The sequence below is a fragment of the Falco biarmicus genome, chromosome 2, assembly GCF_023638135.1.
Source record: "Falco biarmicus isolate bFalBia1 chromosome 2, bFalBia1.pri, whole genome shotgun sequence".
Taxonomy (NCBI): domain Eukaryota; kingdom Metazoa; phylum Chordata; class Aves; order Falconiformes; family Falconidae; genus Falco; species Falco biarmicus.
The window spans coordinates 69,386,498-69,437,073 of NC_079289.1; the positions used below are offsets into that span (position 1 = coordinate 69,386,498).

Below are 50,576 nucleotides of genomic sequence, written 5' to 3' on the forward strand. Positions count from 1 at the left end.
TTACATTTTTGGGGTGATCCTGCTGTAGTTACTTTACTCCCAAGATGTATTCAACTTCCATGAGCTAGGACCAAGACTGGAAATGGACTGCTTTGAAAACATCTTTATTAGTTATAAAGACCCTTGGTGGACCCTTGTTTTTTAAATAGAACATATACTAAAACTAGCTCAGCAGTGAAAATTGGAGGGGAGAAAGAAGGCACAAAGGGGACAAACCAAGAACAATTTATACTTGTAATAGGCATGTTTGACAGCATTTGTTATTTTTCAAATGTAATATAATGGCCCACCCTGCCATACCACCTTAATGTCAAAACCCAAACTGAGCTGGGTGCAGGCTATGAGCAAGGAATCTCTAAACCACCGATGGTCAGAAATTAGGAGGTAAACCCACAGAAATCTTACGCGGTACCTGCCCTGCTTCCTATGCTCTTTCACTAGGCTGCCCATATGGGCTTTTGTATGGCCCACACTGCCCACTGCAATGCTCTCCAGCAAGTGGCCGCAGACCAGGGTCTGCCACAGGTTGTGTCTCTGTCAGTGATGTGCCTATAAATATGCCTATCAATTTTGCTTGTTTTGTACATGATCTCAAGAGCAGAGAAAGGGTGATTAGAGTGAGGTGTGAGAGTAAGAGAGGAAAGGTGTAGAAATATGACAGCTTGAGAGAAGGTATGGAAGAGGGAAGGAGACAATGAAGGATTGGAAGAGTGCAGAAGGAGCTTAGAGATTAAAGACCCCACCAGCTGATGGATTCTACCAGTCCATGTGCAAGATGCTGATAAAGGTGAGATGAGAAAGAGATTCCAGTAACAGCCTGCTGATGCTGTGGTTCAAGTGTTTGCAGTTTGTGAGGGAGCTGAAAAACTTGACCCTGCAGCTCAAAAGGGTTTCAGGAGCTGTGACAGAGTCAGCGCGCACGTCTGCCTACTTGTGTCCTTCAGATGGGTGGCAGCTCTCACTTCAACCATTGCGGGCTCCTTCTTTTTGGTATCGATACTAATTCCACAGGTTGCTGAAAAGACAGCTGCCGGAAGCATCTCCATCACCCACCATTTTGTATCGCCATCTCTGTAGATCGTCTGAATAGGTTCCCATTGCGTAAGGATTTGTGTTCTGTGACTTTTGATCACCAAAACTCATCACCATCATGCTCCCAAGCAACCATCTGTCCCTGCTCCTGACTAATCCCCCTTCAGCTACAACCCGTCCTGCAGGGTATCTAAACCCTCGGCAGCCCTAGCAGCAGCCAGCAGCCACGCTGCTGTCTCCTGGACTGTGCTTCTGCTGCCTGACATACCGCTCTGTGCATCACGGGTGTATTTCATATTTTTCCTTTTAACTCCTTTAACTCGTGCAGCCTCTGCAGCTCTCCGTGACCCAGTGTCTTTCGTCAGTTCCCATCCTCCACTCTGTCCACTGCCAACACCACCAACGTCCTTATCTTTTTAACCTTGTCCCACAGGGTATTTCTATGCCTTCTCTACAGCCTGTCACACTTGGGAAAAAAATCTGTTCATCACACCTCCACCCTCATCTCATTGAAATTAGTACTAAAAGCTCAGTTTTGCTATGAAACCCTGGAAAAATGAGAGGGAGGACTGGTAACAGAAGTCAGAAAAGAATCTCCCAACCCTGCTCTGATATCAGCAGCATCAGTACATGTCTGTGGCTTAGCAGATCCCTTCGTGATCTTTTAGTTGTCACCTTCATTCTTCCTCTTCCTTCCCCATCTGTTTTTGGTCCTCCATTCCTAGTTCATGCTGAATATAAATTACATTCCTTGGCAGAGAGACCATGTTTTTCCATTTATTTTGAACAGCGCAGCACATTTCTGAATCTTTTTTTTAAATATATATATATAATTTGAAACATGAAAATAATTGTTAATAATCTCGAGAACAGAACACATTCCAAGTTGGTGACATCTCTGGAGGAAAACGTTATTTTTATATGAAAAAATGTAAAGGGCGGCGAGTGAGACAATACAAGATTTGAACATATTGGCTTAACGGGGAGTGTGGCAGATGAGACGCTATATAGCCAAATGCATGTAGTATGAACTAAGAACTGTTGAAACTGGTGGCAGTAATGAAGATCCTCCGAGTAAGCCATAACCTACAAAAGTGAGAGAGCATTGGCCCAGTCTTTATTCCTCATCACAGAGCTTGCAGTTGCTTTCTCTCAGCACGAATAGCATTTTTTCATCTAGAAAATCCCATTCCAGGCTCCCTCTCTTTGTTCACTTGTTACCAAATAAAAATCCTATTAAACTGCACACCTGCAGCGGGTTTATCTGCAGAGCACTGTGCTGTAGCTTTTAATCCAATTCCACACCTTCGGAACATACAATATACTGCAAATCAGGACGCGGAGAGACTGAGGTTATGCTGTTCATAGCTCTGTTGGCAGAGAGCAAATCAAACACTTTGATTTCTTAAAAAGGGAGAAAAAATAAGGACATGGTTAACTACTTCACTTAAAGGAACGGTAAGTGTTCATCTGAGTGGTCTGTATAATCCAGGATATGGAGATCAAGTGAAATCATTAACTAAAATGATCAAAAACTGAGAGCAAAATCTTGACCCTGCTTAAATTCAGTGGCAAAACTTCTGCTGACTTCAAGAAAGCCAGGATTTCAGCATGAAAAACCAGTCCCCATCAGGGGACAGACAGGCTGAGACTATTTGTTTTTAAAAAGAATAGAAGGGCTTATAGCAGATATATAAAGTATGCATAAAGGATGTGCCCTCGTAGCAGACCTTTGCCACCCTACGAGGAAACCCAACTTGTATCTCCTCTTGTTGGGTTAATTGATGTAAAATAAGGTTGGCTATCTGTAAAATACCTCTGGTTCAGCAGGAAAGAACAGAGGAGACTGTTATTCAGTGAAGGGAGGAACAGTTTTTACAGTTGTCACAAATTTTTTTACAAATTTACAGTTCTTACAGTCAAAGCATTTCCATGTTTCTTTTCTGATTTTCAGCTCATCCAGGTCATTTTGGAAGAGAGAATTACTGAAACTTTTACTAAGTTGGAAAAAGGTGGACAGACACTTTTTTTGCCTCTGATGAACAGCAAATTTTCAGAGAAAACTAGCCTGACTTGAAGATTCTTTATGCTAGACCATTCTTACTTTTTGATAAAACTTTAAGAAATACTGGTTTTGTTCTTAAATTTAAATTTAAGACCTTTTTCTGGAAATACTACCACATGCAAAACCGTGCTAGCAACGCAGTTATTTGAATTTGTCACGGGATTCAGTTGTTTGACTGTGTTTGAATAACACTTCAGAAGAGAAAGGTGAAGTACTTATGGTTCGGTTTTATCTATTTCTTCTGCTTTTTGTTGTCAGTAAAGCTGAAGGCCTACCTGAAGTCATCGTGGTAAATTTATCTGGAAGCTGCAGAAGATACGAACGACTCTGTGCCAACGCTCCTTTGTGTCCACTGTACGTAATTTAAAATGTGTATTTACTGCATATAGAACTTGTCACTAACTCCTATGTCTTGAGAAATTCCTGCTTTGTTTCCCATTTCTGCGGGACACAAAATTTCACATATAATTCTATTAACTGATATAAACCAGGTTGTATATAAAGTTACTGATTTGTTTATGTTAGAAACTAGGTTGTTTGAACTTGTTCTATAAGCAAAGAACAAGCACAGACTCTTCTAAAGAGAAACCCTGGAATGAATTTGCATGAAATAGTAAATACGGAGTATGAAATTTGTATCTTGTGTGCATCAGACTCTATGAGGAAACTCCCTGAAATGCCTGAAATGCCAGGGAAATTGGGGTTTAAAATCTTTTTGAAAAGCATGTCTGCAGGGAGCTGACTGGGCCTCATCATTAATTCAAGAAGGGAGAAGTGCTTCGTTATTTTAAGAAGGGACATTTCCTGAACTAGAGAAAAGCACTTGTCAGGAGCTTAGCAAGCTTTCACTCATTTTGGTTTTGGAAATCCTCATTTATTTTCCACTTGCATCTACGTTCTTCTGTCTCAGCTCAAGCACTGAAGTGGGAATCAATATTCAAAAGGGTGGTATTACAGCAGATGTAGACAAGGCAACGTGCTAAAGGAAACGGTAGTCACGTATTCAATTTTGCTGAGAAGATTAAGAGTTTGGTAGCAAAATTACATACTCTGGTGAGGTATCTTCATAGTCAGAAAAATGTATTTGCGCCTTAAGGCCCATTATACCCATTATCACTATCCTTCAGGTTTTTGTGGTGAAGATAAAAAACGAGTCAGGGGGGTCTAGGAAAAAACATAAGCTAAAAACATTCAATATTTCCCAGCCCACTTCTATTTATAGAAGTTTATATTCTAGATTAGATATGCAGCATATTCTCATGCAGCAATTAAGGCGAAGCTGTTAACAGCAGACCGACCTCGCGGTCTGTCCCTCACAGCTATCGGAAAGGTAAGGTCAGTTAGATGTACCGCAGCGTCAAAGGCTCCTGTGAGATTCATCCCGCCCCGTCTCCCATCAAAACCTGTATTCCTTAAATAATTTGCACGAATGCAGTGGAAGTTTACAAGCATGTAATTTTCAAGAATTGCACGTTTGCGCAGGCACACTGAAGGGGCATAGCTGCCAAGGACGGAAAAGGCGCAGGATGCAAAAGCGCCTTTACTAATAGGGCCATTGATATTGACTCACATACACGTTCAGATCTTTGCCGAATTATAAAGCCTCGCCTGGGAAACGTGTCATTGCCCAGCAGCTCCGTGCACCTGCACGCCCAAGGGAATGCCACCAGCACCGCAGCCCATGACGCCCGCCCGCCTCCTGGGGCTCGGGGTCCTGCCCCGGTGCCCAGCAGAAGCTCTCCCCGCGGCGGGCGGGCTCGCTCCCTCCCGGCCTCTCCCTCTCCGTACGGGCGGAGATCCCGCCCCGCAGTGCCCGGCCGCTTTCCCTGCCCGGCGCCGCGGCAGCACACGCAGAGCGCAGCCCCCCGCCCGGCGGAGGGGACCCCGGCCAGGCCGGGCCCGCAGCCCCACACGTCGCCAGCAAACGACGGGCTGCCGCGGGGCGAACCCGCCGCGCTGCCGGGCTCTGCCCTGCCGTGGCCGGGAGCCCAGACGGGCCGAGTTCCGCCCTCCGCCCGCCCAGGCCGCGGGTGGCCGGCCCGCGGGTGTCCCCGGCCGGCGTGGGCGGCGGAGCCAGCGCTACGGTTCGCCCAGCCGCACGGGGCTGGGGAGGGGGCCCTGCCGCCCGGCCGAACGGGGGCGGGGGGCTGCCGCCGGGGTGTGGGACGGCCGGGGGCGGGCTGCGGGCGCGGCGGCCGCGGGAGGGTGCTGCCGGAGCGGCGCGGCGCGGCGCGGGCGCTGCCGCAGAAGATGTCGGCGGGGCGGTGGCTGCCGGCGTGGTGCTGGCTGCCGGCGCTGCTGTGGGGCGGCGCGGGGGGCTACGTGGTGGTCAGCTCGGTGTCCTGGCCGCTGCCCGACGGGGGGGCGGCGGCGGACGAGCTGCACAGCTCCTCCACCGAGGAGGCGCTCCCCGCGCTGCTGGAGGAGGCGGGCGGCCTCTGGAAGCAGAGCTACCCGGCCTCGGCTTACCGGGAGGACGCGGCCCTGGGCTCCGGGCCGGCGGCGCGGCGGCCGGAGCAGGGGGCCGCCCCCTCCAGGATGTTCTCCTACCGACGGGAGGGCGGCGGGGCGCCGGGCCGCGCCGGGACCGCCCGCTTCCTCGCCCGCTACAACACCTGGGGCTTCGTGGCGACGCGGGCGGCGCACGGAAAGGTACGGAGCGCCCGGCGCCACGGCCGCGCTCACGCGTTACCGGCGCACCGGCCCCGGCCCCCGCGGCCGCCCGGCGCTGCGGCCCGATCCGCCGCCAGCGCTGCCCGGCTCAGCAGCCAGCACGGGCGCGGAGAAAACAGCGCAAACTCTTTTTTTGGGAAGAGAAGCCGCGTTTGGAGTGCAGCCGGGGAGGCACGTTAGAAAAAATCCCAGCAGAGGGGCCCGGGAAAAGCCGAATTTTTGAAGCCGGAGCCACGGCGGCCGCGGCGGTGGTGGCCGGAGCAGCCTTGGCACCGGGCAGCCCCCCCGGCCCCCTCGGCCTCCCCCGGGCTGCCCCTGACAGCGGGGGGGGGGGCGGGGAGGGAGGAGGAGGAGGAGGCGACCTGCTGGGCTACCACATGTGCATGTGCCCGGGCCGCAGCCGTCCCGCTGCACCAGCTTGAAACGATTTGTCTGTCGGAAGCGTTAAGAGAAATGGCTGGGCTGGCCTGGAGAATTGGGGTCATTGGTTTGTTCTCCGCTTTAAAATATTTCCCTTTGTAAAACGAAAGGTTGGAAGGAGACACAGCATCGAATGCCATTCAGACAAAAGAAAAGAAAAAAGCACAAACCCCCCCAATCTTTAACTTTCTCTTGAAAGTATTCACGCAGTAACTAACTCACAATTTTTAAAAAAATAGACTAAGTCAGAAGCATGTTAATCGTCAGAAAGCTTGGCTGAGGTAGCGGCAGTTTACCTTACTGTGAAATACAAAGCAACAGGTTAAAAAAAGGTACCATTAAATAAATATATGTGCACACACAAAGGGCCTGTAATTCTACACCAGATTGTTGGAAATCCTGTTAAATCATATGCTCTTAACTCTTCTGCTTTATGCTCTCGCCAGAAACCCTTGGTGGAATTACAGCCATAATATAGTCTCCAGTTACGACACAGAAGAAAATCTGATTTGTAATAAAATTTGGAATAGATGGAGGGGTGCTGCTGCTCTGAGTGCTGAGTTGTGCTGCCTGTGGTTGCAGTTCTTTTTGAGAATCCGCTGTAATATTAACCATGCATGACAGACCGGGCATTTTAGGCAACAGAAACATGTCCTGCAATATTCCTGACAGATACTATTTTTTTTTTTTCATTGTAACTTAATAATACACAAGTATTAAAGTATTCCTTCTAAGGAATGCTAACAAGCACTATAAGCATTACAATTTTAGAGGCATATAAACATCAGAAAGCATGCAATCCAGGTCATAACATCATCCAGGGTTTTCTTATTAATCGTTCATACTAATTTGATTTTGCTGTAAAGGATTTAGCAGTTACATTGAACTAATGTAGTGACTGATGATTTTACTATTTAACATCTAATTGACCATGAGGAAAGAAATATCTGAAGACATCAAAAAATAGTAATTCATTAAGTATCTGTCATTGCGATTTATAATGGGATGAAAAGCATAGTAGGAATATAAATTACTATGGAGAATATTAATGTGTGTCACTACTGGGCAGGGACATTTTTGCACATGTTGTATCCACTGTGTGTACACAGATCAGTATACAGGAGGGATCTTGGCTCCTCAGGGTGCCTCCTCTGACATGGGAGGAAGGTTTGCTCTGCTGGCTTGGTGGTTGAGACACCCTTGCCCCGTAGCTGAAGTTGCTGCCCAGGCAGCTAGGATGATGTCCTGTTTGACTTCAAACACAGCTCTGACTAAAATGCTTTCCTCTTGGCAAACTGATGCAATCACATTGCAAATCAAGGCTAAAAGGGGAGGCAAGTGTAAAAAGCAGGCTGAATCAAGGCTAAATTAGGCTTGTGGGTTTGAGAAAAGGTGTCAGCACTGTTTCAGAGTAAACATTTCTTGACGCTGATGGCATTGATTTTAATGCAGTTAAACATTTTTAATTTGGTAGTTCCTTTAAGCTCAGTGGAAGAGAAAATGTTCTCTAGTCATGGACATGGAAGTGCCATGGACAGGACTGGAAAGAAGAAGTAAAGGAAGGATCTGTTTTTGTAGAAGCATGATGGATCTAATTTAGAAGGAGGTCTGTCTCGCAATGACAACAGAAAGTGGGAGCACAAATTCCCAGTAGCAGAGGGGGCAACCCCTGCTGTCCTGTCTGCTAGAGCCCTTGAGGGAATCCCTGACGTTGTAAAGTGTCTGCATGCAAAGATGTAACCAGTTGCTTCATTGGATTTTGCAGATCCAAGGTATGCCCTATGGGAACTGTTTACTTCTCAGCGATGGTCCTGTCAATAACAGCACTGGAATCCCCTTCTTTTACGTGACGCTGAAGGATAACACTGTGGCAGATCTCCTGAAGAATCCCATGGCTTCTCTGACCCTGCCAGAGACAGATGGAAATTTCTGCAGGTAATGGAGTTTTTATCTGCCTACTACCCTTGTCAGTGAGAACAGGGTCCTCAGAACAAAATGCTGAGTTCCCACCTTCAGTGTCCTTCAGTGCCCTTCAGTGCCAATTTTTGGCTGTCACCATCAGCCACACTGCCCCTCCTTAGGCTTATTTTGCAGTAGGTTGCCCCAGTAAAGCACTTCTTCAGAAAAGCAGAAGTGTCACTGAAGTACATTGTAGCATCAACAGCTGGAGTGGCTTTCAGCTTGCACATTGACGTACCTAAATTTAATCTCTTCTTGGAGGTGCCTGCATAAAATCTAGGTGTTCAAGATCCTATTATAGGCCATGGTGATCTAGTCAATAAAGTCCATAGAGTTTTGAGGGCTATTCAAGTCATGGTAAAGCAGACACCTTTGCTCTGGAGGGAGGCCCTGCTGATTGTCTTGACAGGGCTTTAAGCTCTCTGGGGTCTAAAAGGGGATCTCAGGCTCTCAGTTCACAATATACACGCGGGACCGTGCCGCTCAGTCTAATTTCCACCTCTTTAGAGGGTATGATCGAATACGGTATCACAAATTTTTGACACCTTGTATATCATAAACAGTCCGTGAATGATCCCCTGTATAAAGGAAGCTGGGTCTGAGATTTGCTGATCTACGGCCAGCCCCAGGTTCGTCTCTCTAGAGACAGCAGTGAGTTGACTTCTTCCAAATCATATGTACAGTGAATAACTCCAGATCACTGAAGCTTTATGTAAAATGTACGTATGTAAACTCAAAGATGTTTCAATTTTCCCCTCCATTCTGTCTCCTTGTAAAAGATGTATCTCTGCCATATGTTTGTTTACAGTTAAACATGTGGCAAACTTGGCTGGGTCAACCTTATGTGAAGTGTTATTTCCAAAGGCCTCTTTACGTGACGAGGTACATGACACCGAAACTGTGTCAGACAGGACTCCATTACCAAAGCAGATCTTAGCTGATATCCAAGGAGAGAGGGAGAAGAACTGGAAATTACAGGCTGCTTCAGAAAGAAATGGCACTGAAAGTTTTTAACCCAATTTAAGTTCCTCTTTGGGGGAGGAGAGGTTTATCTTAAGAACTGGGTCCCTGATTCCCTCAGCTGGGGATTGCCTCGGGTATCATCCCGCCTCTCAAGCCTGCTAGCTGTGAACAATGCTGGAAAAAGCAGCAAGTGGCAAATATAAGGCACATTACTGTTACACTCATCTGTATTTACCTCCAGAATATGCTGTTTTCTTAAGAGTTATATGGTGGGAAAATGAAATGGTTTTCATTTTCACGTTTTTCATGAAAGAAAGCAGTACAAGTGATTTCAGGCTGACATCCCATTCCCAAGGAATGGAAATCTTGGCTTCCTCTCACAATGTCTAACACTTAATAGGAACCTTTTATCGCAACTTTTGTTAAGGTAGTTCAGCTTTGAATGCTTGAGAAGGTCAACAGAGTGGTGAAGTTAACACCACAATGGTTCCGCTTGCTCCTTAGAATTCTATCATTAAATAATTTGTATTGATCATTTAATAAATAAATGTATCAGTTCTTTTGTAACAGGCTAATGGAGCTTATTCTTGCTTTCTAAACTTTTTCATTCCATCAAATAGTAAGCTGAATATCTAGACCAAGTACTTAAAAATTTATGTTGGCCTATGTCCTAGCACCTACCCAATGCCCTGTTTTCAGATGCTCAAGAATCAGAACATCTATTGATAACTGCTGGTATTGAGCAATTCTGAAAATTATGCACCTATTTAGGCACTTAAGTGTGGTCTTTCATCCCTGACTTTAAACAGCCACTCTTGAAAGTCTTTGCCTTTTATATTTTAGCAATGCCACTGCCCGATTTACCTGTTTGAAAAGTGCCAATTCACCAACAAAAGAGAAGCGCTGCATGATCTGTGGAAACATGAAATTCATATACATCACAACCCTTCGAGAATATTTATTCGCTGTCTTTCTATTAGGTAACTATTAATTTCCAAACCACTACCCTTTTGTTCCATGTGCCAGATATTTGCTGCTGTTTGCCTTGCAGCCAGGGCAACCTGGATTCTGCCACCCAACTCTCTAGTCCCCTCCGCAGCCTGAGACCACACTCTCTGGTAAGAAAAGCTCTCTGGGCACTGCTGAGGAGCTAAACCTGGATTTCCAAGACAGCTTGGGCTGAACTAATTACCAGTTGCCTTATCCCTACTCTCCCTCCTTAACATCGGTCATGTAGTGTGTGTGGGCCCCAGCCCCCCTTCTCATATCAATTCTGGGCTTTGCCCAACCCTGAGTTGAAACATAAAGCTGAAGAAAATGAACCCAGAGATGAGAATAAGGTTTTCTTCCAGTCCCTCTTCCTTTCTTGGCTGCTGCTGCTCCTGGGCATGTAATCCCATCCCCTTCTTTCAGCTGACCATATGGTGGGTCTATTTTAGCTCAGTAACCCAGCAGAAACCTCGTCTCTTTCTTTTTTTTTTTTTCCCTTTCTTTCCTGGATGAGATTTCTACTGGGTTAGTAACTTGAATCAGCACCCCAAGAGCCAGAGGAGTGCAAAGGAGAGGGGAAAGGAGAAGGTGGAGGAAAATAGGACATCCTCATTTTAGCATGAAACCACACTCTAAATATTGAGCTTACTACTGAACATACAGATTCAGAGTATGATCAGTGCTCCTTCCATTATTTATGCTGTTCTTACATTGAGTTTGTTTTTCATTATTTCTGGAGTTCTCATCTGGAACAGATGTTTGCTGGCATTAGTGCAAAGAACAAGCATACAAAGAATGAAGAACTGGGACATTTGTTGAGCTGCAGTTTGTGTTTTTGATGATAGCTGGGAAAATGTGAGCAAGCCTTGGGGCTGTCTCCAGCCAGGAAGCATGTGGGCACTGGGACTTCTAACTTTTTTCTTTCCCTTCCCCCTGTAACCAGGGTCAGAAATGAATTTACATTTTATATTAGCAACCTGTGAGTGATTTTTACATTTGAAACTGGCAAGATCTTAAACTGCAGCCCTGCATACCACCCTACTGCTACCCTACAGAAAGGGCTTCTGTGGGCACCACCACAGTGAAGAAAACAAGCAGCGTGTCTGGGCCCTGCTGTCAGTGCTTGGGGTGACCCATCCCCAGCACTGCCTGCAGTACTGGGTCCACCACTGGCAACACAGCCAGCTTGCTACCTCTGCCACTGGCAGCCCAGGCATCCCTTCGGGGTGTGCTCTACCTGCTGAGATAGCTAGGCTGTGCCGTGCAAACAGCACATAGCATCCTTAGTGCAGAGCTTTGTGTGGTGGCTCAGGTTTTGTATAGCAATTTTCTTCCTCTTCTTTGTATGACAGGCAAGACGTTTTACTCAGAGAGACCTCAGGTTCTGCTAGTATTAAAAAAGTATCTGTGAAGTTTTCTTCACAAAGGGAAGTGTCATTTATAGATGGTTTAAATACCAGAAGTTCTCTTGGTCAAGAGCATCATTAATTGTTTTGGCTTTAGAATAATGACACAAAATAGCTAAATGAATAATGTTCTACATGAGAAAGTTCATGTCCTCGTATGCCAGCAGTGTATTTGTAGTTTGTTTTCATGTGGGATTTTATTAGAATTTCATTATTAACCTACTCTGGGTTGCAAGAACTAAAATAAATGTGAAAGCTGGTCGATGCCTGTAGTCAATGCTCCTGCGAGTATTTGACACTCTCCTGAAAAATGCCTCTGACCTATTGCACGCAAAAGAAATCTCTGGCCTTTAGAAAGAAAATATAGCTGACATTTCAATAGTCTTCTTGTATCTAATGAGTTTCAAGTGACTTGTGTGCCTGTACATCAATTTGACATTAAATTTATTTTGTAGCGAATTTCATTTTTGTTTCAGAACAGACTCAATTTCCAAACTCTGATAATAAATATTTTCATTTTCAGGGATGTGAGGAACCGAGTGGCCTTTTTGATGCTCCAGCCTTAAAATTTAATCAGCTCAAGAGCAAAATGGAAAAGCCTAAACTAGTAAGAGAAACAACATTTAATAATGAAAGAAAGAGAGCCGCCATGCATCCAAATAGGCACTAATTGCACGACATGATAAAGTTGCAGCTACAGTCTGGATTCCTCATCTCTGACCTAGAGATTGCCATTTCCCTGAGGGAACCGGGCTGCACTTCTCTGAGAAGGCTCTCTGATGGCCAGGCTAGAGAAAGCATTTGTTAGCAACTACATTGCATCCTATCTGAAGGCTGATAAACGGATAATAGAGGCAAGAAAAATTAAATGGTTTAGGGCTATAAATAGACTAAGATGGTATGTCTGTGCCACAGATGAGCTGAAAAGATTGAGTCCCATTCTTACAGCTTTCAGAGGGAGCAAGACCCAGCTCGATGTTAAAGAATAAAGCAGCTATTGTTCTAAATGCATTTCCCAACACACAGGCTGCTCAGAGGATACCTCTTTCCAAGTAAGCTCCTAGGCCTGCCTCATTACAGCTGCAGTCTGGAAAACAGGCAATTAATTTTAAACTTGTGTCACCTCCTTGACATCGGGTTCAGCACATTCATAGGGACCAACTGCAGGTTTCTTAGAAAAGAGGTTTTCACACAAGGAAAAAAGAAAAGGAACGAGCTTTGGGAGCAGTCTGCCGTTGGTTTTCCTTTGCTCTTAGTTTGGAGGACCGTGTTGCAAATCCACACTGCAGGCTGCGAGTGATTTTGAGGGACTCAGATTCTTCTCCTGGTTTATGACCTGCATCAGGGGTGGCTCCATCCGAGCCATTTTACCCACCATGCTCATCTGCTGCTTGAGGTAGCAGATTGGCACAACTGGGCAGACATCTTCAGTGGATAAAAGCTGGCCCCAGAGGTTTCCTAAACTCTCCATTGAAAAGGCTGACAGGAAGCGCTGAGCATCTCCAGTGCTTCTGGATACCACCAGGCCACAGGAGGAGGAGAGTAATTCGGTGGGTTAGGGTCCCTGCTGCGCGGTGGATCAGCAGCGTGCATAAACTGGCAACTTCATTCCTGAGCAATCTGGAGAGGAGATAAGCCTGCCATGGGTGGCAGCCTTTGAGATGTCAGTTGACCATCCAATATATAGCTACCCCTGGGTTTGCAGAGTCGCCGTATGAGGATGAATATAACAAAGAAATTTGGTACTGCACCTTCACACAAAGAGAAATGATGCATGCAGAAAACAAAGGCTGAATTCGGACATCCCTCAGTTTTTGAGATCCACCTCCTGGTTTTGTGGCACAGACCCATTTCTGGTTCTTGTATTTATGTTGGCCCTTTTTAGTCATATGCAAAGGGTTATGTCAGTAGCTGTTCCTGAAAAATCTGCATTTAAAAAAATCAGGAAGATACCAAATTGGAAAGTCAAATATGAAACCTACTATCATCATGACCCAGTGCACACAATATAGCTCTAAATTACTGGTTTTTTTCCTGTATTCATAAATGACCAACTTCCCCAAATCCCTTTCTAGTGAAGTAGTATGTGTTTCCTCTGACTCTGTTTACAGAAATAGTTGATGCTGTGATTCTTTTTTTTCCCCTGTGAATTGTCTGTGGTTAAACTGTGTAAAAGTTTCCTGTCTGAAACAGTTCAGCTAAAGAAATGAGTTGTTATTGTCAGGGAAGACAGACAAACAGACTGGCTTCACTTAACACACTCTAATTAAAATATTCTAAGGAAGGATTATCTTCTAGGACGAATCAAATTATTTAAACCATGAGAACAGGTGAACTATGAAAACAGGCTCTCTTAGATGCAGAATAGCCACTGTACCAATACTCTTCAGCTCCCAGGCCTGACTTCAGATTCAGAACAGAAGACTGCTCGTCCCAGAGCAAAAGCAAAGATGTCTTTTAACTGTCTTTGCTGGCTCTCAAACACAGCTGATAAAGAAAGTCTTGTCAAAATCAAAGCAGGGCAGGGCAGAACCGCCCAGCCGCGTCCAGCTGAAGACCAGCAACAGCTTTGCAGATTATGAAATTGCTTTCAGCAGAGATTTTGTTTGACGTTCATGCCACACAGATTAGCAGCACCAATACATTCTTTCTGCTTCAGAGACTCTGGTAGTTAGCGGTGAGCAAATGAAATGTATGAGGAAGATAACTTGCTTTTCAAAATTAATCACATTTATGAATCAAAATTATAAGCACTTTACAGTAATTCTCTGAGGACACAGCATTTCCTCTCTTCCTTTCTGTAGATTTTAGGGGACAAAAAATCCTATGATGTATTGTAGATACTAGAAAATAACTTTGAATATTAACCTCACGCGCACTTTGGGGCTAGGCAAAGAGGAGCCCACCAGCGCAGGGTGACAGGGTGCCTACCTTGCGCCCGTGGGAGGTGACAGGGATGAGCTGTTCCAGCAGCTAGTCCCCACCTCCTAATCGCCTGGCTTTGTAGGGCTGCTATAGGAGAGGTGAGGATGTGTGGAGACAGTCATTGCCCTTACGCCACATGTGAGCTGCATGCTTTGCAGTAGACAAAAATGTAGAAAACCTGATCTCTGAAGTTTTCTTCTTCGCTGTCTGGCTCTCCTTTTCTGCAATAGGAGAAAGAAAGTTCTTTCCCAACTTTTTTTCTATTCTGCTAAAGAAGTAGAGGGGTAAAAGCAGGGGAAGAGGAGGCTGGGGAAGAATTAAAAGAGATTCCTCTCCACAGACCCCTGTTCCTCGCCCAGTCCCTGGAGCATTACTGAACCCTCCTGCCTTCCTCCTACTGATTCCTTCTTGGGGACACCTGGCTTTCCTTGCCAGGTACCTCCCAAACTCCTATTCTGCCTTTACTGCTGACCTGTGCCGGATCTGTTTCACCTCACTAATGGCCTGCACAGGCTGAAAATGAACATAATACTGAAGGATACTTTTGGTCAGAAAGCAGGAGACAGAGCATCGTCAGTCAAAGCAGAGATCTCAGCTGTGAAAGGGAATCCTAACAAAGTCCCAGTATCATCACCTTGTGTGCCGATATAACTGCATCAGCCTGAACCATGGGTTCATCAGATCTGGATTTGGCTAGTTGTTGGATAGGAACCTTCTAATTAAGATCCAAGAGATGGCTAGTGTAGTAAACAATTTAATGAGTAGGTGGCACTCTTAACTCTGAACCACTCTTGAACCATGACCCAGAAAGCGCAGAAGTGGTAAGCAGTAAAATCATTTGGGACGTGTTCATCAGCAGCGTGCTTCATGGCGTTGCATCTCTGTTGGGAAACGTGTTTCACTGGGACACAGTTTTCTCCTTAAGCTCAGTAAAGCTGGCACCTTTGTAAGTGAATGAAGTTCACGCTGTCATCTCACTTGCTTGGAAAAGACAGCTGCCCGGTCTGGGTCAAACTCTGTGTACCTAGTTTGCTCACCATAAGCAGAGGAACAGAGACAATCAATTCTTCTCTCTTCACAAATCAGATGAATAATTAAGATGAGCTCTCGTTATGCACTGTGTTCTTATAAAATGCATAAACTGAGTCTTCTTCCATTTTAATCTGGCTTCCCTCAATTTCTGCAACAAGGTGTATGTATTTTAAATAAGCATAAAAAATAAATGTTCCCTATTGCTTGGTCTCCTTCCACAGTCCCCTGCTTTCTTTTCCCCTCAGTTCATACTTCATCATAGCCTTTGTGAAATCCTCTGCAGAGAGGCAGAGGACCTGATTCTGGGAACAACAAGCCTGAGAAGCCACCTCAGGTTTCCTCGACAGAGAGACAGTGTCACTGGCTTGCCATCTCTCCCCCTGGCTCTGCCTCCCCCTTGCCCCCAGTCAGTAGTGCACAAATATTACAGAAAGTTGCTCCTCCGCACCTACTTGGTTTTGTGCAAGCAAAGATAAAAAGCACCCAAGGACTGAGAGCTGATATGTGTTTAGTTACACAGAAGCAAGAAGTGACTAGTGAATGTATTACTAGACCTCTACAGATGTGAGGGAGGAATATTTTAGTAAATATACCTATTTATCCTTGTTATCCCTTTATTATCTTACGTAAAAATATGAGAGATATCCCTGGCTTGCTCTTTTTACTCCTAGGAAGCAAAGCCTGCATTTACATTAGTTGCACTGGTAATGGCACTGAAAATTCAAGACCTGTTCACAATGGAGTTAGAAGTGATAGCTGCAAGTTTAGTGGGTTTTGATGGTTTAAAAAATACAACAGTAATCACACATCAGTAGGGAAGTACTATGCCAAAAATGATGCAGAAACAGATTTACCGCAGAATATGAAGGGCTCCTTTGATAAAGAAAATACTAATGCTAATGTAAGATTAGAATACAAGGTTCCTATTCTGAAACAGAAAACGTATGATAAGAGGCAGCACTCAAAGCAAAGCCAACCAAGTAGTAACACAGTGTACTGAACTCAAATGTATCATTGTCCTGTTCAGCTCTTCCAAAACTTCATCTAACATAATCTCTACAAAAAATTTGTTTGCCTCATTTCCCAGAAAAACAAACTGACCCTCCAGAACATTATTCCGATGTGCAAAATTCAGTTTGGGTAACTTTTACTGGGAAGATAATATTGTGTGCGTCAATCTGTAACACCCTGACTGGCAAGAACATAGAGAAAACTGCAAACTGAAGAAGGAGCCAGGGGAAAAACCAGAAATAAAACCATTCCAGATATGGATGTACAGACTGTGGGGTTTGTTGTCAGCCAAATATGTGGAGAGCAGTTTTTCCTGTAAATCAGGGTAGAGTCACATCTGACTCTAGTCCTATCAAGCAAAACCATCTTGGCAAAGGCAGGCGGGATTCACTGCTTAACCACAGCAACGTCAGATCTATTGCCTACTCAGAATCAACGAGTACACTTTTAGAATAAACATGTACTTGCACAAAAAGATCAAATAATTGTCATTTGAGAAGGTGCTAGACAAAAACCTCTCACTGTGCCTGATCATGCCCAAATCTATCACCTTGATCCACTCAGTGAAAATCCTTCAATAACAATCCTTTTCTAATTCCTTCTGAAAGTAACTAACATCTTACCTAGGACCTATACCCAGCAAAGCCACTTGCAAATACTCATGCTTTTCCTCACTCTTCAGTTGTTTTACAACACTGTTAGCCTGCGGAGGAAGTAGTTTCATATAGACAGATATTAAAGTAATCTTCTGAACGGACATTTTGCTAGTGAGAAGTCCCTTCCCTTCTGTATTTTTAAGAATCGTCGAGTTAAATATCTAAACGTGCATAAAGGGTGTTGATGCAGTATTAAGCACAAAAGAACAATAGATCCGGAGATCACTTCAGATGGACTTAAAGACTCTGTTCGCCAGGGCCAACAGTTGCAAGAGCGTGAATCTGCACTGCCCTGGCTGCTGGACATGCAGGTCCTCGGCTGACACCCTTTGTACGTGGGATTCAGCTCCTCTGTCTATAGGATTCAGCTCTTCTATAGCTGTATACACTGTATTCACCTATATTTATTCATGTTTTGGTGGGTGAGCATGTTATTGGATCATGGATACTGAACCGGTGTCCCTGGGCATGGACTTGTGTTGTTTAGGGACAGGATGCTTTCTGGCCACTGTAAGCCAGCTGTGAAACCGCACCTTCAGCATGCAGTAGGAGTTAGTGTTGAGGATCTACAGCACGCCAAGGTGATCACATAGACGAGTTTGTACTCTGAATAATCACTGATAGAAATAACCCAATGCCAAGGTTGGGAATGCAGATTTTCAGGTACTCAGAACACCATTCATTTATTACTCCACGATAAAAAAAATGTACTAGAGAAAATTAGACCATTATATATTCATGTGAACAGAAAGTTTGACCTTGATCTTTGGCAGCTGCTCTTCCTCCCATGCAGAAAGTGTGGTAGAGGAAGAAGAGTATGAGTGGAGTTTGTCCAGAGGTCGTTACGCTGAACACTCACTTCAGACACCTGCTGCTCCAGACTGAACAGGATGCTGAAAAAACATCCCAGAGACGATGTGACTGTAAACAGCTCTTTGGAGCTTCGACTAACAGTGCCAAGTGCTTACTGGGTATAGATGAGTATCAACCAGCCCGCTATGCTTCCTTGCATATCTCTGTTCATGGCCCTATCTAGAAAAGCAGATACTTTATCCAGTGAGCTACACAGCCTTTCATAACCATCTGTGTGGAATCTGCAGGTGTTAAATTAGCTGCAGGAGGATGTCCATATGTTTCCTGCATGCAGTAGACACATACTGAGAATTATAACCAAAGAAAAAAAAAACCACCTAACAATGCATATTGCACACAGTTAAGGCTAAAGGGCTCAAGCCAGGATCTTTAAGTAAAATCGCACACAGATGAGATGTAATTTACTGTGATTTGCTGCTTCCAATTAAAACACGGACAAGAAATACGGTCTTAGTTTCCTAATGTAGGTTTTCAGGCTTATGTTCTTATGCAGGCAGGCAGTCCTCTGAGATGCTGAGCAGTCTCAAAGCACTGGCCATGGGACTTGGGGCTGCTCAGCACTTGCCAGGATCAGGCCTCTGTAGTCATTTCCTACAACGTTTTTTTACAACTAGTCAATTTACTTATGATTTATATCCTTATATTGTATATGCCAGAGTCAGCAATTGCCCCACAACTGCTAATGGGAGTTACATATTATTACTGAATAGAAAGAACCAAAAAGCAACAAGTAGCTTTCCTATCTCGGTCTGAAGGATGAAGAGAGTTGTTTTTCTAATAGGTATTACTTGTCTCTCTGATGTAAAGCAGTTGAAAAATGGGCAAAAATGAATGAGGACTGAGTTTCTAGGATAGGCACAAGGAAGAGACTTTATGTTTTACACACAAATACATGTACATGCACTTACTTTGTAGGCATAGGGACAGACTAACCATCTCACTAGTTTTTTTCAGAATCCTGAATTCTGGGAAAACAGCCATTTTCGCATTTTTTAGAATCTTAACATATATTAATCCAGTTCTTGAGCGCATAAATTAAGATCAAGCAAATACCTACAGCAGAGCTGTGTTTCAGGCAAGTATTCCTTCCAAGCCCCCCCGCCCCGCCGAAGGTTTCAGCTGGGCGTAGAAAAGACCTGCAAGGCTTGACAAAATATCGCAGCTTTTTATATGTGAGCAGGAGTTCATATTTCTCAAAAAACCTTTAAAAAAGAAACCAAACTATTACACATAAGCATTTTTCTCTGTGCACAGAAAAAACGTAATTGATCCGGAGGATCCAAGGTGCGCCAGGCTGACTCTCATGGGACAGATGGTCACGGTGCCTCCGGAGGAAGCAGAATTTGCCAAGCAAGCAATGTTTTCCAGGTCTGTATGGAAAGGCACACAGTAGAGTGCAACCCGCAGGTCTGAGACAAATATACGTATGTGGCCCTTTGGTATGGAGAATCTGAGAAGTAACAAACATTATCTTTACTTTGGGGCCACAAAGTATGTTGGCTCCTGTGCAGCTTGGAACGACAGGGCGAGCTGTGCAACCTCCTTTTAACTCTTGAGTTAACAAAATACGGAAATGCAGTTAGTCACTGTTGGATTCCAGTAAGGCACGTGGTCTATAATCCAGGGATTATGAAAATATTTCACCTGGCTCCAAGGAGAGATTCCATAAATCCAGGGTGTATTTGTTACTTTTAATGATTCTTCCGCATCTTGGGACAGATTGTGTTCTCAGCTACAGCCCCCTACTCAGAGACAGAACAGAGAGCTCTGCTGCCTTTGGGCTTACACCTATTTGCAGGATGGGGCTTACGGGTTCTGTTGCCTCTCCTACCACGACAACTGCTACCAAAGCCATACTACTTACCAGACAGTCTCCTTTGAACAGATGCAAGCACAACCCCCACACAGACACACACTCCCAGGGTGTGCCCCCATGCCCTCCAGTGGCTCCGAACCCGAGCTGGGGCACCCACCTCCCACACAGGCTGCCAGGGTTGATCCTCAAGCACACCCTGCCTGGTCAGTCAAATACTGCTGGGAAACCGGGATAAGCTAGGATCCAAAACAGCCCTAAGGCAATATCCTTTCTGGCCTGCTGGAAGGGGTTAGGGTGGGACTCTGTCAGCGAGTGTCCCCTCAATGGCAAAAATGGGACCGTGGACAGACAGGGGCTATATTGGCGCACAAGGCTTTTTGATGCAGGCTGCAGAAACCAGATTTCCATGTGAGCCAGAGTCCACCAGCGCCTCGGCAGCAGATGCTCCACTGTCAGAGAGCAAAAGCCAGAATGACACAGTGAGGGCTGACGGGGCTCACCCCATACAATGCTGGCAGCAGCTGGAGCCACTTCCCAATGCCACAGTCATGGGTGCTCAAAGGAGCAACTCAGAAAATGGTGGGAAACCTTAGCTCAACCCAAAGGTTGCCAGACCATCTCTTTTGCAGGGTCCTTTGCACTGGGTCAACCCTGCCTGGACTCGCACTGCTTCCCCCCCTGCTCCTGTGAACACTGCGACTCGAGCGGTTGTAGCCGCTCCGTGCACTGCTGCCAAGCATCCCCAGCATCCTCTGCAGATGTACTCGCTGGGGCTTAGGGACCAAATGTCTGCACCCAGTATTGCTGGCAGGGAGGATCTCTTTGAGCTAGCTCTAAGGGCAGGCCCAAGAAATGAGACAGAGATACAGGACGAGAAGGCTCTAGCAGGCGACAGCTTGAAGAAGCTGTGCTGTGCCTGCTAGCCAGTTTTATTAGCTCTCTTGCCATATCACAGCAACTACTACCAAAGATGTAGTATTTTCAGAGCACTGTTGCCTTTGAACAGACAAAAGGACAACCCTGACACATGTTCAGAGATTCTCCTCTTAACTGTTTTTCACTTCCTTAGAGACTAAACAACATCTGCCTTCAGAGATGAGGTTCTGCAGTAAGGGAAGCTGATGTTCGCTGGCTGCCTTTGTTTGCAGTTCTCACCAGACTGGGGTGTGGAAGATCAAAAACCTCACTGCAAGGGAGGGCAAAAAGGTGAATGGTGGTGGTTCTCAGATCTCAGGTTTCACTCTGGCTGAGCAGACTAGGCTGAAGGAAAAAAGCAGACTGCATATGCTTTGGCACTTCTTTTAAATGTTTTTCTTTTCTTTGTCCTTCCAGGCACCCAGTGGTAAGAAAGTGGCCTCGTAGCTATGAGTGGTTCTTCATGAAAATGAACATTGAGCACATCTGGCTTCAAAGCTGGTATGGAGAAGTTTCTGCCATTGCAGTAGAAGAGTATTTAAAAGCTGTTCCAAGTAAAGGATTGAATGGACTTTGATATAGAGTTCTAAGTTTCCTTTCCAAACACTTTTAAAATTTCATGCTGGATGGTCAATTTACAGTGATTTCCTGCCCCCCACCCCCCCCACCCCCCCCCCGGCTTCAAAATAGCCCTGTCTCATATGGAGCAGAGTGAAAATAAACCAACACAGACTTTCAAATTATAAAGGAGAAGTGGATACTAGCCCTACCCTGCAATGTACAAACTTGTCATTTCAAATAGGCATTGCATCATCTTAAATGGTGCTTAAAAATGCTTTGTATCTGTTTGTTTTGACTTTTGTTGCTGTGCACCCACAGGGAGACTACAGTAAGTGCTAAATATAATGTTCTGATTAACAGAAAAAGCAAATTGCCTACTCAGAACCCCCTATGCATTGTAGAGGTATTACTGCAGCTTGGTCTCCCTTGATTTGGAAGTACTCTAAGAGAAACTTAATAGCTGCAAATATAGGTATTTAAGTTTTAAAAAAATACTTTGCTAAAGCTGTCCTCATTTGGTAACTTATAATTTCTACATGTGCTTTTCTCAAATTAGGTAATTTGATATTTCACCTGGAAATTGAGTAGAAATTTTCTTTTTTAGTAGAAAAAATGCAAGCAGCTCAAACAACATGGCTCCAATATAACTTGTCTCTTGCTGGCACCAAGCTGGTTAAACATGTTAAGGGCCAAAACCAAATCAGCCCCACAAGGATTATCCTAATACAAGTATAAACATTCTCATAAGAATAATTAAGTAAGTGTTCTCAGCTAGCCTGTTGTTCTTATCAGACAGGAAAAGTACTTTTAATAGCCTGTAGTCCTGATTTTTTTTGCACCCCTTCTCCAGCCACCGCTTTATTTTTAACTCATTTGTGTAACTCATTTTTGTATACTATCACTAACTCATGTAGGGGTAGAGCCAGTCCCTTAACTCTGTTTCCACACCAAGTTTTAAAGGGCTTGTTGATGCATTTGTGTTTTAAAGAAGCCTAAATAAAGATAGTTAGACATTTCAGGCCATGAAAAACTGATCTTCCTAGTGTGGAAAGTGCAAACATTGTTGCAAACACATTATGAATAGGCATCACGTGATAATACCAAAAGAGTTCAAAGGTGTTTTTTTCACCTTCAGCCCTTTCTCTAGATGTCCTGGTAACCTTATTCTGCAGTTCTTACGGTTATTGCAGTAAGAAAGTTCCCATGGCTAACCAGCCAAGTCATTACACAGTTTGCAAATTAGACGGCTGTTCTCCCTGTTACATTAAGAAAGAGGTTTCTGTGCCTGTGGGGAAGGTCTTCCAGCATCCCTGGGAGAGCACCTGAGCTCTGGGTGGCAGCCTGCAGGACCCTCCCCAAGCGAGTGACCTGAGCTTGCACAGGTTAATCCCTGGGCAGAGCTCAGAGGCAGCTGCGTGAGCTATGACCAGCTGGAAACCAGTTAAGTGTAGCTGAGCTTATTTTGGTTCAGGCATGGAGAGAGGGAGCCACTCCCGGAGTGGAGCTGAGCATCGTGCTAGTTTAACTACCAGGGGCTGCTTAGCCCTTGGTCAAGTGCAAGGCTCTGACCATCACTGTTGTTCCTGATATTCTCTAAGAACTGAAGACAAATGCATGGGGAAGAACTTCGTTTAGACACTCACTAAGCATTTATTTTTTTTTTGTCTCATTGCCAGAGACTCTGCTAGCAGTGCAGATCTTTTGCAGAGGTAATTATGCAAAAGAAGGAAGTGTCCTGCCTGAATCTATTTCTTTTTTTTTTTTTCCTTGGCAGATGAGCACCATTTTCCCATTTGAGTTTGCCCCCGAATCTTGCACTGTGTAGTACTGAAGCAAAACGGTCTGTCCTGTACAGATTTATAGAATGCCATCAAGTGAAATCCTCCTTGATTAATATAATTTTGCCATGGAGATCTTTGTCCACTATGAATTTGATACTTTGGCCATTATCATTAATGGGGCTTTTAAATCTGAGTTCAACAGGCAGAGTATTAGACCCTGTAGGGGAATCTCGACAGGTCTAACATTTCTGTGCAACTTTAATTACATGTTTCATTATCCCACTTCACTACTTTTCCCAGAGAAACCTGAACTGCCTATTATCTCTCCCCCACACCCCCCCCGAGCAAATTCAGTGTACAAGCTTAATGTTTAAACAAGCTGAAGAAGAGAGGAAGAATTTTAGAAATGCCGCTGTTACTATACTTTCAATTTCATTTATATCTTTAGACAGCCTGGTAACAGTGACATGGTCCTATGTCCTACCTGTTAACTTATTAACACTCTTGCCTTTAAGTGGTAAGGGATTTTATCAGCAATGTTCAGTAGAGCTTTAAACTGTTTAAGAAGCTATTGTGCACTAAGAAGGGTTTTGAATTTACAATACCTTACTTGCTATAGGCCGTCTATCTGCACACCTAGATTAATTGGCGTAGCTTCTGTATTGTAAATTGACACATTCATCAAGAAGCTTTTCTATACAGACTGGCTGTGAGGCTCTTGACAGAAACTCAAAACATGAAATGTAAAGTGACAAAATGGGCTTCAGGAAGAAATGCCTTCTTAAATTACCTGTTCTCCTTTCATGCTTCCTTCTCCCAAGGAATAGCTACCGTAAAAGCCCTTGAAGGTCTGTAGAAATTAATCAAAGATATGACCTGCAGGTTTTGAATGGAATTTTCTGGACCAGAAAAAGGGGAGGAGATGATATTTTGCTTAATTGGGCTTTACATTATTATATACTAGTTCCAATGTTTCTTTAAACTGGCAAATGTCTCAAGTGATTGGTCATCATGCGGTAAGTGATGTTTCTTGAAGCTTTTAACCCAAAAAGTGTTGAGATGCCATGGTAAAATCATAGTTCTTCAGATTGTAAAGCGTCTGATCTTCCTTCAGTTCACGTGAATAGCAAAAATCCTGTTTATTTGTTGTGCTTTAATTATTAGATCAAATAAGCATATTTATTAAAAGTCTTGATAAGCCCTTATGAGTTTATTAAGCATTTCAACTACCTGATGTGTAGTTCATTTCCACGTGTTCTATATTTTCATTATTTCTGTAGCTTCCCCCAAAAAGCTTGTTGTGCAACATGTATTATTTAAAACTTTAACTGTGGTTTTGCAATATTTAAGAGATGCATTTAGTCATGTTTGTATACATGCTGAAAAAAGGAAGAGAAAGTTCTAAGCTTGGGTTCTCACTTCTTTTTGCTAATTTGTGCAAACCTAATGCATGTACAGCATTTAAGCACAGCTAGTTTGAACTGCTGTTCTTATTTAACCAAAGAATGCTCTGTTTCTGATGAACTTTTCATCAGTTCAGTGGACAAAATGCAACCTGTCTCGTTTCTGGATGTGTATTGCAATTTGCAATGTATTTTGATTTCTAAAGACAATGAACGTTGTTAACAAAATGCCTACTGAGAAGAAATGCAAATAAACCAAATTTCAGCGTGGAAACTGCAGTTAGAGTATTTTTGAATCTGTAGTACAGCATTAGCCAGAGTAACTGATCTTTTGCTGACAGCCATTATAATTTCTATCTGATCTGAACATCCATGCTTTTTTTTTTCTTCTTTTTTTCTTTTTTCCAGTATTCCTGAACCAAGTTAATTTATCTCAAAATATTTCTGGGAATTGAGACTCACGTCTGCCTTGGTACGGCCTCAGTTTTCTCTGGGGAGAAAAGTCTAGCCAAGCACCTTTTATCTTTCCTTCGTCTTCTCATTACTGTCAGCTTTGCTTTCACCATGGCAGATAAATGTCAGTCTTAACAATGCTTGCTCTTTTCTGCACATGGGCATTGAGCACTCACCTCTCAGGTGTGCATTAATGGTGTTTCGTAAGTTTCCTTGGTGCAATTTCTCCCTTTTCTAACCTTGCTCTTACAAGTTCTTGTTACAGCTTGTTCTCTGCTGTCCACTTTCCTCTGGCACATCTTCTTAAGCCAAGGCTGACAATTTTTTTCATCTTCTTTCCCGCACCATCTCCTTTCAACAAAATTCAAGCTCTCCCACTAAAAGCCCCGCTTTGTATCCAATAAAGGTTATAGGAAACAGCCTGTGTTTCCTATTTATGCCTTATAGTTTTTGTCTTGCCACTGGTTAGACTGTATTTGCTGTGAGGACTGTGACAAGTTTCCTACCTTGAACAAATCACAGTCAGCATCAGTTTCCTATTTCCAGTGATTCCATATTCTTAAAAGAACATTTCCTGCAGCTGTTCTTTTCCTTTGTACCAACTCTCTTTACTTTTATCCCATTTCCAGAGTGATATCTGTTCTTGATTACACTAAGTGTCTTTCACTTTTTTACCAAGATTCTCGCTTGAACAACATTTTTGGACTCACTAAAGTACTATCACTTTTTTTGATCACCTTTTGCCAAACACTTAATTTGTGCTCCTTCTGAATCGTCTGTCACTAGCCATCCTTCAACACAGCTCACCCTTTACCTGCCTCTACTCTGCCACCACCACCACCTCCACTCACCCTCTCCCATCTAACATGCTCCTGCTCCTGTGTTGCCTTATCCTCTTTTTCCTAAGTTTTTCTTCATTACCTCTAGTTTTCCCATGTTCTTCCCTCAACTTCCAATTCCTTCTCTACAGCCCCTTCCACATTACTTTGTCTGCCCAGTCTTGACCACCCTCTTGATTTTGCTACTTTAATCTTGTTCTTACAATGCTCAGTGCCTTTGGAGAGAGTCCTAACGCTGCCAAGCATTTTGGGAGAACGCTAGAGAGTTACTTTAAAGAATACTTTGGGTTTGAAGGTACTTATTTCTTTATTTAAACGCCAACTCTGGAACAGAAATGGGAACACAATGGCCTTGGTGCCGATATAGAGCTGGGCAGTTCATCGAGCTTGTGGCTTTTGTCTGATGACCCCTTCCATACAAATTAATCCAGGCTCTACTAGACCCCATCTGCATCAGCAGCCACAACAGATCATCATGAGGAAGGACATTACCAAGGTTTGGCAATGTTGCTTGACAACATGTGTGGTCACACCACTGATGACTTCTGAAGGAGACCATTCAAAAAAGACTGGTAGCTGGTGAAAACAGGCGATCCATTTCGGACGCTGGGAAAAGGTACAGATGCCTTGTATGAAAAAACAGGTAAGGCTAAACTTCTTTAAGTAGTATATAGCAAATATTTCTACGCCATGGAAAACGAATCCATAAAATGGTCATATTTGTTTAATGCCGCTGTATGTCGATACATTTTTCTCCAGGTTTTTTTTAGTTTTTTTAACATGGTACTGCCTCTTACTATTTTTCGTCCTTCTGAAATGCTCTCCCCTCGGTGCGACCGCACAGGCACCTGCTGTGCCCGGCAGCGAGCGGCGCTGTCCCTGTCCCCCTGCGTGGCCGCACAGGGCTCCATCCCCGGCTGGCTTCTGCCACCCCACGTCCCGGCCGCCCTGCCCGGCGCTCCCACCGCCACCCCGCAGCGGGACACGCTTTACCCGTGAGGGCCGCGCCCCGCGGGTGCCGCGGCGGCTGCTTTGCCCCACGCGTGCCGCTGGCCCAGCTGACGGGCCGGGCCTAGAACCGCCACCCACGGCGGGGGCTGGGAGCCCAGCAGCGTCCCAGGGCCCGCCGCGCGAGGAGGCCGGTGGACCGAGGGCTGCGGCGGGAACCAGCCGCGCAGGAGCCGCTCCGTATCCACCCCGACGGGCAGCGACTCGCCGCCCTCCGCCCTCAGGCTGTGCCCCCGCCCCCCGCCCCGGCCGCTGGCCCCGCCCCGGCTCCCGGCATCCCCCGGGGGGCGGGACACCGCCGCGGGGGGGCGGGGCCGCGCATGCGCAGCCGCGCGGGCGGGGCGGGGCGGCCCGGCCTCCGCCTCGCCATTAGCCGTGGCGGCGGGCGGGCTCCGCCCGGGGCGGGCACGGGGGTTACCTGCGCCGCGCGGGGTGGCCGCGGGTAGCGCGAGGCGCGGCGGGCGGCGGTGCGGCTCTGCTCCCGCTCCTCCTGGTCGCGGCGGGCCGCGTCGCGGCGGCGGCGGCCGGGCCATGGTGCGGCGCGCCCGGCTGGCGCTGGTGGCGGCGGCGCTGGTGGCGCTGGGGGCGCCGTTGGGCCAGGGCGCGCGGGCCCTGGAGTGGTACACGGCGTGGGTGAGCACGGTGTACGTGGAGCCGCTGAGCAACCGCACGGTGCAGGGCAGCACGGAGAGCGGCCGCTACGGGGACAGCTCGCCCAAGGAGAGCGCCCAGGGCCTGGTGGGCATCCCCCGCGGCGCCTCGCCCCGGCACATGGAGGGCTGCGCGGCCGACACCGACTACGACGTGCCGCTGCTGCCCGGCGGCCGCGGGTCCGCGGAGGGCGACCCGCCGCCCTGGATCGCCCTGGTGGCCCGCGGCGGCTGCACCTTCAAGGACAAGGTCACCAACGCGGCGCGGAAGCGGGCGGCCGCCGTGGTCATCTACAACGAGGCCCGCTTCGGCAACAGCACCGTCTCCATGTCCCACCTGGGTGAGCGGGGCCGGGCTGGGCGCTCCCGGCGGGGCCAGGGGGGGGCGGCTGTGGCGGGCGCCGGGCCGCTCGGTGGTGCGGGAACGCGGCTCTGCGCGGTGAGGCACGGGGGAAGGCAGAAATCCCCGTAAAAACGATGCAGAGACCCGGGTTTTGCTTCCTCTTCCTTTAAACCGCGCTGCGAGGTGCTGGGACCGGCCTCTGTCTGCCCGGTTCACGCCCTGGCGCCGGGGAGGAGATGCGCGAAGCCACCGAAGCGGGCAGCCGGGTGCCGGGCTGCCGGGGGGAGGGCACGGGGGGCGCCGGGGCCACGGCTGCGTGCAGCGCTGCCTCTTTGCTTTGCACCCCCTGCCAGAAGGGCTCCGGCGGTGCAGGTAGGCCGCCGTCCGCAGGCTGTGCGGAGACGTGCCAGGTACCGTGGTGATGCCTTCTGGCGCCTCTGAAGGCAGAGCTGTGGCGGCTGGAAGATAGCTTTTGGTACAGGCTTCGTTGTAACAGCCTCGTCGTCCTCTCCTCCCGCGGGTCTGCAAAGGCTGGGAGAGAGGTTTGAGTATCAGGTAATTCTTAAATGCTTGTAAATGTGGTAGGAAAACCGAAGCCTGGAGAAGGATGTTGGCTTGGCTTGTCCAAGCGTGCAGGTGATCTGTAGCCTGCGGAAGAGATCTCTGATTTTTGCTGAGATAAGAACCCAGATGTTCTGCTGCTGCAGTGTCTGATTGGGCTACGACAGGAGTGTCTTGCTGGATTTTTATGAGCGTGACAACATCAAATGCTTGAATCAAAGGGGAGGGAAAAACCTTGAAACTGCTATAAAATCCCTTTGCGTTTGTAGACTTCCGAGGAACTGGAAGATCTTCAGAGGCAGCTACAAAGACAAAGCAAACCAAGTATAAAAAAAATAAAAATGCTTCAGATGTGTGCTTTGCATGGTCCTGTAACAGTGAGTTTGTTAATGTCCAGGCTGTCGTTCTTGGTTGTGAGGAAGGGGATGACCAGGAATTTGGGTGAAGTAGAACTGAAAAAACCAAACTTACTTTCTTTAATATAGTGAGCTGAAAAATCTCGGTTAGAGACCTGTTACTTCATAGCGTGTATGATATATTGGGTAGAAACCAATGTATCTCTATTCTTGGAATACCAAGTGGCCACCAGTTTGCGGGTTGGAAGTGGGATTACCATTCCTCTTAGCCTCGTGCTTGCTTGGGTAGGTCAGCCTGGCCTGTCTCTTGTGTTCTTAATCCACTGTGAAAGTGGAGGTGGGATGCTAGGGAAGATGTAACGTTGATCTCATGTGGCAGTTCAGGTACTCTGGTTAATAATTCTTTCCTCTTCACCTTCTGTCAGTTTTTTTCCTGTCACTCTGTATTGGCCAGTCAGTAAAAAAATTATCTTCCTGCCTGTGGGAATTTTCCCACATTCCTCTGTATGCCCTGGTAGCCCCTCAAATGTTATTTGCTCTTTTGTGGAATCTCTTCCTCCTCTTCTCATCTTGCTTATTTTGACAATACTTTACGTGTCTCTTGTCTCTCTTCTGTTACCTCTGTGCTGCAGAAGACCTCTTGGGCATATACTCAGGTTTGGACTTGCTGTTGTAGTTAAGATCTGTAAATGGTATAAAGAGAAGCGCTCCCTGATTGCTGGTTGTCTTTGTTTTGTTTTCTCTTAAGTAGGCAGAATGCTGCTGATAAAGCTCTACCTGTGTAAATAGTGTGATTTAGTATTGTGTATATATACAAGAATATACTTACTGACTTAACAGATGCAGCTTGGACCTCAGGATGTTTTCGATGGGGCAGGAATACAATATATGGCAATGTAATCACTAACTCAGCTGGAATCAAAAGTCTTTGTCTCATGGTTGAAACTTGCATCAAACATGTGAATGTTTAAATTTTTCAGTGCATTTTGGGAACATAGGGAAGAATTACTGTTAGTGTTTTAAATCCTGGATTTTTGTGGAGGCGGAGGAGAAGTCTATGGAGAATGGGCAAGAAAGAACATGGAAGGTAAAGCTGTATTTCACAAGATCCAAGTTTGCCATTCTGGTAAAGGGATCTGCGAACTGATACATGAGGAAACAAACCCTACTTCTGAGAGGAGTGCTAAGAATAAATACTCTGGGAAATCTGCAGTGCTGTAACTAAGGAGTGGAGTTACATGCCTAAGGAACATCCACTTAATGGACTTGCAATTAATGGCACTGAAAGTTATGTGAGGTGTAACATGGTTATGGCTGATAGAGGCGCAGTCTGAATTACGTGAGGGTGGTAAATAGATAACCTTTTGATCTCAAAGTTTAGTCTTCTCGTTCTTCTGAAAAACCTGGCCTTTGAACTTTCTGGTGGGTGATGTGTGTGCTGGTGGTGGTGGTGGGATAGTTTGGTGTTCATAGACACGTTCCAACTTGAGTAAAAAGAGATTCTTGATCAGGCAGAGAAGTGTTTACTCTAGCTGGTGTCAAAGCATTTGATAAAGGACAAATGTTCCAAATAGTCTGCAGTTTAGTTATTGTTCGTGAGTACTTTATGAGCTTTGTGAGTGCAGTGAGTAGGATTTTTAATTAAAGTTTTGGGACAGGAGAGTTGAGAGTTTGAATATGTAGCCTTACAGTCATGTCCCTCCTTCCAAAAGAAGGTTTTTCAAATATGACTACTGATGTGTCATGTTTTTCAGGCCTTTGCCTTCTGCTTGAATTATGTTGTTCAAAATGCTGGATGACTTGCCTCCTTGAGAGAGGTGATGGTGAAACATCTTCTTCACGTGTGGCTGAGGAGGTTTTTTCCAGTGGAAGATACTCATTTTACCCAAATGACCCAAGGAGTTGTACTTCAGTTATTGAATCTGAATAATATAAACTCAGACTTAAGTTTTACAGGAATACAGACTTTGCAGGCAGTCTTAACTCTGTTTATTTTTGGTGGTGGTGGTGAGGCTTCAAATTCCTTTCCAAAACCAGAGTAAGTATTGTATGTAAATATTAGCTGGGAGTGGGTGGGAGAGGAGTCTGGAGAGGCAGGGTGTGGAGTACTGTGGAGAGCAGGCTGAAAGTTAGAGGCTTGGTGCTGGTTTGAACATTTGTGGGGGGCAGGGGTATACTGCAGTGGAAAGAAAAAAGGTCTGGTTCTGTATTTTTCCTGTTATACTTCATGCTGGGCATCCAGTCATCTTGGAATCTCCTCTCAAGGTAGGGTTTGGTGGTCCTGATCAGAGTGTAAGCGCGATACCTTGAAGGCTACGAAATAAAATATGATTGTGCTTGACACGCAGAGGGAAGGGAGAAAGGAGGGCTGACTACAATAGTTTGATAGGTCTCAAGTGAAGCTTTGGTGTGTGGCTTGTCAATTTAAGGGAAGCTTGGGACTTGAGTGTATGACTTTGGCTACATAAAGAAAATGATCTTTGATTTGGTGTAGCTTTGCCAAAATACACCCAACTGGTTCTGCTCCTCATTGTCCTGTTTTTTTATGCAGGTATATTGAACAAAACAGATGCAAACGACTGTGTACTCACAATACTGTAAGCTCTTGCCAGCTCCAAAGCAGCAGTTAGGGTTATCTTGGCTTGTAATTCAGCTCTGCTACACTCCTTTCAGCACTACTCGGGATTCTCAGATGGTGCATAACTTCTGTATTACTGATGCTTTCTACTGAAAGCTTCTGGATCTGTACCACTGAAAGGATGGATCTGAAATCAGTGGCTTGCTTAACTCAAGGAGCGACTGTATGCTGTTGAGCTGCTATGTTGTTCAGAGGAAGCAGGAGTAACTTTAATGGCAGGCTCAGCACCAAGTCTTTAAAACCGTTAAAAGGCTTTTAACAGGCATTTATTTAAAAATGTATGGCATACTTGTGTTAATTCTAAAACTGGAAGGTGTCACAGTGTCTAGCAGCCGTTGCACAAAAGTAGCCTGACTTCCATTTCAAGGAAATTACCGGCTGATAGTTGGACATGCTAGCGACAAAACAGAAGGGCATTACTGTTAGTTGTGGGGGTTTTGATACTTTTTTTGATAGGAATCACACAGAGCATTAGATAGCAGGATTAAACTGACTCAAGATTGCGGGATTGAGGAAGAAACCTTTATTGATTGAAAAATCCAGGTTGCCTCTAATCTTGAAGCCTTCTTTTCTTCCTCAAGCTTGAATGAAACCACAAATCTTCTCAGGACTCCTGTACTGTTTACTAGCCATCCTTAGGCAACCTTCTGTTGTTTGTAACTCTTACAGTTGATTAAGGACGTAGGACCCAAACTCCTGATTTAGTTATGCAGATAACAATTCTCAGCAATATGAGATAAACTTCTGCTTTCATACATTCCTTTCTTGTGAACTCCCTGTGGGGTTGTGCAGGATCAGAAAGCAAGGAGTGTTTCATGTACTTTTTTCTGTGAGATTCATGTGTGTCTCTGGTAATGCTTTCATGCTGGTTCAGAGAGGAGAATAACATTATCCAATTCTTAGTATGCTTGGACTTGTGTTGTGTGAATCGGCACATTGTTGGTGAGTAGAATTAATTAGTGGAGCCTTGTTTCTTGTGGATTTGTCCTGTTTGTCTTCAGCATTTTTTTTTGTATCTCCTCATGCACCCACCAGGCAAGCCAACACGAGCTGGGTGGGTGCCTGAGGGGAGACAAAGGTTGGGCCTTTCCCCAGTAGCGCCTTTTTCCTTGTCTTCCTGCACCATCCTCAAAAGTTCCAGAAGTGTAGCTCTATTTGGAAAACCTGCTCTTTTGCTGGGTCTAGATCTGGCAGATGGGTATGTTTCTTACAGTAGGTGACCAGAAGTGGGATGGCTGCGTAAGGTGAAGCTGAAAAAAGGTAACTGACATTGAGGTAGGAGCGTTATTCAGCTAGTAACTGGAACCTCTAGTGTTTTATCCACAGCAGACCATCTGTACATCATGGAGGGAAGAGCTGTGAAACCTCTGGGAATTCCCCTTGGCGTGGTAGCAGAGTGGCCAGGTCAACGAGGTCATGGCCAGAACTGGCTCAGCTAAAGGAGTTTCTTTAAAATATTTCAGGCAAATTAACTCTGCCTTAGTAGGCAGAGAGGTGGATGAGTCTGGAATGCTGCTTTGAGTTTTGAAAATTGCCACCTGATGTAACATTGTAAATTAGGCTACCATTTCCTTTAACATAGCTTCTCAGTAGTGGACCTAGCACAACCAGGAGGGAAGAAGGCTTAAATTTACAGTGAGAGGTCTTGTTTCAGTTGAGTAATCTTGTAAATCTAAAAAGGTAGCTGTGGCATTACAGCTTTAGCTTTCCAGCTAGGAAAACCTCTCTCTTCTTTCTTCTTCCTCTACTTTCTCTGTCAGATTACTTTCACTTTTTCTGCAAGGTAGGCGTGCAAAGCAAGCTGTAAAGCTATAGTGTATAACATTGTTGGTATGCACAAAGTACAAACTATTCCAATAAAAATAGCATAGACCAGTAAAAAGGGGACATTTGTAACAAATATGTTTGTTTGTAATTTACTTTGTAATGGATGTGTTAGATGTTTCTGAGGCAATACTGGAGATGCTTCCCAACAAAACGGAGTAAAACTCTAGTCACAGAGGATCTTTGGTTTCTGCCAAAAGTATCTTGACAGTATCATACTGGTTTTGGTGGCAGTATAGTGCTTAAAGCTTTTTGTAATTAGGTACTTTTTCATATGAATTGAGTGCTTTCAAGTCCTACAGAATAGAAAAATGCTTTGGTTCCGGGCTCCCCGAAAGAGTCCCAGAGTATTTCTAACAAGTTCTTGTTGTGAAGTCACATTACATTTTGAATATTTAGTATTGAAGAATCTTTTAAGTATTTCAATGTTTAATGTAATTTAATTTTAAATATCTGAATATCTTTTCTCTTTTTGTCCACACATCCAGTGTAACTGTGCTACAGATTCAGATTGAAATTCAAACTTAATAGAATGTGTCTCTCTTCATGGTATTCACATACTGTCTCCATCTGCAGCTAAAATTCCCACACTGATGAATAAAAGACCAGCTGTTCCTGATTTGCATGTCAGAACTTCAGCAACTTCAAGATGAGATGTGTATAACTTGTCTGGTTTTTGCATGGTGTCCACATCCCACCTCACTGTGTAGAATGAGTATAGGGCCTTGAAACAGTAAAGATGCATCTGTTGGAGTTTCTTGCATTTGAGATGTTCCTAAAGTAAATAAAGGGTTCTTTACTAATAGACTTAACATAAAAAGTCTGCTATGCCTGAAAAAAACTCAGTGGGTTTCCTGTAACTTTTCTCACTGATCTTAAGAGGTCCAAACTAGCATCCAGCCAGAATGCCTAGTTTTTACTGTGATGACTGACTTTTTTTTTTTTTCCCCTCCAACAGGAACAGGAAATACAGTGGTGATAATGGTTGGCTATCCAAAAGGAATAGAGATATTGGAGCCTGTACGAAGAGGGATCCCAGTAAAAATGACTATTGTTGTTGGCACACGACATGTGCAGGAATATATTAGTGGTCAGTCAGTTGTGTTTGTGGCCATCGCCTTCATCACCATGATGATTATATCACTTGCTTGGCTCATATTTTACTATATACAACGTTTCCTGTATACAGGATCACAGTTTGGAAACCAGGTAATAAGAGATGACGATGCTTTAGAGTATTTATGATCTTCTCGTGTCAAATCAGTTGCCTAACTTTTCTTGTCTATTGAAGCATTCTTGAAAATCTGTGCTTTCTGGCTACTTTACTCTCTGTGAATGCTATTCAGTAATGGTTAGTGAGGCTAGTAAGCAGTGTGCTAATTGGCATCGCAGGTTTGGCTAGTTATAATTATTAGATATGCATATGAAGTCATGGGAAGTATATTTAGCCATTTGTCAACAACTGAGTAAAGGCAGCTTCTTGTAGGACTTGTCATCTAACTTAACTTCCTTCCTTTTGACACTAAAAATTAGTTTCATTCTTAAGTAATTTTCATCCTGAAAGTACTAATTTCCCTAACTAGGTTTTTGTAAATTGTAAGAGACCATGGTAAATTTGTTTCTTAAGGCCCAGAAGTAGTTAGAATTTTTGGTTCTAAACCTTTATGAAAACTACTTGTAATCCTGCCACTTCACTGTAGAGTACTGAATAGCAGCAACCTAGAAAGGGCATGCGTGGTGAGATTCAGCTCTCTTGGACTACCCAAAGTGCTGAGAGTGGTGGGAGTACTGGGAAGACTAGGAAGCAATAACTTTGCTCCTTATTTACCCTTTCCATATTCCCGTTATTTGATAGGTTAAAAGAAGTCAGCTTTACTTCTTTCCCTGTGGAAAGTACTTCATCCTAGAGTAATTTCGGTTGTAAAGGGACCTCTGGAGGCTATCTGGTTGAAACCCCCACATTCAAGGGAGTAACTTACCTGGAGCTGAGGACCTAGTCCCCCTGAGTTTTGAAAATATCTTAGCATGGAACTTCCCTGTGCTTGTCAACTCTTGCACATGGGTTAGGTTCCTTCCATGGTAATCAGCAAGCTCTGCCATAGTTCTCCACTAAGTGAAAAAGAAAGTTGCACGTATTTTTCTTGGCAAGCATTTCTCTTTTTAATCCTTGGTTCAGAAAAACAAAAAATTGTTTCAAATGGCTGCTTATCACGTGGACTTCCCCTGCCTTCTGCTTGAACGTGTAGATCCTAGCTTTGAGGGAGGAGTGAAGGGAATTTTTGTTTGCCTTCAGGAGTCTGAGGTCTGATTGGGACTTACAGGACTCTTAGAGGAAAATAATTAACTTCTTTTTTCAGTGACTGAGGATAACATGTGGGACTTCTGTATTGGTTAAATTTGCGGTTTCCTTTCAATGTTGTTTCCCTGGAGTTTTTTCTACTAAGCTGTAAGCTTTGAACTTTGATTCTGAGAATACTTTCAAGAAAACAAAATTTTTGAGAAGGATTTATTGAAAAAGGAGTGCGTTTTTTGTTGTAACAGTTGCTTGGTGAAGAAAGCTGCTGCTTCTTGTTGGGTTTATGATAGTACATGGTATGGGAAGTTCACAGGCTTTATGAATAGTTGTAACAGCATTTTTTTTTATGGTGAATGTAATGTTTACCAGAAATACGTACTGCAGACTCTTAATAGATTTTGCCATTGGGCTTGTCATACAAGTGCTTTTTAATTCAATGAAATTGTCTAGTGCTAGAAGGTTATGCCACTTTCTCAGTTATCCCTCTTTTAAAATGGCCATTGAAAACAAAAATTTGTGAAGATCTTTGTCAAGATTTTTCTTCAGGAATCTTAAAATAATTTTGGAAACAAAAAGCTACTTTTCTGACCCAAATCTTACTTTGCTTGGCTTATTGACTCCAGTATAATTAAAACTTGGAGTTAACTATGTCATGCTTTAAAGCAAGCTGCTGTGTAGCTGCTAAGTTAAGGTGAATATGGGTTTCTTAAGATTTATTCTAACATCAGTATAGCAGTAAAACTTTTTAAGATCTCCTTGCTACTGATGATGAAACAGGACTGTGCAGAAAGCCCTGAGCTGATACAGAAGGTGGAACAGACTGCTGCTGCTGGTTCTCTGTCCATTCCTGCGAGAACCTTCAGACTAATTCTTTTTAACACTACAAAAAATAAAAATTCCAATTTTCAATACTGTAAGTTTGTGGAATGATATGTCGTAATGATCACCACAGAGGAAAGTTGCCACTTTGGGTTTTTTGTTCCTTTGTGGTATTTCATCAGTGGGGGCTTCTGCTAGACAGGTCAACATCTGTTAATTGGGAGCGTTCAGTTTCTTAGTCTCTAGCAAGTAGCTAGTACTTTGTCTTCAAATACAGTACCGCTTTATTTCCTTGCTTCCCTTCTGAGCATAAGTAGGGCTGTTACTGTATAGAAGTCCAGTATGGTGTCGCATGTTTGTTAAGCCTTTCTTGTCTTCTCCTTTGCATAATGTATCCTTTCAGTGCAGAGCTTTGTATGTGTGAGGCAGCGTTTAACTGAGGGGAAGTATTAATAGCTACAAGCAGCCTTTTGACCTGGTGGCCAGCTGTAGGCTGCCCGGCAGGATTCCACCTTCTCTCAAGCTGGTGCAAAACGCACGGTGTGCTTGCTCACAGGCTTGCCTAACTAGAAGCTCTGGTTTTACGGCTGTTGTTTCAGCTCTGATTGCCTCTAAAGCCTACATTATTTCCAATTGTCCTGTGTGGGAAGGCCCTTAATACAGGCAGTCATGATACAAGGCTATGTATGTCAACTTGATCTGCATAGTTCTTGGCTTGTTGAGTTCATTCTAAGAGCAGTACACTTGTAGATATTTGCTGCTGCGCCCCTAGAATGCAAAACTTGCAGTTCTTCAACATCTGCTGGTTGGAAGTATTTTGTGAAAATACTAATCGGAGATCAATGTTTTTTTATATGCATTCAGAAGACTTAGTAATCCACATGGAAAATACTGAAAAGCTTTAAAACATAACTCTGAAAACAAACTTGTATACTAATACTTAATCTTTATTCAAGGGACATAGGAAAGAAACCAAGAAAGCAATCAGCCAGCTTCAGCTGCATACTGTGAAACGTGGAGAAAAGGTAATTCAGTGGCTTTGGCTATTGCTGTGTGATTTAAAAACTGTTGTAATGGCTTCATAGAATTTAAACTAAAATCCTCACAACATAATTTCAGTGTGACAATTTTAGGCTTATTTTAGGGCCTTTGCTTAGAAGGCAGAATTTGAAATTTAAGAGTCAAATTTGAACTACTTATGAAATGTAAGGCTGTTTTGTTGCAAATAGTATCTGGTTATACAGAATGTCACAGGAGACCACAGGGCTGATACTGCAAAGATGAGGAAATGTAATACATCTTTTCAGCACTTGAAAACATCAACAAGTGGATTGCAAAATACTTCCTAGGACCTATTGATTGCACAGTTCTTACAGCTGCTGTAATGTTTTGTTTTCTTAAAAGAACATCCATCTTTTTATTGATCAGAAGGCCTTAGAAATCCAAAAAGCTTTGAAAAATGAAACACTTGTTTCATCTTTTAACATACAATACATTAAGGAGCTGTAGAGACTTGAAGCATAAATTTTTTAGAAGTACTTTTCTATGTATTGAAAGAGAGCTGTTCTAAAAATTAAACAGCTTTCAAAAGGTTAGCTTTGACAGCATATGGCTTAAACTCATAGCTGTATTCTAGTAACTGAAGTAGGAAAAGCCAAGGTTTTGAAAGAAAATATTGTCTTAGTTTCAGGCAGCTCTAATCCTAGATGCTAAATTAGCTTCTGACTAGACTTCTGCTACTACATGGGCATTTTTTTTCCCCAGCCCTTGTTGTCTTTGATTAGTTTTTACTTAAGGACTGATTTGCTCAGAGATGGAAAAAAAAGGATTAGGGGTTTTTAATCCATGAGTAAAATTGAAGTGAGAAAGGACATTTATGTGTAAGAACATTAAAAGATGTAGTTCAACAGAAGCTGTTCAGCTTGGGTTACATGCTACAGAGAATGTGTCTTTCATTTAGTAAATCAGTTTTGAAACTTAACAAAACCTAAAACCATCTTTGAACTTGTATTTTTTCCTCTTATACATTCAGCATGTTTAAAGTAGCATTTTACAATTTGTTTGTAACTTTCTGATGGAATTTAGAATATAATTAAAAATAATCTATTTCAAGCTGTGAACAGAGGGATATTCATGCTTCTCTGGTCATACAATGTTGCGATCAGAGATCAAGATGGAATTGAACCAAAACTTGGGTAAAGCAGTATCAAAGCATAACATCAGCATAGGAAGAAATGGATGTAAAATGGCCATGATAAAACCTATGGTGAGAACCACAAGGAAAATATTAACTGCTTTTAACTTGATGTTCAGTAGACCTCTAAAAAGGATTTGTACCGTGAGATTTTTGCGGTGTACCAGATAGTTCCCTTCCCATTGATATACTATTGACTAAAATAAATAAAATGGGGGGAATGTAAGTTTTTACACGCAGTATGCTGGTTGTAACTATGAATGCTTCTTAAGTGACATAGAATGAGATAAGGTTAAAAACTGTCTGTTAAAATAAAAGTTTTCTGCTTGGTAAATCATGTCTGCTAATTTGATTTGAATCAGCCTACTATCAGGAAGTTTATGTAATTTACTGATGCAGAGGTACTTTCATGAATTAATACAAACCTATCTGGAAAACAGTCCTATCTACCCTGTAAATGTACATAGTTCCTTACCTTTAAATATTTATTTTCAGGCATTTAAAAGAGTATGTTTCTTTTATTGTGACACAGTACAGTCTTTCATTATCACTTCACTTGGGGTTAAGGTATTTAACTAAAAATAGGTCAATATTTTAAAAGTGTATTTGCTATCATGTAGGTCTTTCCTGAGAGGCTTATGGGATTACTGTAAAATGGACACTCATTTGAGTATGTGCTACATATGGTGTGCTTGGATTTTGCCTCTTGTACAGAATAAAACAAATATTTGTTGTAGAATAAGTACTTGTCTTAGCTTTGCTTCTGTAAAAAAATCTTGATTTGATTTACTTGGGAATTTAAGGTATTAATTATGCATGCAAAGGAGGGAGGTACTTGCCTGGAACTTGAAAGTTTGCTTGCATTAGTAATTCATTTGAGTGAATTTTTTTAATTAAAAAAATTTAATGAAATTGAACTGCTTCAGTAATCAGTAAACAAAAAACTTATTTCTTATTTTATAGGGGATGAAAGGGATGAAATAGGCCCACTGTCGGTTCTTCTAATACTCATGTTTTATACAACCTAATTTACATTGAGTTATTTTTCTTGAATCTGGAGATATCCATCACTTTGCACTGCAGCTATAAGTATTGCTTCAAGAAGACAGTAAGACCTGTTAGGAAAGATACATAAACCTTAGAAGGGAACATACTGAGGTGGGGAAATACAGTCAAAATGCAGTCTCTCTGGTGTGAGCTTGGACAGAAGTTTTAAACCATCCCAAGTTGCATGCTTCAGTTCTCTTGGCTACCAAGGGATATCTGCTAGGATGTGGCAGAAAAAAGTGAAAACTGGGGAAGAAGGGATTTGCGGTATTCAACCCCAAGAATGAATTCTAAGCACTTGCAAGTCTTTGGGACCATCAGTTAAGAATTCATTGTTTTCATCTGTGCTGACCCCTTAAAATTTCTTCACTTTGTAGTTATTTTGAACTGAAATTTTACTGTGCTCCCATGAGCAAAGCCAATGTTTGAGACTTAAATTACTTAAGGTACCATGTATAGCTATTCAAATTGGAAAATCCAGGTTTGGCTGCTTTAGTATTTGGTATCACTTGATCAGATCACCTCTTGTTGGAATATCGAGAGGTATTTTTATTTGCTAAACCATTTTATACATATTAGTTATTACACAAAGCTTGTTCTGTAATGAAATATGCATGTAATGCATTTCAATGTGTTGACATATTTAGGGTTTAGATGTTGATGTGGAAAACTGTGCTGTGTGCATTGAGAACTACAAACTGAAAGACACTGTCCGAATTCTGCCATGCAAGTAAGTTGCCGTAATTATTCATTCCTCTTTAGCATGTTTTCCCTAAGAAATAGGTGATGAGCTTTCTGGGAATTCTTCTGAAGCTCTGGTAGCAGAGTTGAAGCTGTGCCATTTGTTTGCCCTGTTACGTGTTGAAGGGCATTGGGAGACCATGGAGCGGTTTGGATCTATGTAGGAAAAAGGAGCAATTGGGAGAAGTGTAGGATTGAAGTAGAGCTTTAAGTTAGAACTGTACACTGTTGAACTGGTAACTCTGTGGTGTTTGTGTGGTTAGTAACATCTCTTGTTTCAGAAAGCTAATGTGAAAGATGCTGTTTCCAGAACTGTCTGTCCTGTTAAGTTAAGCAGTACCTAATTGTCAGGGCTATAATGGAATGGGTTTATTTTTTAATGTGGTAACTTGCACGTTGTTTGAAGGAATAGTGTGTGGCTTTCATGGTAAGTTCTAAAGGGCGTTTCTTTTCTTTAGGCACATCTTCCATAGAACATGCATTGACCCTTGGCTTTTGGACCACCGAACTTGTCCAATGTGTAAACTAGACGTTATCAAAGCTTTGGGATACTGGGTATGTTGCACACTTACTTAATCTTCAAGGTAGAAGTACAGTGCAGGAGGAAAGACTTCATGTTGTTCACAATGAGAACAGTTGTTGCTTGACGAGGCTGAAGAAGCTGGGCAAAGATGAAAGAGTAATTGGGTGAGAACCAGAAAAACTAAGGGAATTTTACAGCTAAGAACTTAAACAGTGTATTGGGCAGCTTATGAATCCTCTGTGTACTCTTCTGTGATAAACCAAATTTTTTTCTGTCTCCAGCTGATGATAGGAAAGAAGTTGAAGCAGAGGTGAGGCAATTTGCCTTAATACAATAGATCTAGAGCATGTATTTGATCTTGTTGAGAACTGCGATTCAAAGGAAAAAAAGACAGTTTTTTTCTATTTTGAGTGCTTGTGTACTACCACATATGCCATGTTTTATCACTGTAAATGAGCCAGTACTTAGAACCTTCCTAAAGACATTCACCAGAAATTGGTTAAGTAGAGAAAATGATGTGCTCTCATTTCTTTCTGACAGCACCAGAAAAGAGAGATGAAGACACATGCGGTAGGTTACTTGGTCACTGTTGATAAATAGTCTTGAGTTCAACTAAAATGGCGTAGGCATGAATGTACCTCTTTTCTCTTCTACCAATCTTTGGAGATCTTCAGAAAACAGGGGTGTTCCTTGGTTTCAGGGACCTTCCTTTCGTAGACTAGGTCTGCATTTTGACTAGTTTTTCTCCTGTTTTGTTGCAGAGACTTAGCAGGTCTGTGGAGGAGTTCTATGAATTATTTTTTTTTTTTTTTGGTCAGAGGTGACAATACTCTTGCTATGCAATATATGTACCAGATTGTGGGTTTCTGTGTAAGTCACTTTACCCAAGAGTTGCAACCTTTTTGTCATGTGAAATAGCTATTAGTACTTAAATATTATGTTAGCAGCCTATTTTTTGTACACTCTTAATTGTTGGAGGTGATGTAACTTGTCATGTGCAGAAGGAATATAGCCTTTTGTATACAGGCTGAAATACTAGAAGAACTAGAACCTTTATTCCCTGAATTCATGCTGTTGCAGAGAATACTGATACCAGGCCTAACCAGGAGGCATAATACCTCCTCTGCATGTTTGAAAGCATGTTGAATGGGATTGCATTAAATACAGAAGCTCAGTTCTGATTTTTAATGGAATGGGAGAAATGTGTCCTGTTCGTGCATCAGTCCCTAATAATGTGGGAAGTCGTTCAGGGTTTTTTAGCCTAATTTTCAGCCTTATCCAGGTTTCTCTGTCTAGTTTGTAGAGTGTGTGACTTTTTCACTGATGGGAGGAAAAAAGTGTGAAGAGCAAGGCAGCTTCTTACAGCGCTGTGCTTGCTGAATGACATAACTGCAGACAAGAATGAGCAGCCTTACTATAGAAATATACTAAACCTTCTGCAAAGAGGCTGAAGGCTCAGTTTGCTTTTATGGAGAAAAAAGACTTTAAATGCTTCAAAATTTTTAAAGGCTCAAAGTAGAAAGGAAGCACTAAGTCTTACTACCTAGTTTTTGTTTTGTAAATAGTGGACTTCAGTGGTCTAGTTCTGCATTACGCTATTCCTTGCAAGAAAAAGAACTGCAGTTCAGCATGTCTGACTAAGTAGAGCATTGCTGTATCTTGTAGTTTCAGTGCTTATTTTAACTACCCAAGCTGTGGAATCCAAAATCATGAATGCTCCCTTCCCACACATGTAGAGATTAGTATCACATGCCTTCACTTGTGTGCAATTGTAGCAGTTCTATAGCTTATTAAAATTCAGTTTCTTTCAAAATAATAGGTTGCTTTGGTGCTAAAGAAAGCAAGCCTAGAATTTCTTAAGTCTTAAGACGGGTCTTTGCTAACTGTTTGAAGAGAGGAAAAATACTTGTTATGAAGCCCACAGAGTAGCTACTTGTACTGCAGTGTAATTGTTTATGTATAAATAATGTCAGTCCATCAGTGGCAATGGTTTAGTGAAGGTGGTCTGTTTAATTGTAAGAACAGAGTTGTGCATGTAGGACTTTGAATTAACTTTCAGAATGGATCAGAAATGGTTCATGCTATACAATGGGTGAAATAAATCCCTTTGCCTGTGCTGCAGATGTTTGTTCCTGCAAAGTGTCAAGCCGGCACGTTTGCATTTTTGGAACAGACAGAAAGTTAGGCTGGAGGTAGAGGAGGAGGGAAGTTTGTTGTGATGTCATATGTTTGCTCACTCTGGTTAAAAAAAAAAAAAAAAAGGTCTAACTTTGCCCAACTACTGTCATGAAAAACAGAGGCTTCCACAAACTCATGAAGGATCAGTAAGTTTCCTCAGTGAAGCCTTTGTATGTGCTGAGCCTGCTCCTAGCCAGACTGCAGCAATACTGTTGCTACGGTGTTGAAATACTCCATCCAGAAGGCTGGCTGTGCTGACTCCTCCTGTTGATGCTCTTAGCTTTGGGGTGCATTTGAAAAAGTGGCTTTTCTTTTGCTTGGCTTTGTTTCTTTGCAGACAATAGCACTGGAAGTGGACACTGCTCAACAGTGTACCCATGAGTGCGTAGATAATAGGCAAAAAACTGGTATCTTTTCCAATAAGGTGAGGTTACAAAAGTGGTAACATGGAGGAATGGTGATGCCTAATGGTAGACAAAAGTGTCAGTTAAATATTTTTCATTTTGAAGGGGGACCCTGAAGATGTACTTGAAGTTGCAATACCTGAATCGATAAGTGGCAGTGTTTCAGTCGGAAGTCTGAGTATTGCTTTACAAGATGATGACAGAAATGAAGTAAGCGAATTGTCGGCTTCCTCCACTAATGAGTCTGTATTACAGTGTACCAGTTTAAAAGAGGATGCAGGTGAAACAACAGCATTACTTGGTAAGTAGCAATTAACTTTATCACTTGACATTCCATAATGCCATTCGTTGCATTAGAAGAAGCCATTCTCTGATGGATGTTAGTAGTGTTAGTATCGCAGTGGGGACCAGACTGAGTGGAGCTGGTTACAGATGTTCAAAATACAATCACCTAGGTTTTTTTGGGAGAATTCTGTTGAGCTGGAGAAAACTGGTCTTGAGCAGGGGTGGGGGGAAGATGTAAACAGTGTCTTAGGAGGATTATTTACCCAGAGAATCCTAAGAACCATAGGTATATATGAACATGAAATTTGTTGCTGGAGTTTGGATTAATGTAATAGATAAAATGTATTAAAATGGTAAATCAATGATCAATTTTTCTTTTAATTTCTGACTTCTAGATGTGGATGTCAGTAATAACCGGCATGGAGATCATCTATCTAATGGAAATTCCCACTGAACTGCTTAATGGAAGATACCTTGAATAGACTGTTGAAGAACTATTATTTTTTATTTAATTAGTATGGACTTTTGTCTAGTTAATGGAAAAAATAACAATGTAAATTATTTTACCTTTCAAACTTTTCTAGCTGGTGTTCCAAAAGGGCTAATAACTAAGAATTTTGTACACAGGAGGATTTTATAAAATCTCCTCTGGATGTCTCATCCTAAAAAAAGATGCAATAACCCTTTTTCTGTAAGCATTGTTACAATGTCATTGTGTTCCAGAGGGCTTTAACAAAGATGAAGACTAGGCAGTGAAAACAATGTAGAATGTCTTAACAGATATTTTGGATGCACTATTTAGATTCGGTATGTACACATGGAGAACACTTACAAGACTACAACTATTAAAATGTTCTGTTGTAATTGGAGATGGATAGGCTTAGAAAAGACATAATGTAATCTTGAAGGAATCAAATAACTTCACGGATATGTTGCATATCCTTTTTTTTTTGTGATGAAAAAATTGCTAGTTGCAACTTTCCTTAGATGTAACAAATACTAATTTGATCTTGTAATGTGTTCTGCTCGGAGTGGATGCTGGGAGAAAAGGAGACTTTCTCCATCTTGCTAGCTTTTTATACTGAATTTGGCAGTAGTAGGTTGTGCTAGGTGGTCTTAACGTGCTGAGCATGTAGACTTATTTAGGTATATGCACACTGGTTACCTCTTTCAATCTTAAACTCAGTAGAACAGAGGTAAAGGGCTAATTATGGCTAAAATATATTTATTAGTCTTATTTATAAGAATTTACTTCCTCCTTATTCCTGTTCCCATCCTGTCCCACTTCATTATGTACAAATTGAAACTGTTTCTTAGGCTCTACAAAGTTTGGGGTTTTTTGGGGGGGGGTTCTTTTTTTTTTCTTTTTTCCCTTTGCATGGAGATGCTGGAATTCTTCTCTTGGATATTCCACATTAAGAGTTTTGACTAGGTTTGCCAATGGCTTTTCCTTTCTTTTAGATTAGCAGTATTGTGCCTTATAGTAAAACACTTAAGAAACCTGAAGCATCTGAGAGTAAATATAAACCCTGGCATCTCCCATTATGACCTCTTACTCAAATATTTATATACTGTAAGTGGTATAAGGAATTGCTAAGCTGTTTCGTAAAGAAATACACATATTTAAAACACTACTTGTTAAGAGTGTTAAGTGAATGGTTTAGGATTTTAGCATTGTCATGTTATAAATAGTATACATTCCTCAATTTTCTTCTGTAAAGCTGTTACTACAGGTTGCTTAAAACAGTGTCTTTTACTAGACATTTGTTTTAGGGTGTGTTTTGTTTTTAATATGTATATTTGGAATGTTTTTAAGAAAATATGCAATTGTTTTTCTAACTTATATTGAGCTTCAGTAGAAGCAATAACTTTTTTAATTTTAGAATGAATGTTCCAGAAATGACAGAGGTTTCAGCTGGGGAAATATAATCTGAACTTCTACTTCACGGAGCAGATGTTTCACTCTAAATTTCCTTTAAAAAAATCCTATTAATGCCTACTTTAAAGAAATAAATCTGCCTCTTCCCTGTAGGAGTGTAACTTATAGGTTTACTGGAAAAATTGTCAGGTTGTAGTTCTGATGTCACCAGCAGGTGCAAGTTTTTGTGATGCCTTTATCTTTCAAGAAGCACATGAGAATGGAATACGACTGACCAGCCATCTCCAAAACTGAACAAGTTAAAAAAAAAATAAACAACCCACAACTAAACCAGACCATGTATAGGGACATTTATGTCTCCAAAAGAAGCTTGTCAACATTTCTAGAACTGCCTTTTTAACTATCTCTTCACTATTAAAAACTAAGTCTTCTCCCTCTTCCTTAACACAAAACTGAACATTGATGTAGTAAATGTTGAGAGGGTTTAAACTCTAGCTCAAGGAGGAACCAAAAGGAGTTGCCAAGAGAAGTCTTGTCAGCCAGTGGATTGTGTCTTGCTGATACCTGCAGCACAATATTCATGCTGGAGAGGAGAAATGTGGTAAGTACTTCAGCTTTTACCTAACAGCTATAGAACCAAAAGCTTTTTTTAAGAATCAAAGCTGAGATCTGGCAGAAAGCCATACGACTGCTAAAGGACCTGCAAACTGAAAAGCACGCTTATGGTATCTGAAGTGTACTGACTTAAAACAATGTCAGAGCATGAAGATTCCTGGGTTATGTTTCTAATGCTGGTACTATACCTGTTTCATCTCAGTCTTTTACAAAAGTAGTAACTTGTAAGTAGGTGTTTCAGTCGAATATGGTTCACACATAGTTAATCTGTGCAGTTAGGTCTGGTAAGGCCAGCTGTGCTGCTGAGGAATGATGACAATAAAAGGCCGAATTGCAGTGCCTCCAGCAAGCAGTTTGCTCTCCTTGGAAGCACAATGACAAAAATCTTCCGAAGCGAATCATTAGTCTGACCTCAGTCAAAAAGCTGATGTGTATTAACAAAAAGAGTGGTAAGATAAAAAGTACAGGGCAGGGAAGAAACAATCTAGAGAGCTTAAAACAGTAGCAGGAGAGGATTAGAAATGTGGAGCATACGACCTACTGTTACAGCTCAGCTAATATATAACTTTGAGTAAACAGATGTAGGCAGCTATAGGTAAATAGAGGTTCCCAGTCTTTGTTGATCTGGAACTACTATGTTGGATCAAACTGGTGTTTCTAGCACTTTACCTACCAAAAGCTGCTGTGAAGGTCAGAACTCACGAGTCTTGCCCTGCCCTGCCCCTCCCGAACCCTTTTGCAGGATAGGTGCCTTGTGACTCCCTTCCCTACCTTTGGAGAACCTTTAATCTGATTCTTGCACTTAGGCTACCTGCGAGCCGATGCTGTATGTCTTGTGGGTTCCTTCTGCACCCCCACCCCCCGGCCTTGATCTCTTTTTCTCTTCCTGGCTGCATGTTTTTCATAAAACATGCAGGAACTTGTCCGAGACCTGTGTCCCTTTGTCAAGATCTTGCTCGAATCGGGCAGAGGATTTCTTACTAGAGGCATCCATGTGGTGTGATGGTGTGTGAAGCTGAAGCACAGCGCCCAGGTGAAGTGGACAGCCCCCCAACATGATGTTGAGGAAGTCAGCTGGGAAGAATCCCTAACAGGACTAAGGGATGTTATTGTTGTAGGATAAGTTTTGTTCGTATGGTGTTCGTCAGCACGGCTTTAGTTTTGCTGTTATCGTCAGGGAGAAAATTTCTGAAGCTGCAGTGATTTTTAAAAAGGAGCTATGAACATGTCAAAATGGTGTTTAAAGTGAAAACTGCAGGCCCCGCTTTGTTCAGAATTTTTCGTTTATTAATAATAGTCTACAAATGTCAAACTAGAAAACAATGTTACAGTAACTGTTTAAACTAGCTTCAGCCTTCAGACTTGATAGCAAGCAAAAATGAACCATAGACATTTCAGATCTAAATGCATGTTAATAGTGAGTTAATTATCTGCAGTACCAAAGTCACTAGAAAATTTTTATTTTCTTTTACTAATGACCCCTAGACTTGCTGCTGCTTTGACTCTAAACAATACTTGGAGGAGATTCTTTGCAAGTACTAGGGAAGTTAGATTAGATAGCAGTAACTCCTTCCCCCCTGAGTATGTGAATATAGTCCAGTAACCTGTTGCCAGTAATTAGTGCTAGATTCTGGAGGTATGCCAGAGGAGTCGTAGGATAATTTAACTACAGTGAGAATGCTTTTAATCCATGCTGACTTAATAAATTGGGCATCAGTATATTCTGCCAAAGCTGGGCTGTTACACTTTGGGAATTCTGATCCTGTGCCAGGGTGTAACTGGCACGGAGAGACACCATTGCAACAACTTTGTCAAACACACAAAAACTTTTTTTAATCACTTACAGATTCAGGAATGGTTGTCCAGGTTTTCTGCCTGGCCTGCTAAGCTTTCTCCAAGACGAGCTAGTAGTAGTTGCGCAGAGAAGGAGCCCAGCAAGTGTGTGGCAATGGTTACCCCACTTCCCATGCCTTGTGGTTCAGCGGATGCCTGAGCAAGAGGCAGTATCTGTGTGTGCAGGGTTTTGATAAGCTCGATCGGAAGCAAAAGGTGTTGGTTTTACATTATACCAGCAACAAATAGGACCCAAAGGTTGGGCTGAATATTTAGCTGCCCCATAAAAGCAGACTTCTGTCTAGATACACAACTACTGTTAGCAGTACCAACTGTACTTTGAAGCATACACCAGTAGGTTAGGAATGGCATTCTGAATTTGTGTAACATTATTTCAGTTGTTAGTGTAATAAAAATATGGGTTACCAGCACTGGGTATGTTGATGTGTAAAACTGCGAACTGTTGCTCAACAGAGTCTTTAGCATCCCGAATCAAGCCAGTAATGATGATATTGTGGTGAAGGTTAGGTGGGTGTTTGGGGGTGTGTGTGTGTGTGTTTGCTTTTTGGGTGGGGTTTTTGGTTTGTTGGTTGGGTTTTTGGAGTGGAGAGGTTGCATGTGTAGTTTTCATTGGTTTGATTTTCAGCACTTGGCATTGAATTCAGTGTTTCTGTGCTGGACAAAGATACTGAGATCAGTAAGAACATACTGACCCTGCAGCTTTAGAGGTGGAACTGAAATGCACTAGAGGAGTCAGTGTCTCATTGGGTTAACCTGAAGGGAGTGGAGTTCTTGATGTTGGCTGCTGGGTGAATCAAATTGTGTTGGCAGCTTGACAAGACTGTTTTCTTCTGTGTGTCTCCGTTCAGCCACCAGGCTGGGAGACACTTTGCACAATGGCTTGGACAGATTTAATGGCTTGCTGTTGCAAGAAGAAATAGTGGTCCTTTCTAGTTTTCCTTTTCTCCTCTAGTTTACTTGCTCCTGTCTCACATTCAGATTAAGAGTATGTGATTCATCTTAAGAGGCAGAACACTAGATTCATCAAAGCTGTACTTTGACAAGCTAGGAAACTGAATATCCTTACTGAGTTTTAGAGCTGGGCTAAGAGGATGAGGAGTTGGGGTGGAGGAGGGAAGAGCAAGACTCCCCTTGGGTAAGTTGAAGAGATGCAGTTTATAATGGGGCCATGGTGAATTACAGTTCCTGAAATGGAAGGTAGCAGCAGCATTTATTTTTTTTCTAAACAGAATGGCTGTAAAAATTTGTAACATGTCTTCTGTCCTTGCAACTGATCTTTACTAGGTGTGTTCTTTTCTCTCCTAGGTGATGTGAAGATTTGGGAATTGGAATTGTAGATTAAACATGCACAAATCAAGCTGAAGGCTTTTGGTTTTGTTCAATACAAGTCCTGATCTCTCTCCTCTGATATCCTGCTGTATTGCAAAACTTGATTTGAGAAAGTTTTAAAAGTAGAATGTCTCTATAATTGCATGTGTTTGTGTGAAGAATGCGTTGCCTGGAAACTGTCTGTTATACTTCCATTGGACCTGAAGCTGCTTTTCACCATCTGAAACATGGTAATAATACTGCATTTTTAAAAGGAGCATATTCTTCTTAATTCAGAAGAGTGAAATAATTTGAGTTTTCATCATTTTGTGAGTCTGAAGCTTAAGTCCAAAACTTTGAGGCCAGTTACTTCTACTATAAACATTTGGACTTGCTAGTCTGTCAACAGGTATTCACAATTGACTATCTTTCATGGTAACCTTGTAATAACTTGGTTGCATTGTTTGGATTAAGCACTGGGCTATGTCTCTTCCATTGTGTATGTACAACTGTAAGAATGTCAAGTTATGCATTGTTGTAACTTAATGGCTAAAAGCTCAAGCTCTGTAATAAATTATACAGACCTTTAAAAAAAGCACTGTAAAAGAAGCTTGAGGGTTTTGTTTTCTTTGCTGTGCTTAAAGAGCTCCAGGCCCAGCACAAAACAAACTTAACTTCATGCTGGCTAGCTGAAGAGGCACATCTTTTCAACATGTGGCATTTTTTCTATTACTACCTGGCTCTGGGGGTTTAACCCTGGGTGGCTACTAGATACCCCCCCAGCTGCTCTCACTTCCCGTGTCCTTACTGAAGAGGGGGGGAGATAGAAAAACTCATGGGTCAAGATAAGAAACAGTTACCAGCACAGGCAAACCAGACTTGACTAGTTTATTGCCATTTAATAACAGAAGAGTGCAAAACAAAGATGAAACTAAAACTACCCTCCTTCCTAGGCTCAGCTTTTACTCCTCTCTTCTGCTTCTCCCTTACCTGTGAGTGGTGGCAGGGGGAGGGGGAAGGAAGGTTGGGGTCAGTCTGTAACAATACATCTCTGCTGTTCCCTCCTTGACCTTTCCCCTGCTCTGTTGTGGGCTTCCCTCCTTCCTCCAAATCCTACTCTAATGTGGATACTTTCCAGGGGGTACAGACTGCTTGAGGGCATCACAGAGGTGCCCCCAGCCTGGCTGAGGGTATCGGCTCTGCCAGCTTGTACAGGCTGGCGCTGGCCCTGCACAGCACTGGTCCTGCCTTAGAATGGCCACCCTGCAGCCCCCCCAGTA

General features: G+C 43.0%; 2 protein-coding genes and 1 non-coding gene across 5 annotated transcripts; all 3 read left to right on the top strand.

Moving 5' to 3' along the window:
- The first annotated feature begins 3,871 nt into the window (after positions 1-3,871).
- Positions 3,872-24,755, top strand: CREG2 (cellular repressor of E1A stimulated genes 2). Of its 3 annotated transcripts, XR_008820289.1 has the most exons (5): positions 4,627-5,749; positions 7,956-8,125; positions 9,956-10,092; positions 12,032-12,115; positions 19,260-19,374. XR_008820289.1 is itself a non-coding variant. In XM_056329201.1 (4 exons), exons 1-4 carry the CDS (start codon positions 5,348-5,350, stop codon positions 21,311-21,313), a joined length of 846 nt encoding a protein of 281 aa, XP_056185176.1. In that variant the 5' UTR covers positions 3,872-5,347; the 3' UTR covers positions 21,314-24,755. The 3 variants fall into 3 exon arrangements, 2 of the variants coding, with proteins under 2 accessions (XP_056185176.1, XP_056185175.1); XM_056329201.1 differs by lacking the exons at positions 9,956-10,092; positions 12,032-12,115 and adding an exon at positions 21,154-24,755 and having other exon boundaries at positions 3,872-5,749; positions 19,260-19,373; XM_056329200.1 differs by lacking the exon at positions 19,260-19,374 and having other exon boundaries at positions 12,032-15,675.
- A 2,406-nt stretch (positions 24,756-27,161) lies between these two features.
- On the top strand, positions 27,162-49,905 carry RNF149 (ring finger protein 149). The gene is made up of 9 exons (XM_056327336.1): positions 27,162-27,772; positions 34,112-34,362; positions 37,225-37,293; positions 40,157-40,239; positions 40,709-40,805; positions 41,314-41,343; positions 43,461-43,656; positions 44,036-46,120; positions 49,294-49,905. Exons 1-8 carry the CDS (start codon positions 27,313-27,315, stop codon positions 44,092-44,094), a joined length of 1,245 nt encoding a protein of 414 aa, XP_056183311.1. The 5' UTR covers positions 27,162-27,312; the 3' UTR covers positions 44,095-46,120; positions 49,294-49,905.
- LOC130145346 (small nucleolar RNA SNORD89) lies at positions 46,436-46,551 on the top strand. The gene has a single exon (XR_008820496.1). It is a non-coding gene; the product is annotated as a small nucleolar RNA SNORD89 (small nucleolar RNA).
- Positions 49,906-50,576: the final 671 nt, after the last annotated feature.

Excerpts from the sequence above, each read along its gene's own strand:
- CREG2 (XM_056329201.1), top strand. The coding sequence starts at position 5,348 with ATGTCGGCGGGGCGGTGGCTGCCGGCGTGGTGCTGGCTGCCGGCGCTG. Across the intron at positions 8,126-19,259 it reads ACAGATGGAAATTTCTGCAG|AAAAAACGTAATTGATCCGG; the intron begins GTAATGGAGTTT and ends CTCTGTGCACAG. Across the intron at positions 19,374-21,153 it reads AAGCAAGCAATGTTTTCCAG|GCACCCAGTGGTAAGAAAGT; the intron begins GTCTGTATGGAA and ends TTGTCCTTCCAG.
- RNF149 (XM_056327336.1), top strand. The coding sequence starts at position 27,313 with ATGGTGCGGCGCGCCCGGCTGGCGCTGGTGGCGGCGGCGCTGGTGGCG. Across the intron at positions 27,773-34,111 it reads CGTCTCCATGTCCCACCTGG|GAACAGGAAATACAGTGGTG; the intron begins GTGAGCGGGGCC and ends CCCCTCCAACAG. Across the intron at positions 34,363-37,224 it reads GATCACAGTTTGGAAACCAG|GGACATAGGAAAGAAACCAA; the intron begins GTAATAAGAGAT and ends TCTTTATTCAAG.